The sequence below is a fragment of the Camellia sinensis genome, chromosome 13 (genome assembly GCF_055761805.1).
Source record: "Camellia sinensis isolate YWXY chromosome 13, ASM5576180v1, whole genome shotgun sequence".
NCBI classification, from domain to species: Eukaryota; Viridiplantae; Streptophyta; class Magnoliopsida; order Ericales; family Theaceae; genus Camellia; species Camellia sinensis.
Window position 1 is genome coordinate 87702098 of NC_138973.1, and position 71659 is coordinate 87773756.

General features: G+C 36.9%; 4 protein-coding genes and 1 pseudogene across 11 annotated transcripts; 3 read left to right on the plus strand and 2 right to left on the minus strand.

Moving 5' to 3' along the window:
- The first annotated feature begins 2819 nt into the window (after positions 1-2819).
- On the plus strand, positions 2820-9436 carry CFIM-25 (homolog of CFIM-25). 2 transcript variants are annotated; one of them, XM_028218497.2, is made up of 8 exons: positions 2820-3124; positions 3263-3308; positions 6426-6519; positions 6607-6671; positions 6757-6843; positions 6928-7038; positions 7900-8006; positions 9034-9436. In XM_028218497.2, the coding sequence occupies exons 1-7, from the start codon at positions 2967-2969 to the stop codon at positions 7969-7971; spliced, it is 633 nt and encodes a 210-aa protein (XP_028074298.2). In that variant the 5' UTR covers positions 2820-2966; the 3' UTR covers positions 7972-8006; positions 9034-9436. The 2 variants fall into 2 exon arrangements, with proteins under 2 accessions (XP_028074298.2, XP_028074297.2); XM_028218496.2 differs by lacking the exon at positions 9034-9436 and having other exon boundaries at positions 2832-3124; positions 7900-8268.
- Positions 9437-16337: 6901 nt separating this feature from the next.
- Positions 16338-24478, plus strand: LOC114276686 (mitogen-activated protein kinase kinase SIPKK). Its single transcript, XM_028218506.2, has 9 exons — positions 16338-17891; positions 18015-18099; positions 19040-19174; positions 20192-20416; positions 20524-20706; positions 20806-21026; positions 23212-23257; positions 23357-23456; positions 23943-24478. Exons 1-8 carry the CDS (start codon positions 17791-17793, stop codon positions 23444-23446), a joined length of 1086 nt encoding a protein of 361 aa, XP_028074307.1. The 5' UTR covers positions 16338-17790; the 3' UTR covers positions 23447-23456; positions 23943-24478.
- A 204-nt stretch (positions 24479-24682) lies between these two features.
- On the minus strand, positions 24683-31763 carry LOC114276684 (protein phosphatase 2C 50). Of its 6 annotated transcripts, none has more exons than XM_082902787.1 (6): positions 31528-31763; positions 29770-30917; positions 28938-29291; positions 28716-28821; positions 26280-26618; positions 24683-25001 (listed from the first exon to the last, which is right to left on the minus strand). In XM_082902787.1, exons 2-5 carry the CDS (start codon positions 30559-30561, stop codon positions 26281-26283), a joined length of 1590 nt encoding a protein of 529 aa, XP_082758913.1. In that variant the 5' UTR covers positions 30562-30917; positions 31528-31763; the 3' UTR covers positions 24683-25001; position 26280. The 6 variants fall into 6 exon arrangements, with proteins under 6 accessions (XP_082758913.1, XP_082758914.1, XP_082758912.1 ...); XM_082902788.1 differs by having other exon boundaries at positions 31374-31533; XM_082902786.1 differs by lacking the exons at positions 24683-25001; positions 31528-31763 and adding an exon at positions 25708-26041 and having other exon boundaries at positions 29770-31363.
- A 20238-nt stretch (positions 31764-52001) lies between these two features.
- Positions 52002-53518, minus strand: LOC145805539 (uncharacterized). Its single transcript, XM_082900698.1, has 5 exons — positions 53296-53518; positions 52690-53049; positions 52441-52572; positions 52208-52356; positions 52002-52040 (listed from the first exon to the last, which is right to left on the minus strand). Exons 1-5 carry the CDS (start codon positions 53516-53518, stop codon positions 52002-52004), a joined length of 903 nt encoding a protein of 300 aa, XP_082756824.1.
- Positions 53519-63242: 9724 nt separating this feature from the next.
- LOC145806282 (cysteine proteinase inhibitor 12 pseudogene) lies at positions 63243-64301 on the plus strand (annotated as a pseudogene). Its single transcript, XR_014349206.1, has one exon. The product of XR_014349206.1 is annotated as a cysteine proteinase inhibitor 12 pseudogene (transcript).
- Positions 64302-71659: the final 7358 nt, after the last annotated feature.

Consider the following 71659-nt stretch of genomic DNA (forward strand, 5'->3'; position numbering starts at 1 on the left):
TTTTCTCCAGCGTGGCAGAATCTATTTACTTGGCACCTCATTTATGCACCTTCTCACAAGCACAACGAGTGAGTGAGCTCATATAATGCCTCTAAACGTAAACAACCGACACATGCATTGAACTTCACATTCAGTTGAATTAAAATAGAGAACAAAGTCCACATGCTTCATCTTCTCACAAACTACCATCTCTTCCTGGACATTATATGTAGAAATTGATCATTTCTCTTTCAGAAACAACGGCTAACAGTAAACTAATCTCTTTAACTCTCCTTGAACTTCTTTGATTTTGCATTGGTGTAGGCTTGCTGAAATAGCTTCTCAAAATCATATATAGTTAGGCAATCAAACAATTTGTGTCAAGATTTGAAGTCTGCCTTCTTCTCTTTCTCTACCTTACTTCTTAAGGCATTGTCATATTGTTCAACAAATTGCTTCAATGTAGTCTTTGAGTTTACATATCCATCAAAAAATGCATTCATACTTTCACTTCGTTGTATAGTTGACATACCCATCGATGCCGCTTATCATATAGTACCCCCAACCACTCATTATCATAAAAATTGAATGTTGCAAGCATCTCTTCCTATTTACTCTCAAATTCAACTCTTGTTAAACAGTCATAAACTGCATTTCGCATAGCCAACTTTATGGCTTCATACTGAGCATATCCTTTTAACTTCTCCGGAATTTTTTCATGATATACCATAAGCACCATCGATGTCGAGCTTGTGGAAAGACAATTTCTATAACATTTTGCATAGCTTTGCACTGATCAGTTATGATAGCTTTTGGAGGATGATTTGACATGCAATTTAACCACGACTTGAATAGTCAAACAAATGTGTTAGTATTTTCACTAGATAACAATCCACAACCAAGCAAAATGGACTGTCCATGGTGATTAACTCCAACAAATAGAGCAAATGACATGTCATATTTGTTCGTCAGATAAGTTGTGTCAAATGAAATGACATCTCCAAATGCTTTATAAGTCGCCCGACTCCTTGCATCAGCCCAAAACAAGTTTCTAATGCGAAACTCCTCATCAACATCAATCATATAAAAGAATCTCTCACTATGTGCTTACATCCTCATAAAATAACTTTGAAGTGATTCGGCATCACCTTCCTCAAGCCTCAATCTTCTAGCTCTCTCAATATATTTCTTTGCATCTCACTCATCAAATGTCAATGACTCGTATCCCCCCGCTTCAACAACCATTGAATAAAGTTTCTAGACACCCCAATCCTTACTTGATCATTAATTTCTAATCTTCTCTTCACAAGAGTAAGAATTTTCTTATTCATTGCAAAATAATGTGAGTCGGTGGGAATCAAATCATGATTATGCTCAAGGTTAACTGTGGTTAGTTTATATCTCTCATCCTTTTGTACACTACCTCGTACCCTTGCTTTGCAACCAATTTTTGAGGACAAAGATGGCTTCAGAGGGTTGACTTCTAATTTCTTTTTTCTCTTCCCCGCTCGAGAACATTCAATTGCAAAGTTTTTTAATTGCCCATTATCTCCAAAATGTTGTACTCTATGAGCTATAGAAAATCCAACATGCTTAGCATATTTGGCATAAAATGTGTACACTTCTTCCCTTGAGCTAAAACACATACCCTCCTTAGGTTCTTCAACTTCTTCACCCTCATTTACTGAAAGATTGTCACCAACATTTAAATAAACCTCCATTCTTCCACTTTGCATAATGAAATAACAATTAAATAATTTCAGAATGATTATATAACACAATGAATCAGTTCCCTAACATAATGCCCAATTGAGAACAACTACTGATTTGAACCATTGTTGAATAATGGAACTGATTTGAACAAATATTATGTGACTATCCCCAAAGTGTATGAACAAATATCAGGGAATAGTTAATGAAACTGATTTTTTATCTAGTGAAGAAAGTGTATGAACAAATATCAGTGTATGAACAAATATCAATGAACAAATATCAGGGGATAGTGTATGAACAAAGTGTATGAACTGATTTGTTAATGAAACAAATGTCCAAATTGAGTCACTTGGGATTGGGGATAGTTATATATGGAACTGATTTTTTTTGTTTAACTATTATTACTGATTTCTTACTTGGAGAGCTGGGGGAAAAAGTTTACCTCATAAACTACCGATCCAGAGTACTTGTGAGACAGAGACATAGATGAAGAGTGAGACACAGACACGCAACCGAAGATTGAGGACAGTGACAGATAGAGATGTAGCCGAAAATTACGTCTACTTCAGTCACAAGATCATTTGGACTGTGTACATAGGAAAAGCCAGAGTTTGGGTGGATAAAATTGAACACCGATGGATCTATAGGTCGAGATAATGCTAGCTTTGGTGGTTTGCTTCGCGATTACAATGGCCGTCGTCGATGCCATAGAGCTAAGGTGGAGGAGGAGGATGACGAAGATCTATGGCGGCGACAGGTGAGGATAGACGATGAAAGATGATTTTGGGTTTGTTCTTCCGCTATTTCCATCTCTCTTTTTTTCTTTTTTTTTTCATAGTTGCGTGCGTGTATAGAATCTTCTTTCACATCAACTGCCACCTCACTGGGGATCTTGGGGGTCAAGTTTGACTAGGGTCTATGGCAGAATTGATTTTGTTTAAATTATAAATTAAAATTAATGATTTTAAAACACTAATCAATCTCAAGCAGACTAATAGAAATTTAAACTGAAAAACTAAATTAGACCTGAACTTAAAATATAAGAACAAATGATTTAAATTAAAATAATAAAAATAAAAATAAAATTTTAATCAAACTATCAAGATTAAAAATTGTGATTTGCCCAAATTATTTGTATATTTGCTTTGAACATCAGCACGCTCCCTCCCGCACTAGTAGACAGGTCTACTACTTTCCCCCTCCTTCCTCCTCCTCCGTCTCTCTCTTCGTCTTCTTCTACACCCAGATCTCTCTCGCTCTCTCTCTCTCTGTCAATGGCTTTACCGGTGGATAACAATCACAGTAGTGAGAGCAGCGATCGCAACCATGTCTTGGACATATACCCTCTCAGCTGCTACTATTTCGGTTCCAAAGAAGCCCTCCCTTTCAAGGACGAGACCTTATCCGATCGCATCCACCGCTTCAAATCCAAGTCTCTCTCTCTCTCTCTCTCTCTCTCTCTCTCTCTCTCTCTCTCTCTCTCGCTCTATATATATATATATATATGTATATGTTATGATTATATGTGTTAGTCTTCTGTAGTTCAATTAGTTGTTTTGGTAACTTTCAGCTATGCTGCTTATGGGATGAGGACTTGTGTGGAGGCTGTCATTCTGGTTTTCACTCTCTCTCCTTTTCTGTTTTCTTGTTGTTTCCGTTCTACTTTGGTCTACTGATTTGGTGAAATTTTGAACTTTGTTGATATACTCTCTTTCTCTCTCTCTCTCTCTGTGCATGATTCTAGGGTGTGTGTGTGTGTGTGTGTGTGAATTGATACTTGATGGTTGGTCACAAAACAATGAATATGAATACAATAAACTACAGCTAGATCAGCATCTTATTTACTTGCTCAAGTGTTGAATAATCAATATAATGAATGACTATTTCTTTGTTGGAAATGTGTTGATTGTCTGGAAATGGGTTTATATGATTGATTCGTGTGAATTGAGTACTGTCACGTAGTGATTATTTTGTGCACATTTGTGTGCCTCCCAATTGATTGTTAATTAGATATTTTGAAGATTTTTTTTTTTTTTTTTTGGTGTGTATTTCGATACAGATAAACATGCTTTGGAGGGTAGAGACAATTCGAGTTCGACTGCATAACAGAAATAGGTTTAACATTTTGTTTCAATTTGAAGACGATACGCTAATGATTACCTGTACAAAAACAAAATGAAGATTCCTGCATAATTTTGTTGTCTATGTATAATGGAGCTGAGTTTAATTTCTTTGGTTCAATTTGAAGATAAATTGATTTTTGTTGTACAAAACAAAACGAAAATTGCTACTTGATTTTGTTGTATATGTGTTTAGGAAATTGATTATCTGATTTTGATAAATTCCAAATTTCTAGTGTCCAGACATATTGTAGTGGTGAGGATAGGGACACTGACACAGAATTGCGTCTGAACATGTTTTTACAGAGAAACTCGAAAGAGCCATGCTTAGCGAATACCACTCTTCTCAAGTGGATTGTATTGTAGTAAGGTAATGGTATGTGAGGTGGTCTGTCGTGGATCTTCCGAGAATTATGATAGGCACTAAGATGGCGCAAGACCACCAGAAGTGTAGAGGGAGAGAGTTAAGGCAATCTTATTAGAGTAGATAGAGAGTGGCAATAAGGGAGAAGAGTCACTAATGCATAGAGGAGCTCCAGGTCTAAATGATGAGGTTGCTTATAAGCTTGGTTGTTAGTTATTGCATATGGAGGGGGAGACCCCCTTTATGGGAGAGGTGGGCCATAGAGGCCAACTCACTCTTGTACGTTCCACTGAGTAGATGTAATAGACCGTACAAGGTAGCAGTGGGTATGTATGATACACTTTCCAAGGTATCACATGACTTGGTCAATCTTGGTCTTTGTGCAAAGTCCTTTCTTTCATGTCTAAAATTGGTTAAAGTGGAGCTAACTTGAGGGGGTGAGCCAAATAACTTTGACGATCCCTCAGCGGTTGCTTGACATCCCACGACCGAGGCATCAATCCTGAGGGGGTTCCTAGGCCTTACCCTTTGCCTAAGTAAGCTATGTAGTGTTAGGGTGCCATTTTAAAGTTGGAGCCTTTGCAAGGTGAAGTGACCGCAATGGTGGTGGTGAGGCAAGCAGATGATCGTGGAACGGGGGATATGCTCATGGAGCAGGGGTAGTTGCATGCAGAGAGGGAATAATCCACGGTACTTAGGTGAGGGAAGGCTTACGAGCCGATGTGAAGTACTCGGGTGACCACCTACATGGTGAGCCTTATGCCTTGAGGTCATGGGGTCTACTCCTTAGTGATCGTGTGACCAGTCAAAGATATTCAAATACCTACCCATTAAAATCAAACCTTGTGAAGTGGGAGACTAAAATGTCTACCCAATTCGGTATGAAGGAATGACTAGCCAATTAAATTGAGTGGGCCTAGATGATGATCCAAGTCAATCTAGTAAATTAAATTTATTACAAATTTCATGTCAGTACTAAGTAGTAGTACAGATGCCTTTTCACATGAATTTTTACATTAACATATTGTTACGCAACGCACTCATACAGAGATGTATACTTGCAAGTCTATGGCAGTTACATCTGTTCTGTCTTTGGGCCCATTTTAGGCCTCAGCTATGCCAATAAAACTTTTGGAGATTATTGCATCAACATGTGATTGGAGTTATGGATTCAGAATGTGACATGAAGATTACATCAACAATGATTTATGGTTAGACATAATCATTGCTATGTCTAGTTCTTTTTCTGTTTTCAACTCTTCATTTTCTTCGGAAAGGAAAGGAGGAAGGATGGGGAATATCAGCATCCTTATTTAGTAATTAGTAATTTTCGCATCATTACTATATGTTTATAAGAGCATTTTTATCAAATTAGTTATTTTTATTGTTTAGTTAAAATAGTGAGTAAATTATTAAATTTCACTTCTATCAAACTAGCTATCAAGTTAGTTATTTTAGTTTTGGTGGTTTTGGCTCAACAAATGTAGCCTAGTCAAACATTAAAAAATATTACTTTTTATACTTGGAAATTAATTGTGTTGAGTTTATAAAAACCAATTCTAAATGAAAATAAATAAAATAATATTTAAGCAATATAGAAAACATAGAGAGTTTGTTAGACAATGTATTTAAAAATGGGGAGATTTATGAGAAAATCATTTTTCAAGTATTTGTATCCCAATTAGTCCATAAGATATTCTTGTATTCCAATAAGTCTTATTATTTGAACATTTGATCTACCAAATCCTAATTTTTATATTTAAAGTATTTTATGGACATTTCGATCCTTATAAATATTTTTTGAACGGTTAGCAATTTGGTGATGTGAACATTCATATTTTACATTGTGAATATTCACATTGACGTGTGCATGTTCACATTGATATGTTAACATTTATATTGATGGTGTGAACATTCACATCACGGAACATTTACATTGTAAATGTGAATATTATTAGGGGTATTTTGGTAACTACATAATTCATAGAACTTATTGGAATATAAAAAAATAATGTGGACTAAATGGAACATAAACAGGTGAAAAGAGATTTATGAAAAAGTGCCCCTTAAAAATGTGTATAGCCAAAATAGAAAAAGTAACTTTTCAATAAAAATATAACAAAATTTAAACTAGTTTGATGGAGATGCTCTAAGCTTGCTTTGTGATCTAAACTTCTATTAATAAAAAAATTAAGAGCATGTGGTATATAAAATGTTACTGAAGAGATAGTCAAAACTGGTTACAACAGGTTGAATTGTTCAAACATCCTCATTTGTTGCTCTTGCAAGTACGTAATTCTGTCTTTAAGCTCCCCGGGGGTCGCTTAAGACCAGGTGAATCAGGTAGGACAATCTTATCTTGTGAAGACTTTGAAACTGGGAAAAGCATTTGTCTATAAAAGGTCCAATAATACGCTCATTATTCTGCAGAAGTTGATTGTCTGAAACGTAAGCTTTCAAGCAAGCTATCGGAAGGCAGTGTGCTTGAATGGGAGGTATATGAAATTTCCATTTTTTTGTGTTGTTTTTGTTTTTGTAATTTGAGTATTTTTGTTGAGTGCACTAATTCTCAATGTTTAGGTGGGAGAATGCCTTGGAATGTGGTGGAGACCTGACTTTGAAACTTTAATGTTTCCATATTTGCCACCAAACGTGAAAAAGCCTAAGGTAATTGGTCAACCCAAACTGCTTCTTTTGAGTTATGTTTGATGACACAAGATCCTAAACTTGTGTGCTTTGCTCGTTTTCAAGGAGTGCACAAAACTCTTTCTTGTCAAGTTACCAGAGAGTCGGAAATTCATTGTGCCAAGAAACTTCAAATTGCTTGCAGTTCCATTGTGCCAAATACATGAAAATCACAAGGTACAGAAACTCCATTTAGAGTGTAAATTGATTGAACAATTCAACGTCCATGGAGATTGGATTGGTCCATTTTGTTTCACATTAAGTTCAGAAGGTCTGGCTAGTCAGCAAGCATATAAAAATAACATCCAAATAGTACACATGTTTGGGAGGGGAAAGATTGGATACACATCTAATCTTTGGTGTAGCATACAAAGTGATTGCCCTGATACTTGAACTTATAACCTTAAGGTTATTAGGCCAAGGTTTTACCATTGAACCGATGGTCAACAAGCATATGTATTGAGCAAATCAAAGGCATTGTAAAATTTCATTAATGAATGGACTTCTATTTGGATTTGTTGCTATCAATATTTTAAAAACCGGACCAGACCAAACAATTCGACTGGTTGACCCATCGAGTGATTCAAGTTCCGGTCCGGATGAACCACTAAACCCATTTTGAATAGAAAACCGGCTTATTTAGGTAGTGTTTGGGAACTTGGGTTTGGAAATTTTTTTTTTGATTTTTTCCACTAAAAGACGAACTTTTTGCAAAACTAAAAAAAACACATCCAAACAAAATATCACATCCAACCCCATAATCATTTCACTTTTTCTCTCACAAACATCGCATCCAACCATAACAAAACCTAACTATCTTTCCAAACACAAAAAAAAAAATTCTCCAATAATATCCTACAACTAAAAAAACCTACATAAAAACCCACTTCCCAAACACCCACATAATATACTCCATTCTATGCTACCAACTTTTTTGCTCAATACAACCTAAACATAGTAGTTAATAGTTATTCATTTTACATGAGATATTGAATGCTAGAATTGGGATTGACGCGTGCAAGTTGTTGTATTTTGTAGACATACGGGCCGATTATATCAGGAGTTCCGCAATTGCTTTCAAAATTCTCCTTCAACATCATCGAATCCTGAAGCAGGCCACTTCTTCAGAATTGATCGCCTTTAAGGTAAGTATAGAGAAATAATTTGAACAATGAGGGTTGGGTAGGTGTCATGGCAAACAGTATTAGTTGTCATGGAACCTTAGCAAACACATGTAAATGCTTTAGCACTGTCAAGAATCAGGTTTGATGTATTTATACTATTGCACATAGGAGTTGAGTTCTTGTCATGTTTCTTTTGTTGTCTTTTGTTTGAATTTCTCACTGGGTGTTCAAACCAAATCCTATTAACTGATACTTTTTAATTTCTGATTGCATTTGATATAAACTGATTCTCTATAAATAGGGCTGTCTAGAGAACGAATTCATACTTGGTTCATCAATTAAGAAATCTAACTATTTTCTGCAGTTGATTGCTTGGGCAAGATTATGCTTTATTTCTATATTCCTGATTTCTTCTTTGTTCTACTTCTTGGTGGTATATCAGAAGGCCTCCAGCTTCATAAATGTAATGAATCATGAATAAGTTGTGACAAGAACAAGAACTTGTAGGGCAATGAATTCATTGGGGGGAGCTCCCATTTGCAAACCACAGATTTTCTCAATACGCCATTTACTCAACTCACATCACAGTCAATTTGAATTTTGTTTTCTTTTTTTTAATATAATTTTTCTCAATTCATAGTATTAATATTGTCAACTTTTAAACCCTCACCCTAACTAACCCTAGCCCATCAGTCACCCCCCACCGCTGCTGCCATCCCATGCAAACCCACTGCTACAGCCACAACCACTCCCTCCCACCGCAACAACCTCACCCACCCTTGTCACAACCTCCCCCACTCTTGCCCTTGTTCGCCGCCTCACCACCTTGAAACCATAGCTCTAGGAACCATGTTGAAACCCTAGGGATGACAAGGTTTTGTTGGGGGGGGATGGCGGAGGAGGGAGGTTTGTGTGGCGGTGTCTAGTGGTGGTGGCTGATGATGTTGTGTGTTGAGAGATTAGATTTTAGGATTTTATTCAAAAGAATTATTTGGTTGAGGGACAAATACAATGCTAATTTTAAAACATAAAAAAATGGTGTGGGCAGGGAAATGTTTTGAAGAGACTTGGGAAGGCCTTCAAGATGGCAAATTTTTTGTAATATTGAGTCTTTTCTGGAAACAACTCTTTCTACGATGAACTCGGAAATATTTGAAGACATAGAAGCAGCTGAACATTCTGCAAGATATGTGTGTTGTTAACACTGAGGCCGATATGGTCAGAATTTCATCCTTATGCTGTACTGGTAACTGGTAGCTAAATTATCAGCAGTCATGCTTCATGAATTGATTTCAAGGCTAGTTTTGTGTTTGTGTTTGATTTGAAGGCTAGGTTTTGTGTTTGATTAATGGAAGTCGAATCTTTCTATGTTGTATTAAAAAAGTACAATGAAATGGAATTTTTTGAAATAATGTAGTAAATTTAAAACTCGATGGCGAAACTTTCATTAATTTAGCATGATTTTTGTCTCTGTCGTGTCATGTCATATTTCTGAAGTGATTAATACCTCTACATAAATTGTTGAGGGCACACTGTTCTTGCAGCAATAATTACTACAATGAATGAGGTGCAAGTTGTCAAGAAGTTGACATTTGATGAAAACACGACCGATTATTTATGTTACTTTTTAAAAAACAACCAAACACAATGGTTCAAAGATGAATGGTGTGGATCTAATATTTTCTCATTGCGCGTATCTTGACTTAAGCGGAGTTTGTTTTGAGAGATCGGGACAAATTTTTAGGTTGTAGTCTCCTTATTCGGAACGGATAATAGGCACTTTGGTGATCTTTGTAAGGGCGTTGCCCTAAACTTGAGAGAGAGAGAGAAACTTTTCCGATAACAAAAAAAAAAAAAAAAAAAAGAGAAGAAGATAAATGGTGTGTAGTAATCTCTTGGTGGTGGTGGCGTGTAGTGGTGGAATTTTGTGACTAAAAATGCTTGTAATTGGTACATGATCCACCATCAATTTCAAATGTCTTCATTGTTGTGGCAGATTTAAAATAAACTGTTGATATCTTTAATAAAACACTTACATAACAGTAATGATAAAAATTCTCACAAAACATAATTTTCACAATCTCAAAATAATCTAAATCATTCATGTTATTGTTAGACATAACTTTTTAAAAAAATTTAAATGCGGCAATGATCAATACATAGATCAATACATTAATAAAGATCATAGGAGTCCCCTTTGTAAGGTTTCAAACATTTTCCCTTACCTAAATTGTTTGTTGAGGCAAATTCTTTAAAGTAAACTGCCGACACCTTTGAAAAAAACAGTTTATAAGAGTTTCTATCAAATATTTGTCCATAAATTGTAGACTATAAATGGTATTCATTCATCATGTGCGACCCCATTTAGACTTACATGCTCTTTGTTTATGCAAAAAATAATTTATTTATAGTACAATGGTATTAATAAGAGTTTACTCTGTAAAACATTATATAAATTTTAAAAATGAAAAAAATGTTTTTTATCTAAATAATTTTTTTTTGTGGTTAATGGTAGTTGCACCAAATACCAAATATGAAAGAGTGTAGAAGTTAAGGTAGCGTTTGGTAGAGTTTTTTAAATATGATTTGATAATAGAGTTGTATTTTGAGTTTGTGAGTTTTAGAATTATGATTTAAGTGTGAAAAATTTGTTTGGTGGATGATTTTTGAAAATAGTTTTAAATTGAGTATGAATTTTTTGATGTGACATATGATATTTAATACAAAAATTTACAACTCATAACCAAAAACACAACTCAAAATTCCATTCAAAACTCAAAAAAAATTTAAAAATTTTGAATTTTTATTTATTTAAAATATAAAAAATAATACTGTTCTGGTCAATCGACCAGACGTCTAGGAGGACAGCTGGTTAATCCAATTTTTTTCTAAACAAACAAAACACTCAAAACTAGGGCTGAGCAAGCGATCCGTGAAATCCGTAATCCGATCCAGTCCAGTCCAATCCGATAGGTTTGGATTGATTTTTTGAATCCGCGGTTCGGTTCCGGATTGAAGAATTAAAAATCCGTAATCTACGGATTGGTTCCGGATTGAACCCCACGGTTCCGGATTGGAACCGATCCGAACCGTATACAAATAGTCTATATTTTTATTATACATCCTCCCCTATAGTATCTTCTCTTAATTCTATATAAAATCTAAACTCAAACCTAAAACCATATAATATCTTCTTTTATTACTCGTTTTTTGGTTTTTAGTTTTAATTTGTAATGGTTTAAATACTTATAGTGAAACCAATTTTCTTATGGTTGTTTAAATTTTAGAACAGTATGTCGCTATTATAGAAAAATATGTTGCTATTGTGGAACTAATATAACGCTGTTTATATTTTTATAAAATTAAAGTGTTATAAATATATTTTGGTTATTTAATTATGTGAATCCGTGGTCCTAAACCGATCCAATCCGTATTTAAATGGATTGGTTCGGATTGGTTCCATGATTTAAACGGATTGGATTGGTTCCAATATTTTAAGAACCGTAGAAAACGGATTGGTCCTGGTTTTATCCTAATCCGGTCCAATCCAGACCATGCTCACCCCTACTCAAAACACGATGTAAAAATATATTTAGAAAATTTCTCCAAACACAGACCAAGTTTTTCCAAGTATTAACAGGATGGGGTGGGGAATAGTCTCCCATGGTCAACGCGCATGGTTCCATGGTCTTTTTCACTAATAGTATCTTCCGTCCCGCTTCGCTGCCGCGTCTCTTGCCTCGCCTCGTGAGGACTTTTCTCATCTCAACAAAGAAGTGGAATGGAGACGTTTTTCCACCTCATGTTACTTGACCCTATTTTAATTATATTTATTAAATATATTTATATATATATATATATATATCTAATATGTATAATTTAATTTTTTAATTATAATAAATTAAAATACTAAAAGATTATATTTAATACTATTAATTTTTATTAATTTATTTTATATCTTATATCTTATAATTTTTATTAACTATAATTATTATCAGAAATATATCATATTATCTATAATTTTTATTACCATTTTCATTTTTTAGCCTACAAAATTAATCTGTGTCCTGGTTTCACCACCTCTCGATTTGTCTCGCTTCGGATATGATACGAGATAGCAACAAGTCATATACAAATCCGCTCCAAACCAAACTTTGGCAACGTTTGGTTTACTTTTCAAAACTCAATTTTATTTTTAAATTTTAGATCAAAATTCATAACCAAATAAAATTTTAAAATATAACTCAAATTTACTTTGAAAATTCATCTCTTTTCTATTTTTATTTAATATTATTAATCAATCAATCACTTTTTCTCTCTCATCTCTTTTTTCACGTTCTCTCATATTTTATACATCAATCAATCAATAAAAAAAAATACAAATCATTCCAAAATTATTTTTAAAGCCCATAACTAAATAAATTTTCTCTTTTCAAATTATAATTCAAAATTTTAAAATTTAAAATATAATTTTATATTCAAATTATAATTTTAAAACCAAATCCTACGGACCTTTTATTTTTATTTTTTTCTTCCGATAGGTTTAAACTAAATTTATATTTAAAAAAAAAAAGAAACAAATAGTCGTCGGGTAGATGAATAGAAAAGTCAAACATCAGTCTTCTTTGTTACTTTTTTATTTGTGTGAAAGGTCGTATAATTGACTGTCACAATCTTCTTGGTGTTTTCCCCTTTTGTCGTGGTTGCTGTTGTTGACTGGAATCTCACAAGCCAACCAATCCAAACAAGGCCATTTTGGGAGCAAAGTGAATTTTCAAAATAATTCAAAGTATATTATATATATATAAATTCTATTTATACATAAAATTTTACAATAGACAACATAGCTATTATGAATAAATTTATTTTTATGATTTTTTTTTTTAAAAAAATTGAATGGTTATCATTAAGTTAAATTTTATATAAATTATTTTATTTGTATTTAATTTCAAGAATAAATTTCTATCATTTGTCCACACCATACGGAGAGATTGGATTTATATAGATTCTACTGTGATAATTTATGTCATTTATTTTATAAAATTTTAAATGTAAATTATTTATTTAAAAAAAAACTAGTGCCATAATTATAATTATATAATTTTACTATTTTTTATTTATTTATAAATAAGTACCAAGTATGATTTTGAAAATTCACCATTTAGTTTTTAAATAAAATGTAATGAAATCATACCGTCACAAGGATTAGATTAATCTAATCTTTTTTTTCCAAGATGAACAACTTCCATGAATAGAAGAGTGGAATCCAAAATGGGTTTATTAGTGATAAGTTTAGAAGTTAACGAATCGAATTTGAATAAATTCTTATTAAGTCGAGTTTGAATCTATTTACAAACGACTCTCTTCATTTGTAACCTTATTTATATTACCAAATTAACATTTTGAAAGGTCTTTGACCAATATTCACTCTCCCCCCCTTCCCCCTCTAAAAAAAAAATACATAAGTCATGCGTTAATGGATTAATTATTAAAAATGTTATGAAATCACTCATATCAATTCATAATTTATTTTGAATGTGTTTATCTAAATGGAGATTAAATTAATGAAATGTAGGGTGTATGAATAAAATAAATTTGAATAATTGATTCATTTTTTTAGATAAATTCTAAGTTTATAAGTTTGAATTTGTAGTTTTGTTGACTAATTATTTAGGGGCATTTGGAGATTGACTTTTTTTAGTATTCTTTTGTACTTGTACAAAATATATATATATATAAATAAATTTTTAAATTTTTTTTGGACTATTTTAATTCTTTGAATTAGAATTATTGTGAGTTTAAAAAATAATTAAAATATTTTAAAATTGATAAAAAGTGTTTTAAAATTTCTCAAAAAAATGCTTCATGTTATTTAAGTATTTGACATTGGTTATGGTAGTCAATTTTTTTGTGTGATTGTTTTAGTCTCGTTTAGCTTTTGTTTTTGGATTTTTTTGACTTTTGTGAAAAAAAAGTGTAATGATTATGATTTAAATTTGACATTTTATCTTATTAATATATATAATTTATTTCGTCTTTTTATATTTTTTTAACTCCAAAATAAAAACCAAACGAGAACTTATTTATGGGAGAACTACATATATGTGAAAGAATGAGACAAAAAAACTATAAACATATAAAAATATAAGGTTCCATTTGGTAAGCCTCTCAAATTATAGTTCCACCCATTGATTTGAGTGTGTTGTTTGTTTTGAGTTTTCAAATCATAGGCTCTGTTTGGAAGAGTTCTGGAATTATATTTCCAGACCACGTTTTTGCACTTCGCGTTTGGATACAAAACTCAAATCATAATTCTAGCACACAATTCAAAATACAACTCTGTTTGTTGTTTGGCAACGATTTCCCCCCACTTCTCTGCAGCACACAATTTCAACGGTCCAAAATATGGATCAGCAATAATCCTAACACTGAATACCTTCACGGGAAAGCACGCTGAAACTCTAAAAAGTATTCTCTGAACTTTGAAATGGTATACACATGTGAATTATAAAAATTAATAAGTGACTAACTAAGGTTAATAAATGCAATGTGATGAGCTAAACTAGTATGAAGTAAGACATGGACACTGCGAAAAAGGGAAAAAAAAAAAATATAGAAACCGGTTGACCAGCCGGTCAACCAACCGGTTGACCGACCGGCCAACCCACCGATCGGGCCCCTGCTGCTGTATTCGGCTGTTGCCCTCTCTTGCCACCTTGCTGGTTATGTTATTGCCTTGCTCAATCAGACGTCCAGTGAATATAAGTGTTTTGAAGGCAGAAGTTTGAATGTTTAGTGGATAGAGACTGTGTTGGGAGGGGAATATCAATTATGTTGATCTTGTATGTTGGCTGGTGCCTTTGTTCAGGAGCAGGGAGTGTATTTGGTGCTGCCTTGGTGAAGGAGGACAAAGTGTATATAGATGGGTGTTGCAATAAATTAAATGAAAATAAATGCATTGGAAAAAAATTTGGGGTATTTTTTTTAAGGTCCCTGATATTATGATTTTATAGTATAAAAGACATCAAATATTTTCATGATGTCTAAGGTCCCTCAACATCAATCCAGAGAAAATTGATTCAGAGAAAATTCAAGTCAGAGAAAATTGATCTAGAGAAAATTCAAGTCAGAGAAAATTGGTCCAGAGAAATTTGAAATTTCTCTGGCCTCCTTAGCCTTTCATGGACTCCAGAGAAATTTCAAATTTCTCTGCCGTAGGTTTGATCCTCCACCAAATGTTGTTGAAAGCTTTCACTGTGTTACAGATAGAAGGTTCTAAAAACGCTCCAAAAGAAAATTACTTCTAACCCAGAGAAATTATGAACTTTCCAAAGAATTTCTTTGGGTTCAACCCAGAGAAAATTCAAATTTCTCTGGGTTCAGTTTGACCAATTTTCAAACCAGAGAAAATTGATAAATTCTGGACTTTCCAAACCCAGAGAAAATTGACTTCACCAATTTTACTCAGTTAAAGGCAGAGAAAATTAAACAAATTTCTCTGAGTTTGTTTTATTGAAATTTCACTGAGTGTACCAAACAAACTGCCTCTCATTTTCTTCATCTCTCTTTCTGACCTCCAGATCAGTACCTCTTCGTCCTTTGTGCTTCTCCTTTACAACTCTCTCTCTAGCTTTTAATGTGTTTGAATTTGGGATCAGAATACTACTTTATCTCCCAAGAACACCAGTTTTAGTGGATAGTTGATGAGTGATGTTATAGTATTTTGTAGGTGTTCTTGAAACAAATTTTGTTGAGCCTACTCACAATAAGCAAGATTTTGAGAAGACTCCCTTTTTCAAAAGCTTGAAGCCCGATTAAAGGAGATGACATTGAAATATTGGTAAGCTTCCATTTGCAAGGTTTTATGCCTTATCCCAGTGAAAATTATGGGAAGTGAATTTAGATTATTTAATTTCATGAAAAGTCAAACAGAGATGTTTTTGTTCAAACTTCAAATTGAACAATCATTTCATGACATTAACACAAATGTATGTGAGTTGCTTGCTGGCTGGGTTAGTTTCTAATGGCTAGATAATATCACAGGCATTTCAAAGATTCTTGTTTTTATCAGCAACAATAAATTCAACTAATTTATATTTATATTTTATCAACATTAGAGTACCGAGTAATATTGTGGTAAAACTTTAATCATCATTCATCACTTTATATTGTTCAAAGCATCAAAACTCTATGATTTTGAAAATAAGTATGGAGTTTTGAGTTGGACTGGTTTCCTTGTGATGTATTTCTGATTGTTAATACTCTTAGTTCTTCTATGTCCTGGGTATGAGTTTTGTTTTTATTTCTATTTGCATTTTATTCCTAAGGCATTTATCTGCTGAATCTTGGTAGGAATTTCCATTGCGGATTGATTGGTTATCAGCAAATGAAAAAATTTCCACCAGCACCCAAGCCTTCTCAGGAACCACGTTCATTTAGGGCACATAGCTTCATTGAACAACCTGTGTTAGTGAATCACAGGTCCTCTGTAACTGACAATGCGGGACCACTTTCTTCTGCAGTTGAATCTTTTGAAGCTGGAAGTTCTATGGCTTCCGCCTAGACCTTGGGAATTGATTGCTTCTGAGAGTGGTATCTCTCACGGCTTCGAGGCGACGATCTCCGACCACTGTCGAAGTTTCTTCAGAGCGTTGATCCCCCGATTCCATCACATCTCCTCCTCCTCCTCCTTCGCCCTCATTCTCTGCCACCACTGCACTCCCACTGTGTTCACAGCTCTGTCGAGACCACGGTTCGTGGGTCTAGACGTGTTTGAGCAAGAACAAGGTTTGCTAGCTGCTCACGAGGATGAAGGAAGAAGCTAGGGTTTGGGGTTGATGTAGGAGAGAAAGAGAGCAGATAGTGAGAAGAGGGAGACTTCTTAAATTTCTCTGTGATATATGAGTTTGGGTTGAAGGACCTTAGACATCAAAAAATAATTTTGTGGATCTCTTCCATTACGAAAAGTGGGAGAGGGACCTTAGACTAATTTTTCCAAAAAATTTATGGAATAAATTGAAACTAATTGCCAAAAAATTATTGGGAAAAAAATTATTTGCAAACAAACGTAATTGGAAAATAAATTAATTTAAAACATAAATTGAAATGAAAAAAAATTAACAGGAAAAAAAGAATTAGGCCATAATTATTTGAATCAAAAATTTATGTGGAGCCAAATTATACGAACAAAATTTTCATTCGATTTTTTTTTATTAAAACAAATTAATAATTGGGAGCAAGATTATTAATTAATTTATTAATTTGTATTGAAAAAAGAGTTTGGTTATGAATGTTGACTAATAAGCTCAATACAGTTACAAGTTATATGTTTGATTATGGGTTATAATAATTTGAATTATAGTTTGAAAATTATTTTCAAAATTCATAACCAAACACATTTTCTTCTTTTACATGTCACATCAGACTTTCAAATCTTAATTCAAACTTCAATTCAAATCTCATTTCAACACTCAATTTAAAAATCATAACCAAACAAATTTTTTACATTCAAATCATAATTTTAAAACTTACAAACTTAAAATACAACTCAATTCTCAAATCACATTTACAAAACTTTACCAAACGCAATAGTTTGTCTGTGATCCGAATAAAAACCTGTGCTTGCGCCCCTCCCTTGGTAATTATTTTTCTCTATATTTTATTTATTTTATTTTGATGTGTATTTGAAAGACTTCGCAAGTCGTACCGACTCGTGAATCTTGAGAAGAGAGAGTGAGAGAGAGGGAGAGAGAGCGCTCCACAGGAGAAGAAGGAGAAGGAGAAAGGAGAAGGAGAAGAAGTGAAGATGAAACACAAAAAGGAATCAACGATGAAGCTGGGAACTTTATGCCCTAATCTCAATCTCAAACTCCCATCTTCCGATGAACAAAATGTCTCCAAGTTCTTGTAATCTACTTGTCCATTCATTCATTCATATATATATATATATATACGCATTCGTACACAATCTCTTGCTATTTTGCTCTCTGCAATTCTCTTAACATTTCTGTCTCGAACTCTCTCATGTAGAACTAAATCCGGAACATTTGTGGATGGTGATCTACGCGTGAACAAGTACGGAGTTAGAATTGTTTCCCATAGCGACGTCCAAAATGTAAAGTTAATCTCAATAATTCTATTTCCAATGCTACTTTTCTCTTGAAATCGAGTTTGATCTCTGTTTCTTGAATTTTGGCAAATTCACTCTTGTCAAATTTCCTAGTCGATTTCATAGTCTAATCGATCCTGTTTTGTATGGTTTTTTAACTCATTTAGCTATTAATTGAATCCACTGACAATAAATCCTGGCTCCGCCACTGGAAATTGAGATTCAAAAACAACTTGGTGTTTTGGCTTGAGCCCTTGCAGTTCACCAGGAGCTCAAGGGATTGATTTTCCCATCTGCTTGTGGGGTTTTTTTTTTCCCACTTCGGGAGTTGTATTTGTGTTCCAATGTACCTCCCAAAAAAAAAAAAAAAACTTGGTGTATCAATGAGAAAGAAGTTTAGTGTTGTGCACAATTTCTTATGAACATTATTGTTGCAATGGTTGGCAATTTTTCTATCACTAAACTCTAGAAATATCGAAGGTACATTAGATTGATGAGGCAGCTATTTAAATATTTTTCTATATAATTGGCTGGTTTTTTTTTTTTTTTTTAAATTAAATTTTTTTTTCTCTCTGTTTGTTCTTCTTCTTTATTTAGTATACAGTGTCTGAAGTGATGTAATGAATATCCATGACTAAGATTGCTCTTTGTAAAACTTTACTGATTTGGAGGCTTGCTAAATTATTTGATGACACTTCTTCTTTATTTAGTATACAGTGTCTGAAGTGATGTAATGAATATCCATGACTAAGATTGCTTTTGTAAAACTTTACTGATTTGGAGGCTTGCTAAATTATTTGATGACACGAATAAACTAATTGTTTTTATTTTTACGGGCATGAATTTATTAGTCTTCTTTTGATAAGGATGCAGTAAAATATTTATTAGCACATTCCAGCTTTGGAATTTTTTTAATTGATTTATGGTTATGTGAATGTATGTTCAGCCACCACTTATACAGCCATTAGACAACCAGATATGCTTAGCCGACTTTGATGCAATTAAAGTCGTTGGAAAGGGAACTAGCGGAATTGTGCGACTGGTGCAACACAAATGGACTAGGCAATTTTTTGCTTTGAAGGTTAGTTTACTTCCACACTGAACGTGCTTTACTTCTGGTTTCTATTGTGTTGCCCTGGTCTCCTGTGCTTAGCTAACAGTGATTGGCACAACATTCAGATTTCATATCACCCAATTTTCTTTAATTATCAAGCTTTGAGGGGAAAAGCAGTTCCTTCCCTTTAAGAATAAGGGCTGAAGACTCTAACAAAATCCTTCTGCTCAAACATGGTACTTGTCTCCTGTTATAAGGAGAAAGTGTAGGGAAAAAACTTGTATGAGCTTTCATCTTGCTACTGTGATAACAGGCTTATCACAATTGTTGCTGCTTAGGGTAACCCTACGTGGGTTGATTTGGTCAACTAGTACTGGTTTTCTCAAGTGTCCTAGTGCCACATTCCACGGGGCTGAACATGGTGCCAACCCTCTTAATGCATTGCTGGAAACTGGAGAGGCTCTGTAGACAAGTGGCAACTGCTGTCTTGAGACTGATGACTAAAAATTGTAGTGGTCAAAATCAGTAATACCCAAACTATATTTTATCTTCTAAGTCGGTTGTATAATAGTTTTTATTGCCTTGATTATTTCACCCACTGCTTAGGCTGAGTAAACCTCTGTCTTAGTGCTTAATATATACTAATTCACCTCAAATGGTAAAGAACCTTAAACCCACACTCTGGCACATTGGCCCTCTACACTCAATAGTCTTCTATGATGGCAAGACAGCATGAATTGCAAAATTTGCTCAATAAAATTTGGTGACGCACAATTGTGGACATAGTAACTTTTTTTCCCCCCTTTGGTATGGTCACTCTTTTAATGTTCATGTGTTTTTTAAAAGGTGCAATGGTCTACCAGGATTGCAACCTTAGCTTTCTTTTTGTCAGTAGATATTAAAATGTGTTGCTTACTTTCTTTTGACTGACTTGAAAGTTGATACTCTATATGAGTGGTACTTACATTTTTTACCCCTCTCTATATGTTATGGTGTTTACTACTCTTTGGGAAGATCACTTACTATCTATTCTCCAACATTCAGGTTATTCAAATGAGTGTTGAAGAGTCTACTAGGAAGCAGATTGCACAGGAACTGAAAATTAATCTCTCGACGCAATGTCCATATGTTGTTCTTTGTTACCAGTGTTTCTATGACAATGGTGCGATTTCTATAGTCTTGGAATACATGGATGGTGGATCCCTTGCAGATTTTTTAAAAAAGGTCAAAATAATTCCGGAGCCATATCTTGCTGCCATCTGTAAACAGGTAGGAACACTGGGAAGTAGGAATTTATATTTTCAGTGAAGAACTTGTATTAGTTACTAATAAAGAAAAATACCCTTACATGATTCTTTTTGCACTTTTGGATTCAGGTGCTCAAGGGTTTGTGCTATCTTCATCATCAAAAGCACATTATTCACAGGGACTTAAAACCTTCTAATTTGTTAATAAATCATACAGGGGAAGTCAAGATTACTGACTTTGGTGTGAGTACGATATTGGCTAGCACCTCTGGACAGGCCAATACTTTAATTGGCACGTACAACTATATGTCTGTGAGTATTTGTGGAATGAATAACATAAATACTTCTTGTTCATTTTCACTCTGCTTATATTGAACTTAAAAAGTTGATCATGCTCATTTTGTGCTGTAGCCAGAGAGAATCAGGGCAAACAGACATGGCTACAGAAGTGACATTTGGAGCTTAGGAGTAATTTTGCTCGAGTGTGCAGTGGGCCAATTTCCATATTCTCCACCTCAGGAGGAAGGATGGACTACTGTCTTTGAGCTCATGGAAACCATCGTCGAGCAACCCCCACCCGTTGCACCTGCTGATCAATTTTCATCAGAGTTCTGCTCATTTATTTCTGAATGGTACGTAAATTAGAGTTCACTTGTCATGTAAGTTACCTATGTTGGTAATGGGAAGGAAAACATTCAACTAACTTTGTGGACCTTATTTACACGGTGAGATCATCCTGCATTAATATCACCCCAATTTTTAGTGGTGAAATTGAATTGACAGACAATTAATTGAAGTTAACACTGAAAGATAGAGTCTAGGGAAAGTTTATACCCCGTATGCTATGAAGGCACACTTAGTTTAATTGACAGATACGGACATGGACATGGACATGGACACGGGACACGGCGATTTCAAAAAAATAGGGACACGGACACGGCGGGGGACACGGCAATTTTTATTTTATTTTATTATATATATGTGTTTTAAATGGCACACTTAGGCGTGTGCCTAATCGCAAGGTGCAATGAGGCATAGCCTTGCGCTTCGAATAGGTTAAGGTGAGGCGCAATACGCAAGATGCAACTTAGGCACCGAGGCGAGGGCTTTTTTTTAAGGCGCAAGGGGTGGACTTCATGGGCTTTACCTATTTTTCTACTCCAATTGTTGATTAAGTGCTTTTTTTGTGGGCATACTGACAGGGATTCAAAACTCTTCAATATAATATAACCAAACGTGGTCAAAAGAGGGCAGAAAGTGATATACTTTATATTTTTGTTGGATATTATATTTCTAGTTTTTAGAGGATTGAATGTTATGTTCAAACAAAGATTATCGGAAATAGGTATTATTTTTGAAATTATATATATTTGTTATGTTGAAAAGTTTGCCTATTTTATAATTTTTCTTTTCTTCTAGTACTTGTGCTTCACTTTGGTGGGGCACGCGCCTCTCCTCACACCTCGTGCTTAGGCTATAGGAGACCTTATTGCCTCGGTGTGCCTAGAGCCTTTTAAAACACTAATATATATATATATATATGTATTTGCAATAAATAAAATTCTATTTTTTTTAATTATATATATGTACTTGTAACAAATAAAATTCTACTTTTTTTTAAAAAGTATATATATTTAAATAAACAAAATAGAATACAATATGATATTTATTATACATAAAAAAAAATATTGTATATATATATATGATATTTAAAAAATGTTGTATATTTATTATTGTCTATTGTATATATGTATATATATAGAATAGACAAGTGAGAAAGACACATGACAGAAACAAGAGAGATGAGAGAAGGGAGAGACGACAAAGAGAGAGAGAGAGAGAGGCGAGAGATGAGGTCAACAATCAACTTCACTCGATGAATGGAGATCGACGACAAGGATGAAGATCAACGACGAAGATGGCAATCGACAGAGATGAGAGATGACAGACAGAGGCGAGAGACGAGATGGACGACAGAATCGTAGATTCACTTTTCTCTTCTCTCTTTTTTTTTTTCTTTTTTTTTTCTTGTACTTCTGGATTAGGTCTCTTCTTCTCTTTGATTAGGTTTTTTTGATTAGGGCTTCAGTTAGGTCACTTCTTCTCTTTGATTAGGGCTTTGATTAAAGCTTTGGAGACGAGAAATAGGGATTCGATTAGGGCTTTCTGACCCCATCGTGTCCACTTTCGTGTCCCATACCAAAAAAAAAAAATGGGACATGCCAAATGGCATGTCCCATACGTGTGTTCAACACCGCTATAGCACCTATTTTGAAGTGTCCGTGCTTCATAGCCCGTATGTCACATGTTCATTTCAATTTATTTCTCTTCCTTGGAGGTTGGCATAGTTGCATTTAAATTATTCAAGAGCTGTTTTTACTCCTATTCTGTGATGTCCCATTATTTCCATCTTATGTAGAAGAGTAATGCCGCAATGACCACCTTTATATATCATATTTGGTTTACCATCTCATTTGTCATAATTGCGTTAATTGAATGGGTTCCATCACTTATGTTTGTCACCCATGCAGTGGCGACACATCACATCACATGACAAGGTAAGTGTGGTATATAAATGTGGTCATTTCAGCATTATTGAACGTAGCATTGACTTAATGCTGATCAACTTCATTAAATCCTGTATGTTGCCAGTAATTTAGCCATCGTAGTGTATTGTGTTATATTTTCATTTAAGTCATTTTACTCTACACCCTTGGCGATAATTCATCTCAAGTAACTTTGTCTCTAGCAATTTGTTCCTTTTTACCTTTATTAATTTTCATCTCTTTGATCTTTGTTGGTTTACGTCCATTTCAGTGTGCAGAAAGACCCAAACGCCAGACGGTCAGCAAATGAGCTCTTGGTACAAATACAATATTTTACTTTTTGGTTTCTTTAACGTATCTCATGTTTTGTTAGCTTTGATGCCAACTAATTTAATTGTTTCTCGTGTGATATCCAGACACACCCTTTTATCACCATGTTTGAAGACCTGGATATTGATCTTGCTTCATACTTCACCCATGCAGGATGTCCACTTACAACATTCTAGAACTTGTTAGGTATGTCCAAAGCTCCAATTTGAAAACCTAAATATATAGGGTACTTCTGCTGGCATATACATTATGTGTATTGCCTGAATTGGGTACAAACCACCTAGTGAACTAGTTATTTGTTGTACATTTACAGTCGTGTACATAAGCAGCTCGGAACGCATTAGAACAGGATTTAGATAACACATCTTATTCATATTTTCCGTTAAGAAGTTTTGGCTTGGAAATTGGGAGGTTATGCGTATGTATTGGCCACCACCATGTAATGTGGAGTGGAATATCAAAGTAGACTTAAGATCAATGTGTTTTCTAAGTTCTGTGTTGGCCTATCTAGGAGGCCTGCACAGGTTTTATGAAAATTTTGAAATTCAAACCATCAGTAGTATCAGTCTCTTTCACACCTTTTTCGTGAATCTGACATAAAACCCATCTTTGGTAAGTAATAGGTCATGTGGGTTAGAAAAACTGATAAAATCTTTGTCTTTGCGTTTGCAGGATGAACAAATCTTTTATAAAATAATGGTTGCACATAGCAAAAGAAGAGCATGAGGATTTCTTAACAGGCAAGGGAACCTGTTTCAGAAGCGTGGCGTTTTCAAGCTGTCGATTACAACTGAATTATGATGGTTCTTGAGTCAATTTTAGAGTGAGAACTGGCAAGCGTATCCGAGCATTTGCGGGATGACGATATCAGTGTCGAAAGAGTTGGTATGAGGATATACTATGTTAGAAACCAGGAAGAGAGGAGACGAAAGCGGTAGGACAGTGGTTGGGCGCTCCTTTACCAAACATGTCTGGGTTTCAAGTCTCCCTCTCATCCACCTTCTCTTTAGGTTAGAAATATATATAGTGTGTTGTATTCAAAAAAAAAAAAAAAAAAAAATTAAAAGAAAAACAAAAGAGGATGGAGATTGGCCTCTGTACTTGCTCGTTGTTGAGATATTGAAGAATTTGAAAGCTTTCATGTAACTTGTCACAGCTAAATTTGAAATTATTGAGCAAGCATATTTTGTGTTGACTTGGATACAAAACAGGCTTGTTAGTTTTAGTTCTGGTTCTCTGTGTGGATACAATACAGGCTTGTTAGTTATAGTTCTGGTTCTCTGCAAAAAGCATGCACATCCCCTCATATAACCAGGAATAGACTTAGTAGTCTTGACATAGATGGAACCAACCTGCTTTACTTCCTTGCGATGTTGGCGTTTAATTAACTAATCTCTTGCATATTCTGGTTGTTTCATGAGTGCAAAGACGGCTGACTTCTTCTCAATAAAAAGGAAACAAAACAATGTTATAATCAAAAGAAAGAGTGATGAACTAATGCTTAACTTATTCTCCAAGAATACCTAGATAAGAGGGGGAACGAGGAGCTAATATACACACGCATTTGGCCGATTGCTTTTACAGAGGCTTTACCTCATGGTTCCCATCTGTCCTGCCCAAAACTATCTAATCTTTCATTGGAGGGAAAGCTGCAGAAAAGCATATTGTGCGGGCACAGCTCTCGTGCTTCTTTGTCTTCATCAGCTCCAAATCGTTTAGTTGAGTGCCGACCTACCAACATTGAAGGGATAGTCTTTCAGAAGATTTTTCCAAATGCAAGACACCAGAAGGAGCACATTGTTTTTAAGCCTATGAATTGGAAAAATTTCGCTTTGCCTCTTTAAAACTATATATATACCCCTCTAAATTTGTTTTTAACTCAGCGTTTTTAATCATTTTCAACAAAAACCCCTACAGTTTATTTATTCAATCTCCAACTTCAGAATGAAAATTTAAGAAAGTATCACCTTTTTTACATCAGCCCCAAAGCGTATTGTCATTTTACATTTTGTTTCATACACTTGCTGCAATGTTCTCTAAACTGGAATGTTATTTTGGTTATGGTTTATTGTAGTAATATATATAAGCTATTGGAATAATTTTGAAATATAAATGACTGATTTTCTTTTTATTCTTTTTCTTTTTTTTTCAAATTAAATCAAATTAAGCTTGTAAACTAAACCGATCGGCCACTGCAGAGCACTATGTGCCAAGTGCTAATATACTTACAAGACCTGAGACACTTGAGATGGTGTCATTCAGAAGTTTGCCAAATTATTATAAGCCACTTTATTCGATCATGATAGGAAAAGAACAACTACATCCATCAAAGCCCACCCCTTAGGGTTCTTGATCGAAGCTCTCTTTTCATGTGGTGAGTTTTGGAAAATGCCTCATGTCACAGTTTGTAAGTAAAACTTTGCTAGTTATTAGAAAATTGACTAATAAATCAAAACCGACCGATGTATTTGACTTGAATTAGATACTGTTACAGTGATCTCACTAAACTGTTCAATCCAAACTGAACTCAGCGTTGATGGTGTTACAGTGATCTCACTAAACTTTTCAATCCAAACTGAACTCGTCAAGCCTATGCCGTTAGCCAAGCTTAGGCAGCCCAGAGGCACAACCAAGCAACCCATAGGCACATCCCACACTAGCCTTTAGCATTGCCTCAATTTCGACTTGAAAATCACTGCACTAGTTTTTTATACTAGCTTGTGTAGTTGATTTCTCTTTTTCCTATGGTGTGTTTTGCTTTGTTCTCTCACCTACAAAATCTTGTTGGTCAAGCAGAGAGAGAGAGAGAGAGAGATTTCCATTTGTAAAAGATTCATAGAATACACTACTTTTGTACTAGAGTTACAGTAGCCTGCATGAATAGCAGAGGGGTATAAAATTCCAATTTAAAGGAATTTTCTTATCATCTTACTATATATATATATATATATATTTAAAAAAAAAAAAACAGAAAAAAAAGGGAAAACTAGTGATGTTGTCTTTGCTTACATCAAGTCTTCTTCTTAAATTTCCTTTGAGCTTTCAGGTCCACAACAATCACAGAGATGTTGTCTTTGGTTCCCTTGTGGAGAGCAAGTCTTGAGAGGTAATCTGCTGCATCTTGAGCTGCAGGATCAACTCCCTTGCCTCGTTCCGCAGACATGATGGTATCACCGTATCTTTTATGCCAGAGAAGGATCCGCTTTCGTGCCACGGCACAAACCTCCTCATTCGTCATGACATCCCACAGACCATCACTGGCTAGGATAAGGCATTCGTCTTCTTTCGTTCGTGGAACAAACATCGTTTCTGGGTCCGGAATAACATATGGTTCCAAATATCTGTCACCTGAAACCCCACAAAGAAGAACAATGAACTGTGATTGAAATTGAGCATTTTTAGGGTTGGCAAATTTAGGTCCCAGTTGAACTGAGGACAATAATGGTTGAACCAATACAAAAAGGTTATATGACCATGGACAGCTGGCTTAGCTCAACGTAACATGAATAGGGCTGTAAACAAGCCAAGTAATAAATTATTCAAATTTGGTTTGAAAATTTAACGACCTTACAAACTGTGTTCAAGTTTGATTTGTTTATCTTTCAAGTTGAGCTCGAGTAGCTTGATTTATTTTAAAATGCAAATAACCTTGTCGAGCCAAGTTGTAGCCAAACTCAGAAAACTAATGGGGTTTCGAAATGTGTTCAAAGTTGACTTATTTATATAACGAGTCAATTTCGAATGAACCAAACACAAATCGAGCTCAAATAGCTTAGTTTGTCTTACAGCCCTTTACATGAATACAAGAGAACAGAGATTTATTGTTAGGTCACCTCACCTGGCAAGCCAAACTTCGTAAGAGCAATCAATTAATAGGCACGGAGAAGAAGTCCATTTATGCTTTGAAAAACAGAAATACATAAACACACACCAACCGAAATAAGAGAAACCCTAAAGCACAAACCTTTAGATCCTGAGAGATCATTTAATAAAAACGAAAAAGGATTAGATATTGTCAGGATGATTTGGTAATACATTCTCGAGTGAATCAATTTCACCATTACTAACATAGCAAAGATATAAGGGCAATGGGGCACACACAATTGCAGAAGCATTGAAAATATGCACAGGGCACGGATGCAATGTGATACGGACACGTCCGACACATGTAGGGAGTATCTGACACCTATTCATAGGAAGTGTCTGTTGTTAGCATGACTCCAAACATATCTTTTGACTGCCTTATAAATTATTATGCCTACATTGCACAGATTGTACTCTAGGAATTTGTAGGTCTTTATGCACCCACATCCATGCCTACATTGGGTCGTAATTCGTTTCATAAAAACAAGTAGTCAATTAGGTTTTCCCATTGTTTTGTATTTCATACTTTCAAATTTGCATCTCTCCAATAACTCCACACACAAAAGAGACAGCAGACAAAACATATAACCATTGTTGTCAATTCGTGAATCATTTTGCTAAAATAGTGAATTGTGAATCATATCGAATAGTGAATCGAAAAATTCACTTTATTTAGCATAATATATAATTCTTTTTCTTTTTTTTTTGGGATAAATTAGCATAATATATAATTCTATATATGTATATATGTATAAAAATAAACACATAACGTTTAAAATGAAATAAATATCAAATATATATATATATAAAATCACATGTGTCAATATGCTTAATTGATCTCTTAAACTATTTTGCTAAAACGACGCTATTTCATACATTATGCAAACAAAACAGAATCGTAGTAAACCGTAGTGAATCGCAAAGCATCATAGTGAATCACAAACAAATCTTACAATTCACTCAATTTAAAATTCAACAACATCAATCGAATCGTTGTGGTTGGACCTCGTATCAAATTGTATGAATCGAATCTTAAATAACAACTGTGCATATAACCAAATCAACTATACAATTCACAGTCAATTTTCACTTTACTGCTGAATTGGCTACTTGACCCTTCAACCTTAAGTTACAATTCATGGTCTACCTACTAACCCACTTTACATCTTATTTTTCAATTTCCAGCTCCATTATCATAGAAACACTAAAAACATTTTGTATCAATCTGCAAGAGTTTGGGTATCAATCAAGGACAACCATTTCAGATGCATTTTGGATTGGGAACATGTAAATGAAAGCAAGAATCACAATTACAATACATTTCAGTTATGTTTGGATGACAAGAATCAAAGAGAAAGAATTGAGATCTCATTACCAGGAATATGTGGCAAAATTTGGTTTAGTTATGAAAAAATTATTAATGTTGTGGGTCGATCTACTTATTTTAACTCTCAAATAGTTCGGAAATGAGAGATTAACATGGGAGAGTGTGGGGAACTGAAATCACATTCTCATTTCCGCTCAAGGTTCCTACCATCCAAAATGAGCCTTAAGGTTAGCCTTGAGGTTAGATATACATACCAATGGACCTTGACATTGCAAGTACACCTGAAACACGGAATCCGTCCCACTGAATCACCTTGCCTCCTTCAGCTTCTATCCTTGCAAGCTCATCTTCTCTGTTTGGCTGCAAATAAAGTAAATGCTAATGGAGATCAATATCCTCAAGTGTGCCAACCTCAATTATACATTGAAAAAAATAACAAATGTAGTAATAGCACGAAACACAAACTCACTCCCTACTTTATGGTCTACTGACAATGGCAGTGGCACTTTCCCTCGACATAGAACAGCCCTTGAATCACCACAATTTGCGACAATGAGGTGGGTTGGACAAACAATAGCAACCACAGCGGTAGATCCAACAGCATCCGGAGCAATTGGTTCAAGACAACCCTCAGAGGCATCAGCAATGCCTCGACTACCTACGCGAAATCCTCCAACCTCGGCATCAACTTTCAGAAAACAATTCAAGAAGGCTTTCTCCCACTGTTCCTCCGAATTATTCCTGAAGCTTCCGTTACGCAAATCCTCATTTGCAATTTCTATCTCCTCAGCCAAAGCCAAATGAATGCGATCGCGGCAATAATTAGCAACCTATGGCCCAAAAAAAATCCCTCAAAGAAATGAATCAACTTGAACAAACACACAACATTTAACCCCTTAACAGTCAAAAATTCTTTCAGGCAGAGTTTGGTTAGGATAAAAGTGGAGGAAAGTGCAACAAAGAGTGATTCTTAAAACTTTTCTAGTGTTTGTTTAGCATGAGAAAGGTGGAAAATGAATGACAGCAAAATTTATTGCATAACACATTAGCATTGTAACTTAGGTCTCAGTTTCTTGCAAAAAATACAAAAAAAAATTATTTCTCATGAAAGTAGAAAACTGTTATAACTTTCTTTCATTAACCAAATGCATACTAGAAAATCAATTTTCATTTCCCTTTCATTTCTTGCACTTCACTTTCCATCATAATTTTCACTCTAATCAAATGAACCCTCAATTTTGCAAAGAAAGTAAGAACAAGATGGAAAGACACTGGAATAGAACAAGAGGGAAGTGACACAAATTATACCTGACAGCCCCCATGTCCATCATAGACTCCAAAAAAATGAGCCGTTACATGACTTATATTTTGATTCATGCCATTTGAAGCTTGACTGCCCATTAGCATTTCAATTGGTATTCTCAAAAATTGTGGTAAAGTTGCAACATCATCTTCCATCTCTGACCTCTTTCCACAGATAGATGTGCATCCCCAAAGCGGTACACAACCCAACTCAAAGACACTTTGACCACCTGTTTCGCTCATCTTCTTTTCCTGTGACACCTCAATAAGATCACTAGACAATTTCTCATCAGATTCAATGACCTCAACCTCACTGTTCACTGCCACCGTAGCCAGATTCCCTACAGCCTTCGGTGTGGTATTTGTCTCCAACAAATTAGAATTATTAATAGTCGGAATATTCCCACTGTTTTTTAGAATATTCCTAGGATTTTGCAAATCCGTCTTAGAAATCCCCTCTAAAGCTCTACATTCCTCAGCCCCTCCACATTCTTGATCAGCAGTGTCATTTGAAACCAAAACATTTCCACTTTCAGTCACTGTCTTTGTTTTCTCTCTTCCTTTCTTGAGTTCTTCTATTGCAGACACCGTCACTATACTAGATTCACCCTCAAGATTATTACAACCGTAACTTCCATTTCCGGTGCCAATACACACCAAAGGAAGCTTGGTTACAGAGGGTTTGCTAGTGACTAGCTCAATCCCATTGATTTCCATATGGGTTGTACCTATTGACTCGTCATAGATCAAGTTACCCAACACAAATGGCACAGCAATTGCCGAAGACAATTCCTCCATCAACTCCCTTCACTGTGGAACCCTAGCCCTAGAAATGTTCCACAACCAAATTAAACTACTCTTTTTAACTACTTTTATTATCTGTTTCTCTTCTCAATTGGATTGATTTCAAATCAATACACTGCGGTTTCAATAGTCAGTGACTTCTGGTTATAATCAGAGAAACAACCCAAACAATCCTTTATTATTAAATCAACACAAGAAATCCAAAAAAGCAGTGCAATTGAAATGGGTAGTTAAATCTTGACAATCTTGATCCAAAACTTTATCAACCACACAAACCAAAATCACCTTTTTTACAATAATGCTTGAGACCACTAAAATTACCCCCTTTTTTGCTATCTTTAACCAATCCTCTGATTTCAGAAAAAAAACAAGGTACATGAATCAAATCAGACAACAGATAAAAATCAATGCCCTAAAACTATTAATCACTAAGCCTATGTTTGGATCAAGAATTTGAGCAAGATTTGTGAAGCAGAAGGAAAATCTCAATTTCTTGATCCAAACACAGCAAAGCACAAAAAAAGAGAAAGCAATTGGGACTATGTAGTAGAACTTACAACTTGAGACAAAAAGCTTTTGTCTCAAGTTGAGATTTTGTCCAAAGAATCACCAAACTTCCCAGAAAAACCTCAAGATTTTGGCTTCTCTTCCCATAAATCTAGATCAGTGCCCCACCTCTCATCTTTAAAATCATGGGTTTTCTCTCTCTGTTTTTCTTCTAAACCCCCCCAATTAATCAGCACCCAAAAAAAATTATATAAAAAAAACTAAAAAAAACGAAGATTTTGAGTCAATACACCACCTACTATTTCTCAGCCTCTGAAGACTTTTCTCAAATAATTTGAGCACCCATAAGGACACCTATGACACTACAACCAAAATACACCTATATATCTAAATCTTTGTACATGTATATATGTTGCATATGTTGCATAATCAATCAAGCGTAAGTTAGCTTACCGTCTCAAAACACTACTTGGAGAGAGAAGAAAGTAAGGGGAAGACCCAGAAGAGAGAGAGACAGAGAGAGAGAGAGAGAGAGAGAGGTACATGTGTCAACCAAAGGAGAGTCCCATGTTACAAAGGACTAATGAATTTTCATTGAGAGAGTTTGGTTCATGTGGGTCCCACTCAAAGAGACCATGTGGCATCCTGTGATGAATTGACCCACGTTTGATGGTTCCTTCTGGTTAACTAATCAAAATGATGTTGACTCCGTTTGGCAATAGTTTTTTTTTTTTTTTTTTTTTTTTTTGCTATTTTAGTTATAAAAAATAAAATAGATTATTTTAATCATAACAAATAAAATATTACATCTAATTTATAATTATTACACTCTTCTTTTATAAAAAAAGTCAAAAAATTCAAAAAGTCAAATTTTTTTTCCCACACCAAATTTTTTAACCCAAGTTAAAATAATCAAAAAAGTCAAAAAGCAAACCCACTTTCTAAACGGAGGCATTGTTTGATTGAATTATGACAAATTATGCTGACTGTTCCAATAGTTTGAGATTTATATTATTTTGATTTTTAATTTTTTAGTTGTGACATATTTAATTTTAAATTTTAATTTTCTTTAAATAAGAATAATTAAAGATATTATTGCTCAATTTCAAAGATAAAATCATCAATTTAATAAAATATAAACTAATTTAACAAAAATAAATATCAAAAAATATTTTTGAATTTTAAAAAATTATTTTTATTCATCAAAAATAAAATTATGTAAAATTGATAAATTTTTTTACACATTTGTCCATTTATTTTTTTACCGAATTAATTTTTATTATGTGTTTGAATGAAGATCATATAAGGAGTGGTTGTTTTTATTTTCATTAAATTGGTTTCTATTTTTCTAAAAGTTAAATATGGCGGCAATTTTGATATCATTATTAACTTAATCCATTATATCAAAAAATCTAAAACTAAAAACATTTCATATATTAATATATTGATTACACATTAAAAGCCTAACAACTATTTATTACGTGATTATCATCAAAATATATAATAAACATTAATTTGGTTAAATAAATATGTAAAAGATTTATTAATATTACATAATTTTATCTTTAGTAGGTAAAAATAATTTTTAAAAATTTAAAAATAATTTTTTGACATTTATTTTTATCAAATTAATTTATATTTTATTAAATTAATAATTTTATCTTTAAAATTGAGTAATAATATTTTTAATTATTTTTATTTAAAATAAAATTTAAAATTTAATACCAAATATGTCATAATTAAAAAATCAAAAATAAGCGAAGTACGAGTATCAAAATAGAGGGACGGTTTGTGTACCCATTGAATAATCCCTTAATTTTTTGATCAGTGGTTCCCATAGACCACTGGTTGTGTGCCACGTTGCGGCCCTGATTTGTTTTTGTCAAACAAGGGGAGAGGTGGGTGAGAGACCAGTGAGTTGTGTTCAATGTTCATCTTCTTGATGGTTAAAGCTTCTTTTAGTCATAACACGAGGCAATGGGTCAAAGAAATGATTTTTTAAAGGGTAATGTTAGGAACACCAAATTTTCTATTAAATAAATGACTAAATGTCTCACATGGGTGTGAGGTCCGCAATTTTGTAGACCCCACACCCATGTGAGACATTTGGTCATTTATTTAGTAAAAAATTTAAGACCTCTAGCATTTTTCTTTTTTAAAATAAGAATATTATTAATAAAATTGTTTAGTGTGAAAGATAAATTATTGTTTTGAAATAATTTTTTATTTTTATTTTTATTTTTATTTCATTGCTATTAGATGAACATTGGCCCATTGTCAGTATTAAAAAAATCACTGAAAGGTAGTCAACAGTCGTCGGCGATGACAATTAATGGTGATAGTAACAAAATAACACGTAAACAGATGGATGACATTGATGATGTGAATAAACAACCATATTAATTAGTAAGAATAATATAATCTTTCATATTATTTTGTCTTTTAGGCCTAGAAGAGTAGGATCTGTGGCTAATGTCCAAAAATTTAAAATTAGGCTTATGGTCCAAGTCCCTTATAATATAAAGCAAATTATAGTAAACCTCCTTAAATTATGATTTATTGGCACTTTATTTTTTTAAACTTCAAAACGTAACAGTGAACACCTCAAACTATTGTTTTGTTATACTTAACAACAAGATTTTGTCTCGAAATTTAAACGGAGTCAAGCCATAACACGTGACACACTTATTGATTTTTTAAGACAATAATACTCGTTATTGATTTTTTAAGAAAAATAATACACTAACCTAATAATTTCATTTACACTTTGTCTCTCTTATCTGAGTAGCAAAGTGTAAATAAAATCACCAGATAAATGCATTATTTCGCTAAAAATATAATAAGTGTGTTATGTACTTTACATATTGTTTGATTTGGTGTAAATTCTTAACAAAATTCTAACAAAAAGAGTTATCTGAAATAAGATAATATTTTGTAAAGGGTTAACTATTGGAGTCTAGGGAGGCAAGACGCAAATGGGGTATAATTTAAGGGGATTTATTGTAATTTACCCTATAATATATTATAATATTTAGAAATTAAAAATTAAATTATTAGTGCTAAAATAATTTTAAAAACTAAAGTTTCTTTTAATATATATATATTTTAAAATGTCATATATTATTTTAGTGGCATAAATAACACTTTTATGCTTTATTTTTTGGGCACTCGGTTCATAAATTTAAATTTAAATTTTCTTTGTCCAAAAGTCAATATGTTGAAATATTATGAAAATTGGGGTTCCTGCGGTGCCTTATGACACAACAGGCTGCTATGCCTTATGACACAGTAGGCTGCTATGAGGCCCATTAAGCAGGGGCAGAGACAGTGTATACCCAGGGGGCACGTGGCCCCCTTAAGTTTTGATAATTATATTGGTACCCATATATATATATATATATAGATTATATCATATCTATTTTCTATAAAATTATAATAATATCCCTTCTTCAAATTATAATAGTCCCTCTATTATAAATTTTCTTTCTAATTACAATGAACCTACTGAAATAAGTCTTTCTACTATACACCTCCAAAAGGGGTGTACCATAAACTAGTTATTACTTTATGGTATTGATATTATAAATTTTCATAACCAAATTATTTTCGTTCATAACTAAAATGACTACTATATAAATTATAACCAAACAACACATCTTTAATTATAACCCAAAAAAAAAAAATCACAATAAGTCATAACTAATATCAGAATGAATCATTACGAATCATTACTTGATGTATAATCAAAGAACCTTTCAATCATAATTAAAATAACAATCACAAGAAGTTATAACTAAGTTATATCCAACACTATAATGTGTCACAACTAAATATCACAAAGATCATAACTGCGACATATGATAAATAATTTTTTTTTTGTGGTGTACTTTATAGAATTTCTCTACTAAACTATATCATTTCTATCTTTACTTATCTTCTTTTTTAATTTTTCAATTCACCTAAAATAGTTACTCCACAATATTTGTATAAAATTTAACCTCAAATCCTTTAATTTAAAATTCATATATATCCAAATAAACTCTTAATATTTATGTTTAGTAATATCTCATTGTTGTTTATTATGAGGAAAAAATAAAGTCAATATTATCATTAATTTGTACCCCTTCTTCACTGAATTCTTGGCTCCGCTAATGCCATTAAAGGTGTGTCCCGAGTCTTTTTCGATAATTTAAACCGTTCATATTGTAAAATTCGTTGAGTAGATCATCTATATAAAAAATCAAGTAATTTGGACATTTGTAACCTTATAATAATAGCACATTTGTTTTTCAAAAAATAAACGGTTACTATGATTTTAATAATTTTTTAAAAACAATTATGACTTAATTATGAGGTTACATATGTCTAATTAATTTGATTTTTTTATATAAATGATATACTTAGCAAACCTTAAAATATGAACATTTCAAATTATCAAAATACATACGGTAAATAAGTCTACTGGCATCCGCACAGTAGGGTCTCAACCCAATATTATGTCCATAATGATATACTTTTGTAAAATTATCAAACTACTCGTAGTTTTTGAATTCACACGTCTTCTCTTTCTCTTTCTTTATGATTCTCTCTCTCTCTCTCTCTCTCTCTCTCTCTCTTACTTAGGCATCTTTATCAGTTGTTTCTCTTTCTGTAGGGGGGTTCAACGTTAGAAAGATGATTAGAGAGGCAAAACTATATTGATGGTCTAAAAATGGTGAAATGGCTGGAGAATGAGCAGTTACAACTGCTTGGAAGTTTGAGAGTGAGTAGCTGGGTGAGGGTGAAGCAAGTAGCTAAAGAAGAAGACAATGGTAGTGCACAAATGGGCAGCATCTCCCCTAAGTCCCCAAAATTCCTCTCTTTGGACCTTGGGAAATGGGTTCTATTTATAGGCTTTTCCTCGGTACCAAGAGGACACTAAGTGGCCAAATAGAGAGAAGACAAGTGTCCCTAAAGATCCCACAGAATATTCTGTCTTGAGCTACCAAGCTGAAGGTGCCACGTGTCCCTCTGCATGTACTGTGTACTATCTGTTTGCCTCCGCAACTACCTTTTGAGCCTCAGTATATGTAGTTGGGACGGGAGTGTTTGGCACTGCAACTCTCTTTTTAAGCCTCAGCAAGTGCAGTTGCGGCAAGAATGTTTGCTGCTGCACTTGCTTTCTCAGCTCGAACTTCAGCAAGTGCACTTGCAGCGGTAAACCTTGGTGCTGCACTTGCCTTCTCAGTTCTATTTAGCCAGTACATACATTCTCAGGACTTCATAGCCTGTTATCAGCCATGTTCGTGCTCACCTCAGCGAAGCCTCTACCCTTAGCCACCTAACCACAAACTCTCTAGCTTCCTAGGGCAAATGTCACAACCAAGCCTACTATTAGCCTTGTTGTGCCTTAGTACCAAGCCCAAGGGGGCTTCCTTAGTCCTGCCTGTGCAACTAAGGCAAGTCCAAGACCTGGGTAATGGAAATGGGGTCCCTTATACTCAGGCTATCCTGCTCTCATCTTCGCGGGATCACTGCGGTAAGCTGGTATTTCTGAGCCTTCTATCATCTCCAACCAGTAAGTCTTAGGGCCTGTTATCAGTGCCAAGTTAATGAACTTTGGGGCCTACTATTAGCCCTGGACTAGTAATGCCTTGGGGCTTGCTATCAGTACCAAGCATTAGCCTCTACTTTCAGAGGGGAAGCTTCTCTCAAAGGCCACTATCACCTTGGCGGGACGTTCCCTCCGCATGTTAATTACGGCAGCTATAGTTGTTGCGGTAGTCATTTCCCGCGGCAAGTTCAAATGGTAGAATCGACAATATTAGAGATGGCGGTGCTGTTAAAACACCTTCGCAACTTGGGTGCTACAAGTACTACCTCTGTAACTTAGTTGCTTCGATTTTATCCTTCTCTCATCAACTCTAGATGGCTAGCGGCGCTGAGATAAAGTGCCTCTGCAACTTGGTTGTTGCAAGTGTTGCTTTTGTAACTTAGTTGCTTCGAATTTCTCTTTCCCTTAACAACTTCAGAGGGCGGTAGAACTGACAATATTGTGAATGGTAACGGTGAGGCAAAGTGTCTCTGCAACTTGGCTGCTGCAAGTGTTGCCTCTGTAACTTGATCGCTGCAAGTGTTGCCTCAGCAACTTGACTTAGGCATTTTCCTTCGTAGAGTCCATTTGGACCTTAGGCGGGTCGGACCTGCTTCGGCCTACTGTTGGCTCACTTCTCTTGTGCTTTAGCCCATGCTCTTTTTTCATTCTTTGTTACCTCAGAAAGGCGACCTCAGCACTTATGCCTATAATTAATTTGGGGGTTTAATTTCTAACCCTCTATATTTCTCCCTGCATGCGTGGGAGACACGCTCCTTGTTTCCCGCCTGTGCATAACGTCAGCAAGTAACCCAGGAGTTACGTCGATTGAGTCAAAAGTTACATCAGTTAGGCCAAGAATTGCGTCGGTTTTCTATAGAGTCATAATGGCTCTGAAAATGTGCCTTTTGACTGACAGTCATGATGGGCCTAGGGAGGCGTGTTGGCGCCTTTTCATGCTGCTTTTTGTATAAATAGTGCCTCTTGGGTCCACTGGTTTCCCACTTCCACCACAACACACTTTTTTGTCTTATTGTCTTCTTTTTTCTCTATCCCTTACCTTTCAAATTTTTTTTTCTCTTTCTTTAATCTTCCTTATGGCTGCCACCAGGTTTTTACCCGACAGGGTTGTCCCACCCAGTATTGAGTGGAGGAGGGCCCTATATTTTGGGGAACTTGCCGACCCATTCTAGAAGGCAGTTGATTCATTTGTCTCTGATGCCCCTTCTCTGGAAGAGCCTCTACTCTCTCTTGGTAAAGCCTCTTTGGATGATGTTGACATGGTGAACCCAGCCTCCGTGCTGCAGTTTCGTGTGGAGCGTGGCAATTTTCCCCATTCATACGTTTATTACTGCACTCACTCGGGCCCTCCAGTAAACTGGTCCCTCTGGGTTAATGACATTATTGCAGATGATAGCTTCGAGCAGCACTTGAGGGATGTTCGTCTCTTTAACGCCATTTTGATCTCGAGGGAGTTGTCTATGCGCAAGGTACAGACCAATACTGATACGATTATTTCCCGTTGGAGCCGTGACACTCACACCTTTGTGCTGGCTTGAGGGGAGATAGCCCTAACCCTTGAAGACATTGCTGTTCTCCTTCGTTTGAGCACCATGGTGACTCCCCTCTTGATCCAGCGTCCTTGAGTGTTGCAGAACAGACTGCTGTCACTGCTCTTCAAGGTGCCTTACAAGAGGCATGAAAACATGGTTCTTGGTACAATCTGAGAACTGGGGAATTGCTTCAAGAGAGGCCTAAGAGGGACAAGACCACCTATCTTTCTTGGTTAAAGCATTTTTTCAAGGACATGCAACCGGTTATGGGCGACATTACCGAAGTTAGTCGCGAGTCCATAGTTGGGCCGGGCTACCGCGACAACTTGTACCTAGCCACTTTTGTTAGCTATTTTATTTCCTTTTTTGTCCTCTCCAATAACCCTGCTAAGAGCATCAATCCTCTGGTGTTCCCCCTTGCCGTCAAACTTTGCTGCAGCAGCAGCAGCAGTCAGATCTCCTTGGCTCTCCTCTTCTTGGGAAATTTATACTTCTATCTGGACCTCATTCATTCAGACATAGAGAGATCCATGGGCCGCTATGATGTATGGAGCTTCAGTTATACTCAGTTCTTGACCGCCTTTTTCTATGAACGGTTCCCTGCTATGGGCCCCGCCTCCAAAGAGCATGAGCCTTTTTTTACCGACGAGGTCCCTGATATAGAGGGTCGTCCTGTCATAGATGCAGAGGGATGGCCCATCACAAGACAAGTGCGCCATTCTCTTCCTCTCATCTCTAGGTGGTCTGGTGTTGGCACCAACAGACCCTTTATGGACTACATTGACCGCACGGAGGAGTGTGTGTTCTGCCCCTTTACCCAACTTCTTCCAGGCATTTCTGTTGTTCCATTTTATTTCTCTGAGGCCCGTCATGTTGATTTCTCTCTCGACAGTGTCTAGGCCAACTCTCTCCTTATTGCTGCTATGATACGCCCTAGATTTCTACCCGTGTGGAACGAGGAGGGCATGTCCAGCGTCGTCTATCGACCGGAGAGGGTCCTTAGGTAGTTTGGCATGGATCAAGGTGTCCCACATGCTCCTCCGCCTCAGGCAGATTTCCATCAGAGCTTCCAGCGGTTTGCTCGTGATTATACCACTTTACTTGTGGAGGATTTAGGCCTCATGGAGCTGTCCTTGCTCGGAAGAGAAGGCGCCTTCACTCCTAGTAACAAATTATTTTGGCATCGTAACCTCAACTCCTTCTTTAATTTTTGCAACAGTGATCCAGTTGTTCCTGCAATGGAACCCATTTCGTAACCTGATCTATCCCTTCGTCTCCCCTCTAGTCGGGTGAAGCAGACTAGTGTATGTTGTCCTTTCAAGCTTTTGTCCTTACCTACTGTAGAGGAGCCTTATCTGTCTGGGGAAATGTCCGTCCAGCCTTTGCAAGTTGTTCCTTTCTAAATCGGTATATCAGTGCACATGACCCGTTCTCGCTTGAGGGCAATCTAGGAGGCAGCAGCATCAATCGCTGAGGCTCGTGTCTCACTAAGTAGGAAGAGACACCGGAAGGTATCCATAAGAAAATATTTTGCGTCGGGCTGACTGGGACTTCATTGAAGAGCTCCGAGAGACAACTGTCGTCAGACGGACGTCATATCAGCAGAAAATGAGAACACATTATAACCGCAAAGTCCGACCAAGAGAGTTCGCAGTAGGGGACCTAGTCTTGCGCGAAGCAACCTTTGCCACTACAAATCCCACCGAGGGCAAGCTAGCAACCAAATAAGAAGGACCTTACGTTGTCAAGGCCAGATCTCGCCCGGGCACTTACCGACTCCAAGATATGAAAGGCAGAGACCTCCCCTATCCATGGAACGCCAAGCACTTGAAGCGTTATTTCCAGTAAAATGGAGTCTCCTATTTTTGTATTGTTCGATTGTTGTATGTTCTTTTCGACGATCTGCACACTTGTTCATTTTTGCCCTTTCCATACATGGTGTAAACTTGTGATCAACAGGCTGTGCTTTAAATGACAACAATTTGACACCTTCATTATTTGTGTTACAATTCAATAACAACTCTTTATCTAAAGCCTTAGCCAGACTGAGTTAACTAAAACCTCAGCCAGACCAAGCCCTCCAAATCTCATCCAGACTTCGTTAAAATCCCAGAGCATAATCATCCATTTTTTACCAAATTTTATATTCCCAAATTTGAACATACAAGTTAGCTTGATTGCCTATTTTTACCATTTTTACATCATAGTTTACTTACAAGTTTCATATTCCCAAATTTTTCTCACCCATTTTTTATCCAATTCTGCTCAGCCATTTTCACCATTCAAAATTCACAAATCAAAGAAATAACAACAACAACAATAAATAAGAGAACTCGTTGTTTTATTAACCAACTTACACTTTCATACAATTCGTTGCAGAAATTACATGTATAAAAAAAAAAACAAACAAAAACAAAATTTTTACACTTAGTTATAGAGATCAATCCCCCTCGTTGGAGGTGAGATCTTCTTCTTCAATCCCCCCGTCCAAGGGGGTCTGGGCAATGTCATCTTCCCCTACCTTCACGAGACTGAAGTCCACGCCTGGGAACAGCTCTTGTGCCTTATACTTGAAGCTTATCCAGCCACTGTCCCAGTATTGGCTTATTTCGTGCTTGTAGAAGTTTGACCACTGGAAGCTTTGGGTCACTTCTTCTTCGCTCCTACCTCTAGCGGCCGCTCCCGACGGCCCAGCCCCCACCTCCCCCTCCTTCACCAAGCTCCTGGTGACCGCGGCATCAGTAGCCATTTGGAATTTGGCAGACCCTTTGAATTGCTCTACGACCGCCATGCATAAATCGGGGTACGCCTCCTTCTCAGATGCCAATTTGGCCCTCTCTTCCGCCAAGGCCTTCTCCAAGTCTGCGATTCGCCCCTCTGCCTCTTTCTTTTCTTTAATCGCCTGGTCCCGCAGCTCTTCGTTGTTAACTAGGGCTTTCTCCAACATTTCCTTGGTAGTGGTGCAAGCTTCCTGGATCTTGCCTACCTGCCAACTCAAACTCCAGCGACACCGCCTTGTGGCACACCACTTCCAGCTCTGATCTAGCCTGGGTGAGCCCGGCGACAACACGATCTGCTAAGTAGTTCTACACCACCGCTAGTACCTCCATCTTCCTTGCCCTCTAAGCATACTCTAGCCTCTTGGCACAAGCACTTCGCGTGGCTTTCCTCCAGCCCGCTGTCTCCGCCCTTAAATTTTGAAGTTGGGCCTTCACTTCTTCCAGCTGAGCCCTTAGCGGCTCTTCCTCCATCCTCGCGCGTGCTGCCTTATTCATCAGGGCAACTCTAGGGTCGTCGCCTCCATCTACGTTGAGCAAAACCCTCTCAGGAGGTCAGCCTCTGTCAGTCGCGCCATCGATCGCACGGCCGCATCCTCCACTACTCCAACGAGACAGTCGGTAACGACCTTGGCTTTCCCTCCTTCTTCCACCGAGTGACCTGCCAGTGCGCGCGCGTGGTACATGGCGGTCTTCAACGCGACGCTCGTCTCTGGTTTGCTAACCTTAGTCTTCCCTTCACTAGGACTGGAAGATACTTCCACCACAGGCCCCATCGGCGCCACCTCTTGAGCGCTTGAGCCCATGTCTTTTTTTAGCACTTGGGCCCATGTCTTCTTTCGCCACTTGGGCGGTCTCCCTTTTTGAAGCCTCCTCCGCCCTACCCTCCTTTATCTTCTTCAAAACAGGGGCGTCTTTACTCCCTTCTACCGCCACCCTCTTTTTCTTAGTTTTCTTTAACACTGCCTTCACCTCCTGTTTGCCCTTTTCCTTCAGCGGGTCTACTGGGGGTAGCAGTAGGGCAATGTCAGTTAGGTCTTTGTCCTCTAACGGTTTGGGACGAGGTCGAACCCGCTCCCTCATCACCAGTTTAGGCGCAGGCCCCAACTTTGTCTCTTTATACCTATTTGCTTTGGCGAACGCTCTTTGCTCTTCCGCCTCCTCCGCTTTCCTCAGCATTCCTCATTGCCTCCAACTCCTCCCACGCCGGATCCTCCTCCGTTGGCTGCGGCCCCAAGCTCAAGGCAAACAGGGTTGAAGGTCGGATCAGGTCATCCGACTTCGCCCCCTCCTTCTCCCTCCACTCCTTCACCCTCTTCACCCTGTTCTCAGCCTTCGTATCTAGCCTTGGCTCCACTGACTTTGTGGGGACTTTTCGTATTGTGCGAACCCCTCTTCCACCGTTTGCCGATACATAAAACCATCTCGGCCTCCACTCCTTCACCGAAGATGGCAAGCCTGCCACTAGACCACGGCCTGCCATCGCCTGCAAAGTCACCCATGTTTCCTGTTGACCGAAGGCCTTGTAGCAGGAGAAGAATTCATCCATTGTCATAGCTGCCCCCTCCCCCCGCGGTCGCATGTGGCCATACGACGACGCAGGGCATTAGTATCTTCCATGCGTTAGGCATCAGCTGCCCTGGCGCCACCTCCAGTCAATTCAATCCGTCTACCACTACTTGGGGGAACGGCAGCCTCAGCCCCCCTAATGCCTCTTCGTACAGTGTGAATTCCATCGGTCGTATGTCCGACGTCCTCTTTTTAGACGTGGGCAACCTCAGCTCTATCTTCGCTAGAATTTGGTACTTCTTTCGTACCTCCTCCAACTCTTCCGCCGTGAACTTAGACTTGTCGGCCTTGGTGTTCCAGTGGTCTAGTTCCACTTGGCTAATCGACCTAGCGGCTACAATCATCGTCATTGGGCAAGCCCGTACCGCTTGCCCAGCCCCCATTTTCTCCATCCTCTTTACTCTGTATTGTTCAGCTAACCCCACTGCGTCATCCTCTCCCAATGCATCTAACCTCGTGGCTGGCACTTTATCTCGAGCCATCCCTTCTACGTGTCTGCATATTGCTTCGGACGCTATTACAAGGAAGTTCGCAAAGTGTTACAGCAGCGTGTCACACGAAACAAACGAGTGTAGCTCTAGGATGTGTTGGTTTTTCGCGACAAGGTAAGTAAAACGGACAACTCCAAATACCCACGGTTTGCCTATATTCCAAGGATTAAGATTAAATTTTGCCAGTTTGAAAAATTTCGAACACTTTGCCCCCGCCTTTTCAACGCCCTATATTAGCCTACCCCTTCGCTTCCTGCTAACGCATCGCTTTCCTTATTACGGGATTATGCCATGTGTACGAATACAATCCACTACGCTCTTCCTCTTCCCTGTCTATTCCACTTCACATCACCACGTGCCCCGCCGCTCTTCGAACCCTGCGCGCCGCCATTTTCTCCCTCGGCTACCCTTTGCGGTCAACCCTCCTCTTAGTCGGTCTTCTCGATCGGTCACCCTTTACGGTCAGCCCTCCTCCCTATCGATCTGCTCGCTCGGTCACTTTTTGCGGTCGGCCCTCCTCCCAGTCGGTTTTCTCTCACTCGGCCACCCACAATCCTCGTCTTCTTTCTTATTCCCTTCGTTGGACTGAAGCTGCACTTGGGAATGGGGGACTACTGACATAGGTGGGCCCATAGAGGCTTTTGGCCCACCACTTAGAGCCCAATACACGGTTCAAACACTAAAGCCCAACACTACTAGAACCCAATGTTATACCAAGAACCAATGGCATCTAAACACTTGTTAAGAAGAGAACCAGTCATGTAAGCAGACAAAGATCTTGCAGAGTTATTGCACCACACATCAGCCATTAATAAGGTCCCCTGCAGCATTTAATGCGATAACCCCTTCACGTCGGAAGAAAACAGTCTCACCATGAACAAGGCAGGCTAGAGCATAGACTTTCGGCAACATGATAGGTCGGAGTGGACAAGGAAATGATGAACAAAGGATATAAGAAGGTTTCTAAGACAAAAAGAAGGTTAAGTTCCCTATCATTACTCTATTTTCTACACACCACTAATCTCTCTCTTCTAACTTGCTCGTCGGAGGGTTCGCTGGGGGACTGCCGTTCCCCGTTGAAATTTTGTGCATGTATCTCAACGAGCCCAACGGCCGGACAACGGGGTTGGGGGAGTGGATCAGCCCGACCCGTCCCTCAGGGACAAGTAGTATCATCATAATAGATGCAATAAATATTACAATGGGATGTCCCCATTCTGCTTGAGAAATCAACTTGAGGATATGGATTGTAGAAGATTTTTATCTTCCTTAGAATAAACAAGTTCAACAAAAATGGACTTTGTTTCTTCAAAAAAAAAATTTATAACATAATCGGAAATGTTGATTAGAATATTATAGATATTGCCAATTGTTGAGAAAATATGTGGAGATAAGGGTTTCAGGTTTATCATTTGGCTTTTCTCTAAGATATTGTACATGATCAAAGATAAGAGGAACAATGGGATATGTTGTATCATAAGGATAGTAACCATTGTTGGTTGTAGAATAGGGTGATGGATTTGGATGGTAAGATTTTTGAAAAAATTGAAGGTGTTTTATGTGTAATAAAGTTAGGTCCTTTAGAGTAGGAAGTAGCTTGGGAATAGATTTTGAAATTTCCGTTTGTTTTCAGAGGTAAAATAGAAATAGATTGATAGGAAGAGAATTATTAGTAAAGGGATTGATAGTGAGGGGATACGTAAAATTGTGTTTGTTTTGATGATAGTTGTTAGTATAGGGATTGTTAAATTATTTTTATATAAAATAAATAAAAAATAATAAAACAAATAAAATTATGATTTTTACTTAACAAAAAAATACAAAAATATTAAACATTATTGTTAAAAAAAATACCCAACAAGTATAAAAAATAAAAAAAATAAAGTTGACCGGTTGACCGGCCGGACTTCCGGTAACAGCTTAAGCCAGACGGACTAACTAATACAACCTCTTCGCCCAGATTGTTAATCTGCTTGCCAATGCCTTTTACAATTCGAACGGACTACCAATCTGGAGCACCAAAAATAAAACAAACATGATATATGGTTACTGTTCATCATTGTTTGTCCGCTCCAGGCTGCTATAGTGGCAAACAAACGAACCCCCACTATTTTCAAATTTCAGAAGAAAAAAAAAATCAATTTCTTACATTTTGGTTTAAGCCTCGTTTTGGAACAGATTATTTTAATAACTTTTGGCTTTTTATAAAGAGATGTGTAAAAAAGTAGAAAGCATAATGTAACAACTTATAATAACTTTTTAACTCTTTAACTAAAATACTTAGGGTTGGTTTGGAGTGTCTTAAAAAAGTACACTTTTTGTCTTTTTACGAAAAGATGTGCAGAAAAGTAAAGAAATGATATGATGAAAAAAAGATAAAAAGATGAATTATATAAGTTATGCCAAACCTAACCTTAGTCCCCCAACGGGACCTTAATCTAAGTTAGAATCAAACCCATGACTCAAACACATTTAAATAAGTCTGTTTTATGCATCTTCCAAGATATGTGACATCATGACTGATGATTCTCTATTATGAATGAAAATCTAGTTTAGCTCATGAATCAAATTTTTTTTTTTTTTTTTTGAATATTTTCCAAATTTTGAAATATCCTTGATCCAACTATCCATGAAACCTTGACTCTAAGGTCACGGTTGTTTGGCAGATTAAGTTAGATGTGATTATTAGTGAGAGAATTGTTAGTGAAAATATTGTTAATGTGTGGATTGTTAGTGAGGGGATTAAGTAAAAGTGTGTTTATTTTGATGATAGTGTGAGAAATGATTAGTGATGGAATTGTTAAATTATTTTTATATAAAATAAATAAATAAATTATTTCTATATTAAAAAAAATTAAAACAAATAGGAGCACTTGGTAAAAAAAATAAAATTAAAATAATAAATTTTTTATATAAAATATACTCAATCCCCTCACTATTTTCCTAATCCTACCTAAAATTCACCCAAGTTAATCCCCTTACAGAGGTCGATTACTAAGCCCCCTTCACTACTAATCCTATCACATTGTGTTGCATTCAAACAAAGGTTTGATAAGTCTCACAAATTGCTAATTCAATCCACCCTCCCAAACCCCCAATCAAACATGGCCTAAACATTGAAACAAAATGATACAAGATGGATTCTCTCTCTTTCATCATTATGCTTTGTTATGGCATTTATCTAAAAGTATGACAACATCTCATCTTGGATTCATAAATTCTAGGGAACTTACTCGTTGGTTTTAATAGATGAATTTATTGTCCAATAAGTTCTGTAAAAATTAATAGTATTTTTCAATAAATACTATTAAAAAATGTCACTAATTGGTAATTTTCAACCGTAGTTTAAAAATTGTATAAAAAAATGTCACAAATCATAAGTTTTAGCGACAATTTAAAAAAATCGTCACAAAAAAATCACTAATTTTAAACTTTCAGTGATAGTTTGAAAAAATTCATCAAAAAAAGTCACCTATTGTAAATTTTAGCGATAATTTATAAAAACCTTGATAAAAAAATCACTAATTATCAATTTTTAGCGATACATGCAAAAAATCGTCACAAAAATTATTTTTAATGACAATTTTATTAAAACTTATTTTCAATAGAATTTGATGAGAATTAAATCTAATAATTATAATCTATTGATAATTTATTCTAAATTCTAAACAAAAATTATATAAAACAGAATAGATGTGATATATATTTTAAAAAGAAAATTATAAATACCTAACAAAATCGTCAGAAACTGGCCGGGGGTGTTTGGTGTAATTCAAGCATAATTTTGAGGGGGTGTTTCCGAAAGTATCTCTAAAATATCTTGTGATTTTTTTGCATGAATTTGGGTTAATGTCAGACAAGAACAGTCTCAACTGCATTTTTGGGAGCTTGCGACGTGTTCCATTTCTAGGGTTACAAAATCTATTCATTGTATCTGCTTTAAAATCTTAACTTGAATTTGTATATTTTTTAGGAGAAATTTCATTCCAGTGCAAACATCACTTGCATCCCCCAACAACATTGTACTTATATCATATCATAATTTTATTTGTACTTTATATATTTTTATAATTTTTTTCTCTATCTCATAATTTTTCCTATTTTCTATACATAAAGGTGTGTTTGATTGGACGGACTGGAAAATGGGGGATTAGAATCCATCGGACTTGAATCCTGGGACTGTGAATCCCCCGGACTATTTGGTCGGATTGGATATGTATCCTGTGTTTGTTTTTTCATGGGATTAGATGTCTGGATAGGACTATTTTCAGTGAATCCAACGTTTGGTTGGACGGACTGGATATGATAAATGAACAAAAGACTATTTTACCCTTTTTCAATTGTTTACTATGTAATAGCAATATTAAACATATCTTTAATATTTTAATTATTTTTAGTAAACATTAAACATACTAATGGTTAAATTTTGTTTAAAGATATTTAAACATACTAACATTGATAAAAAAATTTGACTGGTATAGATTATTTTTATTTAAACAAATAAAAATTTATTGTTGAAATTAAACATACTAATGGTTAAATGTTTAAATTTTTATTTAAACAATTAACATTGAAATTATTTTGATGTACAGATTATGTTTAAACAATTAACAATTAATAATTAAATAAATGTTGATGTATAGATTATGTTTAAACAATTAACAAATGTTGATGTAATTAACAATTAATAAATGTAGATGTAATCAAATGTTGACGTATTAAAACATAATTTAATAGATGTTAAATAAATATACATGTTGATGTACAGATGTTGAAATAATTTAATAAACATGTTGATGTACAAATGTTTAAATGTTTAAATAAAACATAATTTAAATAAATGAAATTATTTATTGTTGAAATTAAACATTTAATTATTTAAATAAAACATCTATTAAAACATCTATTAAATTTAAACAATGAAATTAAATAAAACATAAACAAAATTTTAAAATAAAACATCAATAAAATATCTATAAAAAATTATTTTAAAAAATTAAATAAATAAAACATTAATAAAAAGTTAAATAAAATTATTTTATTTTTAAATTGAGACATTTAAATTTTATTGAATTTTATTAAATATAATACATAATTAAATAGTAGAGGGTCAAAATGGTCATTTTCGCATATAATCCAAACAGTGATTAGTCCCCCACTTTCTGTCCCACCCCCCCAGGACAGGATAGTCCCCCATATGGGGGACATGGAGTCCGGCCGGACATGGAGTCCGCCGGACTAAAAAAAAATCAAACGACGGATAAGGTGCACTATTTGGATTACAATCCAAATAGTGGATAGTCCCCCCTCCTAATCCCCCAATCAAACACACCCAAAATATGCTCTCTCCCTCTCTTTAATAATAAATTCATGAAATTTGTAAGGTCATCCAATATAAATAAAAAATAAATATTTTTTTTTTATCAACAAAGTTATTGGGTAATTGTTAAATTAACACTTCAGTCTCGTTTGACAATTACATATTTTCAGTAAAAAATTAAAAAGTCACTACAAGTTATCATTATTTTGTAATGATCACAGGGTACCTCAATTAGATTAACAGGCCCCTAATTTGCTCGAATAAAAGTTGAGACCCCCTTTGGGGGTCATCCCCTTTAGTTTTGATTGGTCAACTTTTTTTTTTTTTTTTTTTTTCTTCTCACCCAATCCCTAACCTCCATGTGTGTGAGGGGGTTGTGGGGTGGGTGTTTTAAGGGGGTCTAAATCAATGCCCAACTTGCTCTGTATTGTTATTATTTTGTTTTTCTAATGTTTTCTAATTTCACTATCTACTAATTTTTTGAGGTACTTACGTATAGGTCCCAATAAGTAGACTTATTATCTAATAGGTCTTATGAGAAAAATTTGTCATAAAAAAAGTCACTAATTGTAAGTTTTAGCGACAATTTATAAAAATTATGACAAAAAAGAGTCACTAATTGTCAATTTTTACCGACATATGTAAAAAATTATCACATAAAAATTATTTTTAGCAATAATTTTATCAAAACTCATTTTCAATAGGACTTGATGAAAATTAAGTCTAACTATTAAGACCTATTAATAATTTACCTAATTTTTATTTCTTCCCATAAATATATTTTATACATTTTCTTAAAAACAGTGGGCATTTGCTGCATTTCTCAACTTTTGGAAGTAATGGATGTACGGGAAAAATTATATGATTATCTTGGGGTAAATTCAGATGGTATCTTAAAATTGATTTTTATTGATTAAATAATACTATATTTACATTTAATGCTAAGCTCGGCGAGTCTAACTCTCAAATATTGGAGCAACGATCTCCTATTCTCAAATATTTTTGTTTATTTATCTCAAATTACTTATAACTATTGAATTATATGAAAATTTAAAAATTTAAAAATTTTAAGACATATCTATTAGTTATGAATGATTTGAGACAATAGACAGAAATATTTAAAAACAAAAGATCCTTGGGCTGAATATTGGACCCATTTGGACTCGAGTACATGCAAATAGAGATGATAAAGCAATTCTAATTGAATAAGATTATACTAACATAATGAGGTTGGAAGGTCCGTCGTTTGGGTTGGCTCAAAAATCAATGTATGCAAATCAAGATCACGCAAAAAATTAACTGATGGAAGTTTAAACTGTAATGAATGGAGAAACTTTGAGGGCTTCATTTACAACGATAAAAATTTAAAATTTCTCCGGTCAAATTCTTTAGCTTGGCTGTGTAAGAATTATCAAAATTAGGTAGATGGCTCGGATTACTACCTGATTTCATAGTTCATCTACAAGCATAGTTTTTCCCCATTAAATTTTCAATCAAATTATTCTCTAATTTGATAGTTCTTCATGGCAATATCTCATTTCAAAATTGCCTCTTTCTCTTCTCCTTGGAATATTACCTCTTCTTCTTCCTTGTCTTTCATCTCTGGAAGACTCTCATTTCTTATAATATTGGGTTGATCGCTTCCTTTTAAAAATTTTGAAATTAAATTTGAGCTTAGATTGAAAGGCATTCTCAACTAACTTTTTTAGATTGTGTAAGAGGGGCTAATTTGAACCCACTAAATTATTTAGGCCCAATAGCCCAAGATTAGTGTGCCCAAATTTATCGCAAGTCTAAGATTGGTGGGACCAGATTTATCACCATCAAATGGGCTAAATGGCTCTAAGCCTCGAAAGGGTTCGGATCCACGAACCTAGAGACTTACTCAGGCCCGGAACTCGAAAGGGTATTAGGCAAGCCTAGAGATCCGAGGCACTCGGACTCGAAAGGGTTCGGATCCACGAACCTAGAGGTCCGAAATACTTGGCTTCGAACGGATTCAGACGCAATCTAGAAGTCGCTCCGTTAATGAGTCCCAGAACACTTGCGGGCTTGGAGCTTTCCGGGATCTACGCACCAGAACCATGGGCGTAATGGAGTTCGAACAAAGGACCCGATCCCGAGGACGGTGAGTGGAGACAAATTCACTCTTCGGTTAAACTAGCCTATACCCGGGTCGAGGTGGCACGACCCCGGGGGGTCCATGAGACTCGGCAATATTTTTGCGGCAGGACGTCCTCTGGGACTACCCCTGACCCTTTGGGATGATTGGGGATCATTGGTTAGGTGTGGCTAAGAAGAAGGGTTCGCCGAGAGGTTGATCTCCTCTTCGGGGTTTTCTCATCCTCGGAGAAGTCACCTCCTCGGAGAGGTCACCTCCTCGGACAAGGTGGTTAGAGAGAATATCCCCCATGTGCCTTGCACATGGGCTCCATCCTACATCATGAGGTGCCTATAAATAGCACCCACCCATAGCTTTACAAGGAATGGATTTTGGAGATTTTTAACTCTTGGGAAAGAACTAATTTCCCTTCTCCATTATCAACCTTGAAAGTGAAAGTGGGAGATCCATGGGAGAGCCTTGCCATTATTCTATTCTCTAGCCATTTTGCCTTCTTCTTCACCCAATCTCTTATCTCCATCATCTCCTTTGTTGTCGTGTTCCTAAGTTGAGATTATTGAAGAATCTAAGCCTCTCATCATATTCTAGAGAATTCGAAATTGTTCTTCAAGGATCTTCGAAGATCTTCGAATTTTCCAACTCCTTTCTTGAACCCTCTCCTACAGATTGTCTATTCAACCTTTGCTCGTATAATTTCTTCTATAACAGCCACAATAGGATTGAATTTATTTATTTATTTTTGATCAGCAATAGAAAAGTTTAATTTTATTAAAGCTCATGGCCAAAAAGAAGAGAGGATAAGGCATCCTCAACGAGGAAAAAGAAAAAAATACATCCAAAAAGACAACTAAATCAAGAGGCCACAAATTACAAACTATACAAAACAAACCGACACCCAACCTAAAGCAATCAAAAAAAGAGGGATCTCACGGAACACAGGATTTGCCGAAGCCCAAAAAGACGCCAAGTATCTCACTCTATCCCATAAATAATCTATATCCCTAGCTCCTCCTTCAAAGATACACCTATTCCTTTCCAACCAAATGACCCAGGAGATTGCAAAGACTACACAACTCAAAAGGACTTTAGCCCTCTTTGACCTTCTAAAAACTTGAAAATCAATTAATAGCATTTGAGCAACTCCTTTAGGAGCCACCCACTGTACATTGCCCAAACCAAACAACCCATTCCACAAAAGTCCTGCCACTGAACAATGCAAAAAAAGATGATCTAAAGATTCTCCACTTTTGCAACATATTATGCGCCATTGAGGATTAAGATATCATGGAGGTCTCCTCTTTTGCAAGGAATCATTTGTCAAAGTGCCCCCATGACCCAAGATCCACATGAACACTTTCACCTTAAGAGGAGCACATGCCTTCCAAATCTTTTTGCGAAACAAAAACTGAGGTACATGCGGAATATCAATGATTTTGTCCAGAAAGCATTTATAAGTAAAAGATCTTGACGAATGAATATTCCAAAACCATCGATCCTCCAAAATTGGAGACAAAGAAACATTTTCAAGCCTTGACAATAAAGACATCAACTCGAGAACTTCCCTATCATGAAGGTTACAGAAAAAATTAAAATTCCATGAACAAGGAGCCAACAAAGAAACAACCACGGACGCAACAGAACAATTATGAGATTGAGAAACTCTATACAGAAGTGGATAGGACTCAGCAAAGGACAAAGAACCCACCTAAGCATCCTCTCAAAATCTTACCGTGTCCCCCTTACCCATCTTTACAAAAATGAATTGGGACCAAATTGGATAAATATGAGAAATAGACTTCCACGGAGCACGCCCATTACCCCTAGAAACCACCTGAGAGTCCCTACCATTAACATGCAACCCATATTTACTTTTGATAACTGCATGCCATAATGAACCATGCTCAATTGGGAATCTCTATAACCACTTGCCCAACAAAGCCATATTTCTAGCCAGTATATTACCAACTGCCAAGGCCCCCTTCTCCTTTGGTAATGACACAATTTCCCATTTCACCAAATGATCCTTCATTCTTTCATGCTTCTCTTCCCACAGAAAATCCCTCATTAGCTTTTCTATGGATTTTGCTACCTTAACTGTAATCTTGAACAAAGACATGAAATAAATAGGAATCCCACTCAGCATTGTCTTAACCAAAATGTACCTACCCCCACGGGACAATAAGGCCCTACTCCACTTTTCTAACCTCTTACCTATCCTTTCCACCACTGGATTCCAAAATATGTCACCTCTTGGGTTACCTCCCAATGGGAGGCCTAAATACTTCATAGGAAATGTCTCAATCCCGCAACCAAGCAAATCGGCCACACTTTGAATCAGTCTTGAATCAACATTAATACCCGCTACCCTACTCTTTTCTAAGTTAACCTTAAGCTCTGAAATCGCCCCAAAGAGCCTTACCACTGAAAAAAGGTTTGCCATTTGGCATTCGTCCCCTGTAGAGAAGAAAATAGTGTCATTTGGAAATTGCAGATGCGACACACTAATTCTATCTCTACCAACCTGTAAGCCTTCAAACATGCCTACCTTTTTAGCTTTGTCAACCATCCTACCTAACACATCCACTACCAAAATGAATAGAAAATGAGATAAAGGGTCTCCCTGTCTCAACCCTCGCGAGGCCTTAAAACACTTTCTTGGCTTACCGTTAACTATCACCGACATATTACAAGACGCCAAACTACCCTTAATCCAAGATCTCTATCTCTCACCGTACCCTTTCTTATTCATCACCAAATCCAAAAAGCGTCAATCTACATGATCATACACTTTCTCAAAATTTGCCTTAAACACAATACCTACCTTCCCCGACTTCCGACACTCCTCTACCACCTCGTTTGCCACCAAAACCACATCTAGAATTTGTCTACCTTGCACAAAAGCCCCTTGTGTCTGAGAAATTGTATCCCCTAAAGAACATCTCAACTTTTTTGTCAACACCTTGCCTAAAATCTTGTAGAGTGATATAATCAAACTAATGTGTCTAAATTCTTCCATTCTAATGGCTCCAAATTCTCCCATTCTAATGGCTCCATCCCTCTTAGGAATCAAATAGATAAAAGTGGCATTTGTACATAAATTAACCACCCTTGTCTCGTAAAACTCCATGAAAACACTTACCAAATCCCCCTTTACCACCTCCTAGCAATCTTGAAAAACAGCCATGGAAAACCCGTCTAGACCAGGAGCCTTATCCCTTTCACACTCAAAAACTTCTTCCCTAATCTTGTTTTCCTCAAAAGGTCGCTCTAACCACGTCGCAGTTCCCTAATCAATAGGCTAACACTCAAGCCCGTCTATGCTAGGCCTAACAATATCCTCCGCCGAAAACAAATTAGAATAAAAATAAAAAATCCCCTGAACTATTTGCTCCTCTCTATCCACCACTACACCTGGCATTACTTCCAATCGTTTAATGAACTTCTCCTTCCTTTTCCAATCCGCAATTCTATGAAATTTTTTTAAACTAACATCCCCTTCCTTTAGCCATTTCACCATTGCTTTTTGTGCCCAAAAAATCTGCTCCCTAAGAGTCAACTCTTCCAATTTCAAACCTAACTCCCTCCTCTCTCACCTCAATGCCTTAATCTCACTCTCTTGCATCTCCAAAGTATTTATCTCCTCAATCCTTCGCAAAACCTAACATTTAGTTGATTCCAAGTTCCCGAAAACCTCCCTATTCCACTATTTCACATTCTCTTTAATCACTTTCAACTTTCTCATGAATCTATAACCCTTACACCCCTAACATGTAGCAGTATTCCACCACTCCTTAAAGGCCTCTTTAAATGAATGATGTTCCAACCACATATTCTCAAATCTAAATGGAGTTAGACCCCACCTAAAAGGACAATTCTCAAACATCACTAGATAGTGATCAGATACCAGTCTTGGTAATGCCTCATGCATGACATTGGGGAAAACCCGCTCCCACCCTAAAGAAAATAACAATATGTCCAATCGACAACATACCCGTCTTTCCCTTAAATTAGACCATGTGAATCTAGCATTAAATAGAGGAGGGTCAACCAACTCGCACCCTCTAATAAAACCATCAAAATCTCTCATACTCTTATTGATTCTGTTCCCATTAAGCTTTTCCGAAACCTTCCTAACCACATTAAAATCCCCCTCTAAACACCAATTAAGAGAACATAACTCAAATAAACCATATAACTCATCTCACCAATCCTTTCTCCTAGAAAGGCAATTTGGACCATATACCCCCGACAACCACCATTCACTGAGATCTAGATTCCTAAACCTAATTGATAGTGAAAACTCACCAACTATTGATTCACACTCTAACACAACCCTCTCATCCCAGATACTTAAAATACCTCCTGACCTTCCCACTGATGATACAAAAGCTCACCTTTTATGCCTAGCTCCCTAAATACTTTTAATAAAAGTCCTATCACAAGCCTCTACTTTAGTTTCTTAAAAAATGACTATGTAAGGTTGATGTTTCCTCAAAAAACCCCTAATGATCCCCCTCTTCTTCCAGGATCCCAAACCCCTCACATTCCAACTAACAATCTTCATTGATAATCATTGTCATCCCTAACCTCCCCATGCTTTCTATCGTAATTAATTGTGCTCACCAAATTCCTTAACTCCCTAGCCCATTTTTCTAACCGAAACCCCTCCTCGTCTAGTACTCTCCCCCTTAGTGACACTATTATCCACTCCACTAACATCACCCTTCCCATTTAAACTTACTAGGGACAGCGCCATAACTTGAAGTAAATGTTTAAAATGGGGTACTTCATTTTCCTCAATTGGACATGACGCATACTTGCTTAACTCCATCAACCAGCGCTCTGTCTCTGTCTCACTATCCCTCAAACTACTAAAAACACAGCCTCTGTTGTGCAAATGCATTACAGAAGCTCCCTCTTGAGCATCATTTACTTGGCCTACATTTATATTTGCATTATAGGACATAAGGTTAATGGTAGGAACATCCTTCATGGCTCCCGAGATATTTGGAGTGACTCCTTTATCAGCCCTTCCGCTGACAGAACACTTGAGACCAAGACACTGAGAAACCCAACACTCTGTGATGACGGTCCTGTAGAGCCATGATTAACAGAGTCACTGACATGATCCATTGTTTCAGAGACCTTCACAGTTTCGTCCTCCTTGACAATGCCCTTCTCAGTTTCGTCCTCCTCAACAGTGTCCTTCTCAGTAAAAAGATTAATAAGCTCAAGGTCAGATTCTTCTTGATCTTCTTCTTCACGACCTGAACCAAAATCGTACTCTGAACTCTCATCAGACCCAGACCCATAAATATTTAGGGTTTACAACATTTCAGTAGGTTCGAAACATCCTTCATCCACCTGTTGACTCAACAATTCAGCATCATTCTCTTCTTCGATCCTTTCATCGACCCATTCATCCACTTCTGCCGCTAATCTCTACTCTCCTTCAACAGAGTCGTCCATCCTATCAGCTAAACCAAGCTGAATCTCATCATGCGTTAGTCGATTCTGACTAGCCCTTTGTAAATATCCATCACCTTCACCATCGACACCTCCTTTCGTCCCAAACGATAGCCGTCGCTGGACCTCTCTCTCTCCAAGTGGTCGTCCTTCATTATCAAACAAATCAGGTCAAACTTCAGCTCCCAGTGGTTGAAATTTAGCCCGGATTCCCTCCTCCAAGATATGAGCCCCATTCATATAACCCACTGGGCCTAATTCATTTGGATTAAGCTCATCACTTCTTCGAGGTCCAGCATTATTGTGACAACCCTCACTCTTGTTTACTGATAACACTACTGATTAGTGCTAATCAATGATTAAGCATGTTGATTGACTGACTGACAAAATTACTAAACTGATTGATTGATTGTGCTAGTTTAAATGCAATTCTATCTGTTGACTGTTAAATTATCTATTTATGTTTTATGCTTTAAACTGCAAATTGAAAGCCTTATCGGCGGTCGAATCTGAAATTAATTGATGTTTTGTGCTAATTAAAATTTATATGATTTTATGGTATATTTAATTGAAAATGTGATTTGGTATGTTTAAATTAGATTTAAATAAGCTAAATTACATGAGTTTGACTTATTTACAGAAATGCCACTTAGTGGACTTTCATGAGCCTTTTAGTTGATCTCTAATGCTAGCATTACAACACTTCTTCAGCCCATCTTTCTTAGACTTAGCCGACTAGAGAGAGAGTGAGAGGGAGGAAAGAACTTGATTTCAACCAAATTGCTTGGAAACTTGGTAGAATTGAAGAGAGAATTAGCAAATTGAGCCTCTAGACTTGTAATTGAGGAACCTAGGTAAGGATTTCAACCTCTCATTGATGTATTTATGTATTGTCTTGCATGGTTCTTGGGAGTTTAGTGATCTAAGTCAAGTTTTGGTCTAAAAATGTTGAATTGAAGCTTATCTCATGCATGCATGTGCATCTCTTGAAGTTTGAGGTTGTTTTCAAAGAAATTCTTGCATGCATGTCCATATTATTGTTATAGTCCATGAATTCATCTTGTTATAGAAAGAATTGGCTCATTTGTTCATGTTTTGGAAGCTTGAAGTTGATTTAATTCATACATGTTATGTTTTACATCATGTCCATGGAATTTGTTTAAATTGTGTTTTAATTGAACTATCTTTGGGCTTTGATTTCTCAAATTGATCTTCAAAACATGTTATATTATGAGTTTTAAAGTGTTTTCCAGAAAATTAGCCTAAAAGGATCGAATTTGGTATATTGAAACTTGATTTTGAGCTTGAGGTTCAAATATGAAAATTTCAGATTTTGGACTCCCGCTCGAGCGGGGTAAGTGGTGCTCGAGCGGAAAATTCGTGTATCTAGCACTTTTGTTGTGTTTACAGTCAGCTCGAGCGGGGTTTTGAACGCTCGAGCGAGTGTCGAGCGCCCATCGAGCATGATTTTCACACATCCAGTACTTTTGCAGTCCGCTCGAGCGTGAAAGTTTATGCTCGAGCGGAGACGTTTGTTTGTATGTCCGCTCGAGCGGGGAAACCTACGCTCGAGCGGGACCTCTGTTTTCTGAAAATTTTGAAAATATTTTTAAAGTGCATCTTTGCATCCTCATTTCATTCTAGGCATTCCTAGGCCTAGTTTAAGGCATCTTAATGAGGATATTGATGTAGAACCACACCGAGTCAAGATAGGGGTTAAGTTATTATTTCCCAACTGTGTAGCTTAGTGTGTGTTCACTCTGTAACTGTGTAGGGTTGGCATCCGAGGACGCGTACTAGCTTATCTGTGGCCCAGAACTCTGTGAGTAACAATGTTGTAAAGATATGTTCAATAATGATTATCTTCTGAACGATCGAACTGTATTGTTTTCTAAAATGATACTGTTACTGAATGAATGATGTTCTATTTGTGAATTGTATTCGTGGCATCCATAGCAACTTACTGTTGCTGTACTGTATTGCTACTGTTACAGAGATCTCTGTCGGTTCCCATGTTGGAACCACTACTGTTTACTGATACGATGGCCATCATTGACTGTTCGGTCTGTTAAGACCTACTGTACTGTTTTGCTATTGGGTGTACCACATATGACTATTATAGTTTCTGAATTACTGTATGGCATGAATTATGAGCCATAAACTAAATGACTGATATACTGATAAATGACTGTTTTCAATACTGAAAGGACATTCATTCTTAACCTCTTTACGCATATGTTATTCACTGGGCTTTAGCTCACTGCTCATATATATATGTAGGTGTACAGGCACCGGACCTTTGCTAGGAGCGTTGGGCTAAGCTCCCGATTTGTCAAAGCCAACCACTGTGCCTTACTGAGAGGTTCCAAGTCCTTCAAGCTAGGGCTTTTGGGGTGTTTTAGTTTCCCCATTTTTTGTATCTGTTTTGTAATTACTGTATAGACTGAATGACATGTGTACCCGTACTGTATTGTTATGGTAGGGATCTGTTCCCTAACCTGAATATCTGTACATGATGTATGTATGTACTGTTTTGTTCTGAATGTGCATATGATATGAAAAGTCTTTTTGCATACAGACCGTCACAGCTCATTGGACATCTTTTAATTACTGTTTTAGCTTCTGCCAGCCCTGTACTCTGTATTACTGTCTTACTGTTAAGCAGGCCTTCGATAATCTCGGATTACTGGCTGGTTACGGTACTAAACCCATAGGGCGGGTTTGGGTTGTGACAGAGTGGCATCAGAGCGATACTTAACCACGAGTTATACCGCACAGACGTGTCCAAATGAGCTATAAGATGTCCTAGAAAAGTAAATAGGGCATTGCATGAGCATGAAAAGTGTGTGTGGCCATGACATGAATATCTATGCTAATGTTCTAATGTGTTTAAGTATGCAACTGCCTATGTTTATAATTGCCATAATTGTCTATAGTGGAATGGATAATGCAAGAACCACTAATGAAACTGAATCATCTGAGGCCAGAATGACAAGGTCAGAGAGAACTGTGGAAATATTGACTGAGGCCTTACAGCTGCAACAACAGAACCAACAGCCCCCACCTCCTCCAGTACAGCCAGAGCCATTTGTTAATGATGATATAATAGCTCTGACATAGAAGTTTAGTAAGATGAAACTGCCGTCCTTTCAGGGAGGCCTTGAACCCTTAAAGGCTGAAGCGTGGGTGCTTGAAACAGAAAAATTATTTGAAGTCTTTTCTTGTTCTGAAGCACACAAAGTGCTACTGGCTACCTTCACCTTACAAAAAGAGGCCAGAAGGTGGTGGATGCTAGTTCGTGACACCAACACCGTTATGACTTGGGCTCAGTTTAAGGGAGCCTTCTTTGAGAAATACTTCCCACAGTGTGTCAGGGACAAAAAGGTGACTGAATTTGAACAACTGAAACAAGGTACCATGTCTGTGGCTGAGTATGAGTCAAAGTTTACTGAACTCGCCAGATATGTACCGCACATGGTTGATACAGATTATAAAAAGGCCAGGAAGTTTGAGGGCGGCCTTAATGTGGAAATACTGGACCGAATTAATGTCTTGAAACTACTTAAATATGTGGATGTTCTTGACCGAGCAATAATGGCTGAGTCGAACATTGAAGCATTGAAACAGACTGAAACACCAGCGTCTGAATGGCGTGGTAAGAGACGGGGTTTCAAATTCAAGAAAGGCAGGAATAATTCATCGAACAAAAAGCAAAATACAGAGTCAACGACTAGTTCTAGTCAAGGGAACCGTTCTATACCGCCCTGCTGCGAATGTGGTAAGAACCATAAGGGAGTTTGTTATAAAATATCTGGTACTTGTTACAAGTGTGGCAAAGTGGGCCACATGGTTAAAGATTGCCCTTCCACTCCCCAAGGCAATAGCAAAGCTGCAGCAAGCGCAGCAGCATCAACTGTTCCACCAAAACCCAACCCTAAAGTGACTGGAAAAGAGCCTATGAGGCAAGGCCGAGCTAGGCCGAGTGTTCACACTCGTACCGGGAGACGTACAAAATACCGAGACTGTCGTGTCAGGTATACTCTCAATTTGTGCTCAAAATGCATATGTTTTGATTGATTCGGGGTCTACACATTCATATGTATCGCATGCTTTTTCGCGAAAATTGAATAGACCATTGGAACCCATGAACTATCTGTTAGCTGTATCTTCACCTGTTGGGGGATCTATAACTTGTGCTTATATGTACCCTGTATGTGAAATTATTGTTGGAGAGGCACATTTGTATATTGATTTACTGCCATTGAATATAGATCATTTTGATGTGATATTGGAAATGGACTGGTTAACAAAATATCATGCTACCATAGACTGTGTAACAAAACAAGTTATTTTCGTCCATCCGGACTGCCTGAATTTGTGTTTAACGGAGTAGGAGTAGTACCTCCCCCATATCTGATTTCATCCATGAAAGCTCTCAAACTGATTAGAAAAGAGTGTAAAGGGTATCTATGTTCTATATTGACTGTACCTACTGATGATAAAACTAATGTGGACAGTATTCCTATAGTCAGAGAATTCCCAGATGTTTTTCCAGATGATCTGCCAGGGGATTTGATTGATAGGGAGATTGAGTTCACCATTGATGTGATTCCGGGTACACAGCCAGTATCTAAAGCTCCTTATAGAATGGCACCGACTGAATTGAAGGAGTTAAAAGTTCAGTTGCAAGAACTGCTAGATAGGAAGTTCATCAGGACTAGTATTTCACCGTGGGGCGCGCCAGTCTTATTTGTGAAAAAGAAAGACGGCTTACTGAGACTCTGCATTGACTACCGTGAACTGAACAAGGTAACAGTGAAAAATAAATATCCATTACCTCGTATTGATGATTTATTTGACCAGTTACAGGGTGCCCAAGTGTTCTCCAAAATTGACCTTAGATCTGGATATCACCAGTTGAAAGTCAAGACAGGGGACATAGAAAAGACTGCATTTCGAACGAGGTATGGACACTACGAATTTCTAGTTATGCCTTTCGGAGTTACCAATGCACCTGCTGCATTTATGGACCTTATGAACAGAATTTTTAAACCATTCCTCGATGACTTTATTGTTGTATTCATAGATGACATTTTAATTTATTCCAAAAGCATGGAGGAACATGAACATCATTTGAGAATTGCCCTACAGACCCTAAAAGAACAGAAACTGTAAGAAATTATGTATTATTGATTGATTGATATCTTACAAGATTGATGTATTGATGTTATTACAAGATTGATGAATTACAATTCCTATACAATCTATATATAGAAGAAAATGTGGTAGTAGGTGTAGTGGAGGTGATAGTGGGTTAGGTGAAGTGGAGTGTGTGGTGAAGTGGAGATAGGTGAAGTGGAGTGTGTAGTGGAGTAGGTGAAGGTAAAGATGGGAAATTCTAACAGCCCCCCGCAAACTCAAGGAGGAGAGAAACTAACCAACTTGAGTTTGGAGAGAGTAACAAAACAAGAAAATACATAAAAATAAAAAAGGATAGGAGACACTGTATGGTCGTGTCAGACCGTTGGTGAAGACACTGTATGGGGTGTCATAACGTTGTAGAGGACACTGTATGGTGGTGTCAGACCGATGTAGAAGACAGTTTATGGGGTCATGTCGGACCGTTGTAGAAGACAGTTTATGGGGTCATGTCGGACCGTTGTAGAAGACAGTTTATGGGGTCATGTCGGACCGTTTGTAGAAGACAGTTTATGGGGTCATGTCGGACCGTTGTAGAAGACAGTTTATGGGGTCATGTCGGACCGTTGTAGAAGACAATGTTGTGACAGTTTATGGAGTCTTGCTGGACCCTTGTAGAAACTAACCGGAATCAATGTCGGGACAGTTTACAGAGTCTTGTCGGACCCTTAAAGGAGCTAACCGGAATCAATGTCGGGACAGTTTACAGAGTCTTGTCGGACCCTTGAAAAAGCTAACCGGAATCAAATGTCGGGACATTTTATAGAGTCTTGTCGGACCCTTGAAAAAGTGGCACCCTCAAAAGGTGTGCCCAATTTAGTCAAAAAGCGTGCTATCAAAAGGCGTGCCCAATTTATCAAAAGGCGTGCCGAAGTCATCATGACGAGGCACGTGAGTGCCTTGGTTGGCGTGCCCGTTTGTCGGCGTCAAAAGGCGCGCGATGCGCGTGGCTGCCTCGGCTATAAGACAGAGGCTGAGGCTGAGGCAGAGAAATCGGAGGCTGAGGCTGAGGCTGAGGCAGAGAAAAGCTGCGAGAGATATTCTGAGAGAGAGTGCGGAGAGAGATTCTGTAACACTCTGTTGTGAGAGATAGTCTGTAATACTCTTGTGCCCAGAAAATGGCCTCGTCTTCCCGGAGTCTGCTCACTCTCTTTCCCGACCTCAACGAGTCAACAGGAGAGAGAACTGGTGCGGGGGCACTGGAACCTCAACCAAGTACCGCTGGGTATACTCCGTTGAACTTTCCGATGCGGTCTGTGGAGCAAAGAATGGCAGGGCTGTCGGATGTGGAGGCCAATCAGTATACTTTGAAGGCATGTGTGGAAAGCATGACGGCGGTCACAAATTTGTCGAACCGGCTGCAGAGTAGGACAAATGAGGTGCAGCATTTAAACTCCCAGCTGGCTCTGCTCCAACGCATGTATAAGGATGCGCGAGCAGAGATTAGCGTGCTAAGGGCAGAAAACAAGGAGCTGAAGCGGAAGGCCACCGTAATGTTCCGATTTGGAGGGCCGCCATATGCTGCAGTGGAGGAGCAGGGAGTAGTGATCATGCCCAGTGGAGTGGGAAACACGGAGGCAACGCCGGTAAGGGCCGCCCAGGACGGAGGCAAAAAGAAAAGACTGGCGGCAGAGTAGAGAAGAAGTGAGGTCGATGTGTGGCCGCTGCAGAAAAGAAAACAAAGCTTTGGTGGTTGTTGTTTGTTGTTTGTATTTTTTTTTTTTGTTTTTTTTTTTTTTTGTGTAAAATTATGATCGGAGTGGATCCCGGAGAGGAATAAAATACGGGTGTTTGGCAAAGTTGTAAATGGTTTGATTTGTTTTTTTTTTTTTTTTTTTTTTTTTTTTGCTTGTGTAATAATAAAAAATATATATATATATAGATATATAAAAAAAAAAAAAGTGGGGAACAATATGATGTCTGAGAGTATCAATGAAGGTTTAGAATAAAAAAAAAAATTGATGAAAAAAATAAAGTGGGCGGTTGCTGTTCAAAAAAAAAAAAAAAAAAAAAAAATAATGGAGGAAAATAAATATAAAAACAAAGAAAGTGAGGCACTTGAGGATGTTTTTGAAAAGAATATAAAAACAAAGAAAAGAAAGTGGGGCACTTGAGGATGTTTTTGAAAAGAAGAGATGAAATCACGTGGGAAGCTTTGCTGTGCTGGAAGTCACTAACACAATGAAATGAAAGTAGAGAGGTCTATCTTGTTGTTCTGCTTCTCTGTTGCGATATTAGTCCCAGCGGTGGTAGTTGTATCTCAAATTCAATCTCAAGAAGAAGGCTTTATTTGTAGCACAAACATGGCTACTCTCGGAGGAATACACGACTCTCATTCGTCCAACCAGAACACCGCCGATATCGATAATCTCGCCCGATTCGCCATCCAAGAACACAACAAAAAAGAGAATACACTCTTCGAGTTTGTGCGGGTGGTGAAGGCACAAGAACAGGTGGTTGCTGGTGCGTTGCACCATATAACTCTTGAGGCTGTTGATGCGGGTAAGAAGAAACTCTATGAGGCAAAAGTTTTTTTTTTTTTTTTTTTTTGTGAAGCCATGGATGAACTTCAAGGAATTGCAGGAATTCAAGCATGCTGGTGATGTTGGTGACACTCCTGCATTAACCCCGTCAGATCTTGGTGTTAAGAAAGATGGGCATAGCCCAGGATGGCAAGCAGTGCCAACACATGATCCTGTGGTTCATGATGCTGCGCATCATGCTGTGAAAACCATCCAGCAGAGGGATTCAAACTTGACTCTGCAGGAGAAGATTAAAGAGTTGAAGGCTGAGAAGAATGAGCTTCGTGACGAGAAGCAGAGGCTGAAGGTTGAGAAAGAGAGATGAGAGGTCCGGCGGGCGGCCAAGGCGAGGCTGCCGCCCGCCGATGAAGCGAAAATACTAGGTTTTCAACCTAGCTCTGATACCATGTAAGAAATTATGTATTATTGATTGATTGATATCTTACAAGATTGATGTATTGATGTTATTACAAGATTGATGAATTACAATTCCTATACAATCTATATATAGAAGAAAATGTGGTAGTAGGTGTAGTGGAGGTGATAGTGGGTTAGGTGAAGTGGAGTGTGTGGTGAAGTGGAGATAGGTGAAGTGGAGTGTGTAGTGGAGTAGGTGAAGGTAAAGATGGGAAATTCTAACAGAAACTTTATGCAAAACTGACTAAATGTGAATTTTGGCTTGACAATGTTATGTTTTTGGGGCATGTAATCAGTAAAGATGGAATTTCAGTTGATCCACAGAAAATTGAAATAGTAGTGAACTGGCCTAGACTGACAAATGTTACCGAATTCCGAAGTTTCCTAGGCTTAGCTGGGTATTACAGAAGGTTTGTCAAAGATTTCTCCAAAATTGCTCTACCACTGACACAGCTGACTCAGAAGGGGATATCATTTGACTGGACCGATCAGAGGGAATCAGCTTTTCAAGAGTTGAAAACTCGCCTAGTGTCCGCACCGATTCTCACCTTACCCTCAGGTACGGATGGTTATACTGTATTTAGTGATGCTTCTCATAAGGGTTTGGGGTGTGTTTTAATGCAGAATGGGAAAGTGATTGCGTATGCTTCCCGACAACTGAGACCGCATGAAAAGAACTACCCGACCCATGATCTAGAACTTGCTGCAGTAGTGTTTGCACTGAAAATTTGGCGTCACTACCTTTATGGGGCTACATGTGAGGTATACACAGACCACAAAAGTTTAAAGTATTTCTTCATACAGAAAGAACTGAACATGAGGCGGCGGAGATGGTTAGAACTGATTAAAGACTATGATTTGCAAATTTTGTACCATCCCAGGAAAGCTAATACTGTTGCCGATGCATTGAGTCAGAAATCGATTGGAAATTTAGCCTGTTTACTCACCGAACAGAAAGAGTTGCTATGTGACCTTGAAAGACTTGAAATTGAGAATGTTTTGCGTGAACAAGGTAGAACAATAGCCACTATTTCTGCTCAATCGGCACTGATTGAAGAGATTAAAGAGAAATAGCAACAGGATGACTTCTTGAGGAAGATCATCGAAGAACGGGAATCCAAACCGAGGCCGGATTTCAAATTTGAGAATAATGTGTTGAAATTTCAGGAAAGATTGTGTGTACCAAGTAATTCTGAACTGAAAAGAAGAATTTTACAAGAAGGCCACAATTCAAAACTGTCTATCCATCCAGGAAATACAAAAATGTATCAAGACTTGAAATTGAATTTCTGGTGGCCGGGAATGAAGAAAGAAATTGCTGATTTTGTGTCAAAATGTCTTCATTGCCAATAAGTTAAAACCGAACATCAACGACCCGCAGGTTTACTGCAACCCTTACCGATACCGAAGTAGAAATGGGAACATATTACTACGGATTTTATTGTTGGTTTACCTCGCTCCAGTAAAGGTATGGATTCACTTTGGGTTATTGTTGATAGATTGACGAAATCTGCTTATTTCTTACCTGTCAAAACAATTTATAATGCGGACAAATTGGCTATACTCTATATTGATGAAATTGTGAGATTGCATGGAGTACCTGTGTCCATTGTTTCTAATAGGGACTCGAAGTTTACATCGAGATTCTGGCAAAGTCTGCAAACTGCATTGGGTACTGAACTGAGGCTGAGTAGTGCCTACCATTCTCAGACAGATGGTCAGTCAGAAAGAACCATCCAGACTCTAGAAGATTTACTGTGGATGTGTGTTCTTGATTTCTAGGGAAATTGGGAAAGTCATCTACCGTTGGCTGAATTCACCTACGACAACAGTTTTCATTCAAGCATTAGTATGGCGCCTTTCGAGGCTTTACATGGTAGGAAATGTCGATTTCCTATCTGCTGGGCAGAAGTTGGAGATGGGCCTTTACTTGGGCCCGAGATTGTACAAGAAACTACTGAAAAAGTGAAACTGATTCAATAAAGATTGAAAACCGCACAAAGCCGATAGAAAAGTTATGCGGATGTCCGAAGGCGAGACAGAGAGTACGAAGTGGGTGATCATGTGTTTGTAAAAGTGACACCGATGAAGGGCCAGACTCGTTTTGGAGTTAAAGGAAAGTTAGCGCCGAGATATGTCAGACCGTATGAGATTATTAAGAAAATCAATCCGGTGGCGTATCAAGTAGCGCTTCCTCCTGAAATGGAGCATATGAATAACGTGTTCCATATTTCTATGTTGAGGGATTACCTTCGGGATCCCTTCCATGTGATTGAGCCTACTCGTGTAATGCTAAGTGATAACTACACTTATGAAGAACGGCCTATTCAAATTGTGAACAGACGGATCAAGAAGTTAAGGAACAAAGAGATTCTGTTAGTGAAAGTTGACTGGCAAAACCATGGTGGCGTGTATGCCACTTGGGAGAGGAAAGATGATATGATCAAGAAATATCCTGAATTGTTCCTACTGAATCCTGTTTTCTTCCAAAATGAAGGTAATTCGAGTTTGGAGGACCAAATTCTTTATAAGGAGGGGAGACTGTGACAAACCTCACTCCTGTTTACTAATAACACTACTGATTAGTGCTAATCTATGATTAAGCATGTTGATTGACTGACTGACTGAATTACTAAACTGATTGATTGATTGTGCTAGTTTAAATACAATTTTATCTGTTGACTGTTAAATTATCTGTTCATGTTTTATGCTTTAAACTGCAAATTGAAGGCCTTATCGGCGACCGAATCTGAAATTGATTGATGTTTTGTGCTAATTAAGATTTATATGATTTTATGGTATATTTAATTGAAATGTGATTTGGTATGATTAAATTAGATTTAAATAAGCTAAATTACAAGAGTTTGACTTATTTACGAGAATGCCACTTAGTGGACTTTCATGAGCCTTTTAGTTGATCTCTAATGTTAGCATTACAACACTTCTTCAGCCCATTTTTCTTAGACTTAGCCGACTAGAGAGAGAGTGAGAGGGAGGAAAGAACTTGATTTCAACCAAATTACTTGGAAACTTGGTAGAATTGAAGAGAGAATTAGCAAATTGAGCCTCTAAACTTGTAATTGAGGAACCTAGGTAAGGATTTCAACCTCTCATTGATGTATTTATGTATTGTCTTGCATGGTTCTTGGGAGTTTAGTGATCTAAGTCAAGTTTTGGTCTAAAAATGTTGAATTGAAGCTTATCTCATGCATGCATGTGCATCTCTTGAAGTTTGAGGTTGTTTTCAAAGAAATTCTTGCATGCATGTCCATATTATTGTTATAGTCCATGAATTCATCTTGTTAGAGAAAGAATTGGCTCATTTGTTCATGTTTTGGAAGCTTGAAGTTGATTTAATTCATACATGTTATGTTTTACATCATGTCCATGGAATTTGTTTAAATTGTGTTTTAATTGAACTACCTTTGGGCTTTGATTTCTCAAATTGATCTTCAAAACATGTTATATTATGAGTTTTAAAGTGTTTTCCAGAAAATTAGCCTAAAAGGATCGAATTTGGTATATTGAAACTTGATTTTGAGCTTGAGGTTCAAATATGGAAATTCCAGATTTTGGACTCCCGCTCGAGCGAGGTAAGTGGCGCTCGAGCGGAAAATTCGTGTATCTAGCACTTTTGTTGTGTTTACAGTCCACTCGAGTGGGGTTTTGAATACTCGAGCGAGGACTTGTGTCACACACTCGAGCGATTGTCGAGCGCCCATCGAGCGTGATTTTCACACATCCGGTACTTTTGCAGTCCGCTCGAGCGTGAAAGTTTACGCTCGAGCGGAGACTTTTGTTTGCATGTCCGCTCGAGCGGGGAAACCCACGCTCGAGCGGGACCTCTGTTTTTTGAAAATTTTGAAAATATTTTTAAAGTGCATCTTTGCATCCTCATTTCATTCTAGGCATTCCTAGGCCTAGTTTAAGGCATCTTAATGAGGATATTGATGTAGAACCACACCGAGTCAAGATAGGGGTTAAGTTATTATTTCCCAACTGTGTAGCTTAGTGTGTGTTCACTCTGTAACTGTGTAGGGTTGGCATCCGAGGACGCATACTAGCTTATCTGTGGCCCAGAACTCTGTGAGTAACAATGTTGTAAAGATATATTCAATAATGATTATCTTCTGAACAATCGAACTGTACTGTTTTCTAAAATGATACTGTTACTGAATGAATGATGTTCTATTTGTGAATTGTATTCGTGGCATCCATAGCAACTTACTGTTACTGTACTGTATTGCTACTGTTACAGAGATCTCTGTCGGTTCCCATGTTGGAACCACTACTGTTTACTGATACGATGACCATCATTGACTGTTCGGTCTGTTAAGACCTACTGCACTGTTTTGCTATTGGGTGTACCACATATGACTATTATAGTTTCTGAATTACTGTATGGCATGAATTATGAGCCATAAACTGAATGACTGATATACTGATAAATGACTGTTTTCAATACTGAAAGGACATTCATTCTTAACCTCTTTACGCATATGTTATTCACTGGGCTTTAGCTCACTGCTCATATATATATGTAGGTGTACAAGCACCGGACCTTTGCTAGGAGCGTTGGGCTAAGCTCCCGATTTGTCAAAGCCAACCACTGTGCCTTACTGAGAGGTTCCAAGTCCTTCAAGCTAGGGCTTTTGGGGTGTTTTAGTTTCCCCATTTTTTGTATCTGTTTTGTAATTACTGTATAGACTGAATGACATGTGTACCCGTACTGTATTGTTATGGTAGGGATCTGTTCCCTAACCTGAATATCTGTACATGATGTATGTATGTACTGTTTTGTTCTGAATGTGTATATGATATGAAAAGTCTTTTTGCATACAGACCGTCACAGCTCATTGGACATCTTTTAATTACTGTTTTGGCTTCCGCCAGCCCCTGTACTCTATATTACTGTCTTACTGTTAAGCAGGCCTTCGGTAATCTCGGATTACTGGATGGTTACGGTGCTAAACCCATAAGGGCGGGTTTGGGTCGTTACAATTATATTCCTTATATTGTTTAGAAAATGGCCCATCCCTTAGAAAGACAGAAATGGGCTTTTGATTTTTAATCTGCTAGCCCACATTTAGTAAATTAATTGAGCCCAAAATTTTACTTGGCCCATCATGCCCCTTCTGTGGCCCATTCAACAACATTTTAATCCCCTTATCTCTTGATCTTCCCCCCACCTCCACTACAGCACCAAAGCTATCCCCAGACCCTTCAACTCCTTCGTTCCTTCGACTTTCCCTTTCCAAGCTTCCACGTGTCCTCCTTGCCCCATCGACTTCCATTTCGGCGGCGATAGAATCGCCTGAAAATGCTGGTCGGAAAACCTTTGGCCACACTTTCACTTGGCGACGCACTGTCTTGGACAAAAATTTCAAATGCACCATTGACGATCGTCCTTCCACCTTCACCTTCATGAACGCCGGTAGAAAACCAGAGTCGAAACCTCTAACTTTCAACCTAGCCTCAAAAAGATTATCCAAAGCTATGGTTCTTTGATCAACTTCCAACAAACCACCACATCTCTCTCCTATGTTCTGGAAAACCTGATCATTCTAAAGGGTAAAAGGCAGATCACACACTGTAATCCACCATCTATAAGAGACGATGACCTCTTGTTTAACATGCATCTCCTCAGACCACTTCTCCAATCTAACTGCCACACCTTTATCAAAGAATCTCAGAACCTTTGCTCCTAGAAGGCTCGCCTACTCACTATTACTAGCCCAGAACAAAGCACGATTGAGTTGGAAAGGCCGTAAAGCAATAGTCATCTTTAAATACTTACTCAAATTCTTTTCAATTTGATCCCAGCTACTTGAAAAGTCACATCTTGTGCATACGACAGCCCTCTCCAAATCACTGTTTAAACTACTCAGTCGATTCGCAGTGAACAAATCAACAAACCTCCTACCTCTGTTCGTGCCTGTTTTCCTATCCATAAACCTCTCCTTTGTGTCCTTGCTCTGTATTTCTTCTATGAGGTTAGCCCTGACTTCTATGCCTTTGAAATTTGCTGTGGCATCATTGCAAATGACTTTATGAAGCATTGTAGCAATATCTAGCCACCCACGACCATTATATCCCAGAAGAATGATGTTGCCTTTTTTAACACCTCCCTCCCACTTCGACATCTCAACAAAGACACCCCTATCATTTGTATACTTCTGTAAACAGTAAATAGCAAAGCTGCTATAATACTTACTAAAAAAAGATCCTCCTCTGTAGCACGACTCCAACTGCTGAAGTGCTTGGACAGCCCAGCTCATTCCTCCCAAATCGATCTTCAACGAGAAACTTTGCACTCTATTTCTCTCTATAATCTCCACTATGCTCCCTCTAGATTTTTCATCAAGCTATATAATAATAATCTTCTGTTCAATCCTCAGTTCTGAGGATAGCTCCCGATACACCCTCATTCCTCACTTTTATGAACCAACACATGATAAACTTCTCTAATCCTATTAACACATGATAAACTTCTCATTGTCAATCCTATTAACAATTCAATCATTCATCTCTTTCAAATCCTTGAAAACCTCCTTGTTCCACACCTTACGCTTCTCCTTCACCAAATTGAGTTTCTTCATAAATTCAAAACCCTTTTATACTTGAACCCAACAGCTACCTCATCACTCCTCAAAACAATTCTTAAATGAATGGTGCTCAAGCCATAAATTTTAATTTTACAACTAGAAATCTAAAAACAATGATGTTTAAGTGATATTGCTTTCAAATTTCTTTATATTATTACTCTAGATTTTTTAGTACTATTTTTTATTGTGTAAATGGCCAAAATGTAAAACAATAATACTAGATTTTATCTTTTTAAATTTTTACAATAACTATTTTAAATTGGTTTTAACTTTTTAAATTTTAAATACACCTTGTTTTTCACCGTCTTGCAACTGATTTGTCTCATATAACGTATATCTTTTTAAAATTTTGCAATAATTATTTTAAATTGATTTTAACTTTTTAAATTTTGCTCCTCAAATACAACTTGTTTTTCGCCTTCTTGCAACTGATTTGTCTCTCACAAACTAGATGCTCTGATGCCAGATGTTGGCCCTTCGTTTAGGCTTCTAGCTGATGTTTGAGCTAAAAAAAAAAAAAGACAAAACAAGAAGAATACATCAGATTTCAAAAAGATGAACAAGTCTGAATTTTCTGCTTAACAAAATTCAACTTTAAAATAAATTTGGATCTTTTAACAAATGTTTGAATTAGATCTCTTAACAAAGGTGTTCAAAATAAATAAATAAATAAATAAAATCTGTTAACAAGGTGAAATTTTACTATACACACCCCTTAAAAGGGGGTATCATATGCACCCCATAAAAGGGTATATCATACACTTTTCTTACTTTTCTAGTTTATTGTATAATTAAATAACAAAAAAATTAAATTAAAATTATGTAAATGACATAAATGAACAAGCATGACCAAGCCAACCTAAAATTTCTCATCCCAAACTAACCCAAAAATTAAAGGGTTTTTTTGGTGAGAACCCACCTCCTATTGTGCTTTTTTTGTACAAAGGACATGGAATAAACTAATGCTGTGAA

What these genes read in the sequence shown, in the direction of transcription:
- LOC114276686 (XM_028218506.2), top strand. Translation starts at nt 17,791, where the DNA reads ATGAAACACAAAAAGGAATCAACGATGAAGCTGGGAACTTTATGCCCT. An exon ending in TTGCTGCCATCTGTAAACAG is followed by an intron (nt 20,417 to 20,523) that starts GTAGGAACACTG and finishes TTTTGGATTCAG; the next exon opens with GTGCTCAAGGGTTTGTGCTA. An exon ending in GCACGTACAACTATATGTCT is followed by an intron (nt 20,707 to 20,805) that starts GTGAGTATTTGT and finishes TTTGTGCTGTAG; the next exon opens with CCAGAGAGAATCAGGGCAAA.
- CFIM-25 (XM_028218497.2), top strand. Translation starts at nt 2,967, where the DNA reads ATGGCTTTACCGGTGGATAACAATCACAGTAGTGAGAGCAGCGATCGC. An exon ending in ATCCACCGCTTCAAATCCAA is followed by an intron (nt 3,125 to 3,262) that starts GTCTCTCTCTCT and finishes GGTAACTTTCAG; the next exon opens with CTATGCTGCTTATGGGATGA. An exon ending in AAATACATGAAAATCACAAG is followed by an intron (nt 7,039 to 7,899) that starts GTACAGAAACTC and finishes TGTATTTTGTAG; the next exon opens with ACATACGGGCCGATTATATC.
- LOC114276684 (XM_082902787.1), bottom strand. Translation starts at nt 30,561, where the DNA reads ATGGAGGAATTGTCTTCGGCAATTGCTGTGCCATTTGTGTTGGGTAAC. An exon ending in ATGGACATGGGGGCTGTCAG is followed by an intron (nt 29,292 to 29,769) that starts GTATAATTTGTG and finishes TTTGGGCCATAG; the next exon opens with GTTGCTAATTATTGCCGCGA. An exon ending in TGCAATGTCAAGGTCCATTG is followed by an intron (nt 26,619 to 28,715) that starts GTATGTATATCT and finishes GTGGGGTTTCAG; the next exon opens with GTGACAGATATTTGGAACCA.
- LOC145805539 (XM_082900698.1), bottom strand. Translation starts at nt 53,518, where the DNA reads ATGGGAGAATTTGGAGCCATTAGAATGGAAGAATTTAGACACATTAGT. An exon ending in GAAGGGGGCCTTGGCAGTTG is followed by an intron (nt 52,357 to 52,440) that starts GTAATATACTGG and finishes TATGGCATGCAG; the next exon opens with TTATCAAAAGTAAATATGGG. An exon ending in AGATGGGTAAGGGGGACACG is followed by an intron (nt 52,041 to 52,207) that starts GTAAGATTTTGA and finishes CCTTCATGATAG; the next exon opens with GGAAGTTCTCGAGTTGATGT.